This window comes from Phoenix dactylifera, chromosome 6 (assembly GCF_009389715.1).
Source record: "Phoenix dactylifera cultivar Barhee BC4 chromosome 6, palm_55x_up_171113_PBpolish2nd_filt_p, whole genome shotgun sequence".
Taxonomy (NCBI): Eukaryota; Viridiplantae; Streptophyta; class Magnoliopsida; order Arecales; family Arecaceae; genus Phoenix; species Phoenix dactylifera.
The window spans coordinates 13,920,772-13,991,438 of NC_052397.1; the positions used below are offsets into that span (position 1 = coordinate 13,920,772).

Genomic DNA, 70,667 nt, shown 5'->3' on the forward strand with positions numbered 1-70,667 from the left:
TCTCTCAATCTTCTCAAATCTCTTTGTTCTTTGGTTTATCTAAATCCGTCACAACGATAGAAATGCAACAAAATCACTAGTTACTAATGACAGCAGCAGATGCTTCAACACCATACTCTCTCTCTATTTAAAAAAAAAAACAGTTTTTGAGAAAAGCGAAATATGGTATCAATACTCACCATTACCCTGTCATCAGCCATTTCGATTAAAGGACCTCATATAGACAACTGAGATCACAAAATCCAACCATTTTGCTCTGGCTGGAATCTCTTTCTCCCCAGAGTAATGTCTGTAATCCGTCTAGAGGAAGAAAGGGGGAAGGAGTTGTGTGCTCAAAAACCAAGGGAAGGAGTTCTGCCTACTTGTTTAGTATTCATTTACCACTCAAGCAAGCCTTTAAGAACAAGCAGAAATATGTTTGATCTAAGCAGCAGGTCTGAGAGATTAGAAACAAGGCAATCCAACGTGTAATTTTGTCCATATTATGGTAAGTCAAACTGTTTTTCCTTGGCATTTGGTCAGCGAAATTCCAAAAGTTCCATAATCTGCACAGACTAGCATCATTTATATGGTAATGACTATGATAAGGAATCAGTGGCATTATCATCTAATGAACCTTGACAGATCCGAAGATGGTAACCGTTGCTTCAAAAGAAACCCTATGCTGGATCATGAAGTTCTTCAAGCAATAAAAATTTTGACTTTCCTGACTTTGAATTTTCTGTGGAATACTGGTCCTGACCTGCAAAAGATCGAAAACAAAATGACGTAAATACTTCCATGTCACTTGGAGACTCCAGAGCTAAACAAAAAGTCATCAGTTCCCTCAAAAAGTTTTCAGCAGTTCCCCAGAGCTAATTTCTTAGTAAATGCACATGACAAGCGACTGCAATGCTTAAAGCTTTAATCAGTTTCCTTTTGAGCATAAAAACCCTAAATATGGCTGACTATGGTGTAAAGTTTGAGAGCAATTAAAGATAAATTCCTATAGGACTTTTTCTGCAAAACATATAGAAAAAAAAAAACTAAGAATAAGATAGAAGATTGAGAGCTATGCAAGTAACCTTCTTATGATTTCCATTGATTTGGTCCATTAGGCACAAGCTTAGATGCTGGTCCTCCTTTTCGCCTTTAGGAAACAAATTTAGATGCCTGAAAGAAAAACAGAAGAAAGCATGTCGATGAAAAACATAAAGCATACATAGTAAAAAAGCAATAGAACAAAATAAGATCAAGTTTATTCAGTAAACAGTCAGTGAAATATAGAATTTGGGAACCACAGGCCAAAAACTACAGTGTAAACAAATCAATTACATCAACTAATCTAGTGAAACAAATTAAAAAATAAGAGAGCAGCAGGAAAGTGAGAAGCCGGCATAGTCAATCTGATAAATACGTTCAACTATTAAGATTCTCTGCCCAGGGTTACTTATGAGACAGCTCTTCAATTAGGTGATCCAATTTTCCTCTGAAAGACAGGATTGATGCATTAAAAAGATCTTTGTTTATTCTTTCTCATTAGAACATTTCCCCCCTTTTTTCTACTCTAGTATGGGTTACCACTGTAATAACTCATGACCTCACTAAAAAAGACTAGCCAGAACTTAGCCCTGTATAAGTATCCAAGATCTTTTCGGCGAATAATCGATGTAAAACTAAACACATGCCCGCGCACGGGTCGTCACATACTTTCCTCAGTCAAACCTTGACGTCCTCGTCATGCCAAATGTTCAAATATAATCACAAGCACTATCTTAGAATTGAAAAAATCGACGTCCAAAGCTAGCATCTATACGAACACAGACCCCGCCAGCGGATAAAAAGTTGGAATATGAAACAAAAATCTTTATCGATTACGAACACATACCCTATCATGGGTATAAAGTTACCATAGCACGAATATCTGTGAGTAATGTTTTGAACTATGATATAGCTAACTGACAAAAGAATGATTTATATTATTTACAAAATGAACTTGGAACTATGTTTATGAAATATGAATAGTTTATGCATGCATGATTGGCTTTATGACTTATTTTAATATATTATACTATGAAATACTTTATTTATAATATCTGTTATTTTTCTTAAATGATGCATTGATATGAAAAAACGTATGCTTGATCTAGTAAGTAGAGTAAGATTTACTTACTAAGCCATGCCATTCATATGTCTCTATTTTTATTTTTCTTCATGTATCTCTATTTTTATTTTTATTTTTCCAGACGAATAGAGTTGATAGGAATGAAGAATGGTCTAGGCTTGGAGTTCGTGCTAGCAAGCTTGACAGTTTTGTAGAAAAATTTTAGTATTTTAAATTATCTATGAATTTGTAGTTAATGATTTTTCAAATATTGAGGATTATGAATTTGGTTTTTATGTTTGTATTTAGATGCTTTGAACTAGTATTGGTTGCATTTAATGGATAATGAAATTGAACTTTTATTATTTGAAATGAATTTGAAGTTAAATGAAATGTTTAGCTTTGTGTTATTTGGGTTGTATCCCTCGGTAGCACGACCATATCATACTCTGAATCTGGAGCATGACAAGTACAATAGTTGTATCTGACAGGACTAATGAACTAACTCGCATTCATTCTTTGCGTTGTTCTTCTTTCTCTTATTTATGCAAGAAATAAATTAATTACCATACAATTTGAATAGAGTTAAAAAGGATATACCTAGAGTACCACAAAGAATGATGAGCAAGAGAAATTTAAAATTGGTAGAAGGTGTGATGGCCTAGTCAATCCACTTGATTAGTCCGGCCTGAATGCTAAACCCATGCATGCGTCGCACACGATGAGCAGCAATAGACTCCCAGTAGGAGTATGTTTTCCCATCCGAAGCCTGCGACTCCTAATAGAAATAGGAGACCTAAGGCCACTAGGATCCTAGGTCACCTCTATAAATAGGACCCCCGCCCCTCTATGACCCTCCACCAGCGATCATCGCGCCTCCTCCTCTCTTCTTTCTCCCGCTTTTTCTCACTTTCTTTCTCTTTCTTCCTTCAGGCTCATCATTCCCTAGCATTGTTCTCATTGAAAATCAAGGCCGCAGAATGCCGCCAAAAATAAGGTTTAGCAGATTCGCCTAGTGAAATTTGAAGGTCTAAGGTGAAAAAGGTAAATAAGACCTTATATTCCTTATTAATTTTTGAACTTATAAATAACCCCAGTACTCCTTATTAGTTTTTAAATTTTTACTTATTTTTTGATATTATGACAATATGAAAATAATAATAAATGTTGATGATATCATGTTTTCTTAAAATTAAGAATCGAGCATATGATATTATAAAACTCATGATGTATCATGAAAGAATGGTTCGATGAATATTTTAATATTAAGGTTTGTTTATAAAATATATTGATGAAATTTATATTTTTGTTATGAAAGGAATACTTGCATAATTGTTTCATTATTGTTGATTTATTTATGGATTATGACCCTATATATATATATGATTTAAGAAAATATTTTTTTAGAATGTATAACTTAAGAAAATATGATTTAAGAAATATGGCAAAACATTCTCAGATAGCTATGTATGAGTATGACCCCTAAAAGTGGGATAGATCGACATTCGGAGCTAATTTCATATGATCTTGCTAGTATGTAATAGTAGTTAGCATACAACTCTACTAGCAAGTAATAGTATTTAGCATACAATCCTACAAGCACGTAATAATAGTTGGCATACGACTCTGTCAGTGGATAATAGTACTAGGTATACGGCCCTACTAGCGGATAATAGTAGTTAGCATATGACTTTGCCAGCAGATAATATTAGTTGGTATTTTGACGATTACCACTCTATCATAGGTATAATAGTGACCTTAACATTTAGTCTGAGAGAATTATTAAAAAATATAATGTGCCAAAATAATAGAGGATTTATGACTTTATAAAGTTGCCATAGTTTATGATTTTATTTATGGATTGGAAGCTATATTTATGTAATTTGCATGATTTATGTACATGCAAGAGCATGATTGATTTATGGTTATACTTTTATTATGAAATATCTATTTTTTTTAATGGTAGTTATCTTTTCTATATGATTTAGTATGAATTTATGCTTGACTAGTAAAATAGTGTAAGGTTTACTTATTGTAGCTCAAATCTCTATTTATTTTTCTCTTTTCAGACGAATAGGATCATTAGGAATGAATGATGGTTTAGGCTTGGAGTTTGTGATAGCAAGTATAGTGATTATGTAGAAAAAATCTAGTATTTTATATGACTATAAATTAATAGTTAACGATTTTTCAAATTTTAAGGTTATGAATTTTGGAATTTAAATTTGGATTTAGTCGCTCCGAACCCATACTTATTTATTTATTTAATAGATGATAAAATTAGACCCTTTTATCATATTTTGTTCAGGATAGATGTGGAAGTTAAATATAATAGTTGGCTACATGTCATCATGGGCTATACTCTTCGGTAGCATGGTTATGTTATGCCCCGAATTTGAAGCGTGATAGAAACTCACTATGATTGGTTAAAGACTTAAAGGTCTGTTTAATAACCTTGCAAGGATTAGCGCTTGCAATGCGTGCCTTCTACCTCAGCCTTATTCTCTCACTTACCTAAAGCTACAAATGGGTCGGGTTAACTCATGACCGGACCCCGCTTAGACCCAACCCGACCCATCTTGGAGGACCGTGGGGCCGGGGCAGGTCCTAAAATTGGACCTATTTCATTTTTCGGGTCGGGTCTGGGTTTTCTAAATTCAGATCCGGCCTGATCCATTTGAAATTTGGATAATTTTAGGTTTTCAATCCTACAACTCGCTCTGATCCGATCCAACTCAAATCTGCAAAATTATTTAGGCCTGCAGGGCGCAAGGGTGCAAACCAAACAAGTCAGATGGAAGCCTAGAACTGGGTGCTTAATGCTTGAACCAAAGCTCCGGTCCAGACCCGCTCCTTTTGCCCCAAAAATCATCCAACGAATGTGCCGTGGGAGGTTACAATATTCCGCAAGGAACAACATTGCGCGTAGTACATCCATGGAGATGCCAAGACGTGGGAGGAGGAGGTGCCCACGGGAAGGGCTTACAATAAGAAAGGTTGGACTAGCACTTGGGACATTGATCCAATGCTTTGAGTGGAAGAGAGTTGGCAAAGAAGAGGTGGACATGGATGAAGACTCCGAATTGACCTTGCCCAAGGTCGTGACGTTGGGGGCCATGTACTCTCCACGCCAGGCTATGATCAACGTTCTCGCAGGACTTTAAATCACTAGGATATCATTTATCTATTTTGATTTCTAAATCTTTAGGAAATAAAGCTAGATTTTTGTAAATTGTACATCAAGCCGCATGTCCTTTGCTTATGGTGGGAAAAATTAGATATTCAGTATATAAAAAGAAGCACAGATCTAGATCCGACCCGGACCCAAATTTTTTTGTTGGGTTCGGTTACATATGGATCTGACCTAAATGACCCGTTGGGTCAAAGTTTATAACGGTGGACCTAATCCAACCCAACTCAATATTCTATTGGGTTGGGTCTGGATCCAAAATTAGAATTCGAACAAAAAACTGAATTGGATCGGAGTCACTTATGACTCGACCCAACCCATTTGCACCCTTACCCTGCCTAGCGGATGCCGTGGCAGCTATAGCAGGGATGGGCTACATGGATCATAAAATTATGCTTTTGGCTAGATTTTTGAACTACACTGTCCATATTTACCAAAAAAAAGAAAAGTACGCTGTTCATGGCTTTTGGCTCACGCATGACACATCTGGCGTTATTAACCCTGCACCGGAGACGTCCCAAATTTTTCCCTGTCGGCCCGCCCGCCTGACCCGTTTGGATTTCGGATTTCGGTTGCTTTTCGGTCCGGAGGGGAAAAATTCCAAAGCAAAACCCAAATCCTTTCCTTTCAAACTTTCAAACGCTCAATCGAATCAAAACCTTCCCCCCAAAAATCCCACACAAACCAAACTGGAAAAATCCTCCATGGCGAAACCCCAAACCTTCGATGAATCCCGCTTCCAAATTTCCCTTCGAAATCCAAAGCCAATGGCGCCCTCCTAGCCCTCCCTCTAAATCCCCAACCCTCTTCCCTTCTCCTCGAAGCCACTCCCATCTCTCTCCCTCTGCTCCTCTCTCCCTCTCCTCTTCCTCTAACTTTAACCCTAACACTAGAGGAGCAGCGGAGGTACCAGGACGGTGGCCATGGAGGACAAGGAGAACAGCGTCCGCCTCACCCGCGCGGCGGCGGCGAGGAAGAGAGGCGCCTCTGCAGCAGCTCCCGCCTCCCAGTCTCTCCCACACGGCCAGCCCCCGGCCAAGAGGAGGAAGCGCAAGGCCCTGGGCGAGCTCAAAAACATCTCCAACGCCGCCTCTGGTCTCGAAACCCCTCCTCCTTCCAAGCCCAGAACCAGGTCTCGGGCCAAGAAGCAGGCAGAGGCTCGAAAGGTTCCTCTTTTGGATGCCTCCGCTTCCGAAGAGGTCCGTTTCGAGGCCGAGGACCCGCAAATGTGCGCCTTTTATGCTCCGGATATCTACCAGTACCTCCGCTCCATGGAGGTAAAGGATTTGGATTGCAGATTCTTGAGATTCTGGTTGTTTTCATTTGGTTTGAGCAGGGGTTTTTACTTGTTTTATTTTAGGTGGAGTCGAAGAGGAGGCCGCTGGTTAATTTCATTGAAACGGTCCAGAAGGATGTAACTGCCAACATGAGAGGGATTCTGGTGGATTGGTTGGTCGAGGTGGCGGAGGAGTACAAGCTTTTCTCGGACACTCTTTATCTCACAGTATCATACATTGATCGATTTCTCTCGTACAATGCTCTGAGTAGGCAGAAATTACAGCTTCTTGGTGTTTCTTGCATGCTTATTGCTCGTAAGCGTTGGTTTTCTTCGTCCTAATTTTGTCTCCAATCGATTCTTTTCTGCTGTTTGAATGATTCATTGATGTGGGTTTTCTTTTTGGATGCAGGAAATATGAAGAGATCAGTCCTCCCCATGTGGAAGATTTTTGTTACATTACCGATAACACTTACACCAAACAAGAAGTAATTTTTCCTCTCTATTGGCTTTCCCTTATTTTGCTTTTGTTGCTAATGTTGAGATCTTGCGAGTGACTTTGCTCAATCTGTATCTGGGTGTAGGTGGTGAAGATGGAGAGTGACATACTGAAATTTCTCAACTTTGAGATGGGCAATCCCACCATAAAAACCTTTCTTAGGTATGTTCTTAAGCTACAAATCTTACCTTTTGTTTTCAGTATAACTCTTGAAAAGTCTTGTTTTATAATGGCAATGAGCACATGCATATTAAAAAACATGATTTTGGATCCATTGTCTTGTCCTGAAGTTTTATCTGGACTTTGGATTTAAGAATGGTATAGAATGGCTTTTTTGTGGCATCTCATATTGAGCTAATTTGAGTTATAATTTCATTCTCTGCAGGAGATTCACAAAGGCTGGGCAAGGAGATGGCAATGTAAGCTAGTCCAATGTCTATTCAAACACTAATTTAGAACATTTAATCATGTGCTATCATTTTCTTCTAGATTGGATACTGATGAATGATTCTGGAACATTTTCCAGTATCCAAATCTCCAACTGGAGTTCTTGAGCAATTACCTCGCTGAGTTAAGTTTGGTCGACTATGGCTGTGTTCGGTTCTTGCCATCAGTTATTGCTGCTTCTGCTGTCTTTATTGCAAGATTCACCATTGATCCAAAGGCTCATCCTTGGGTAAGTGTATCACTCAATTATTGTATTGTTCACTTAAGTGAGTTAGTTATATTTGGTGTTGATTATTGGTCTTCTATTTTTCCAGAGCCTATCACTGCAACAACAGACAGGTTATAAACCTGCCGAGCTCAAAGATTGTGTCTGTGCAATTCATGATTTGCAGTTGAACAGGAAATGGTCCTCTTTGACAGCAATAAGGGAGAAATACAAGCAGCACAGGGTAAGGTTTTACACTTCCATGTGGCTTATTTTCCCTGTCTATTTCTTCTTGTAGTCTTGCAATGCATTTTAATTTTGCTGAATCCTATTTGCTTTTCTGGAGCAGTTCAAATGTGCATCGATGTTGCTTTCTCCCTCAGAAATACCTGCATCATATCTTGAAGACCTGAAAGAATAGTTTTTGCAATTATTTTGGTGGCAACTCATGCAAAATGGCAGTTGATGGCATTTAGCTGGCTCTTCTCAGATAGGATTTGGAAAAAGGAAAGAAAAAAACCACCCATGTATAATACCTCTGTCATATGAGATCGCTGACTTTTTTTGCCTGCGTTGGGAGGAAGAATGGATAAGACTTGTTGCTGAAGTGGCATTAAAATCTGTTTTGGTTGGATGAGGGGATCCAGTGTTTGCTGACAGATTAGACGAGTTGCTAGAATATCTTAGTCTTTTATTGTTGTTCTGATATACAGTTCTCTATAGCCAATGGGAAAAGCAGACTATGTATGTTAATTGTACATGTAGAGGTTTTGGGAAGTAAAGACAATTCACATATACTCTGGATAATTCCTGGTACAGATTGTGGACCTAATTTAGGTGCGGAGTGATTCCTAGCTGCAAGCTTACAATCATTTAGATAACTTATTACAAATACAGGAACAAGATCTAGAAGTCTAACCATACAGTTCTAGATCATGTTATTAGAACTACATCAAAAAAAGATCATGTTAAGAGAAGACCTCCAGTTCGTCTCATTTAAAATTGTTTTGTTTTCAAAGGGTTGCGAGAAGGGCATTCTTACTGAAAGAGTGCTAATCTGCAGACAAGTATGATATGGAACTTGTGTGTGAGGATGTTCTTTTGCATTCTCAAGATTTGCAGATTGGTTTGAGGGTGCCAACTGGCTTAGTTGGTAAAGTCATTGAATGTTGGATCATTGGATGCTGGTGGCTTATGTTTAAATTCTGCCCTCAACTTCATTTCAGCTTGGCTTCCTTCCTAGTTCTTTTACAAAAGAAGGATTAGTAACTTGGTTCTTGGATAATGACTGAAAAATTGATGCCTTGTTTACAGCTAGATTATTGTTTATCTGCATTGCTGAAGGCAAGCATGCATATGGTAATGTAGGTTCAGTTAGGGGAAAAGAAAGTTGCAGTGTATCTCTCCTATCCTTTGGAGAAGTTAATATTAAGACATAGTAATGCTAGGGGCTCTCTAATGTGCATTCTTGCTGTGGTATGATGGGATTGGAGTAACTTGTGGGATTTGTTGCTATACATGGGAGTAGATTCATAATGGAATTGGTAAATCATCATTTGTTGGCTTGAGCTTTTCTTGTGCGTATAGCCGGCACCCGAAGCATATATCATTAAGATCTTCAAAAATTTGATATGGTAATTACTAGTTTAATATTTTGGAAATTGATAGGGGAAGTACATTATCTCTAGTGAAAATTAAAGATTCATAAGATAAATATATTTTCTCAAACTACAGGATTAGTTTAAAATTGTTTGCTACTCCTGAGTCAAAAGATGTAACCTCTCCTTGTAGGAGCTATTTTGTTGGAGATTGCATTCGCAGGGGTATGTGATCCATTGTTTGCTTTTATTACGTACTGTCAGGATTCAATGCTTTTCCCTCATTCCTTCAATCTTGCACCTCTGTTGTAGAAACAAGCTCCATTATAAGACTTTAGTTTTACCCTATACGTTAAGGCGGGCCTGATGGCATTGACAATACTTGTGGTGGAACTCTTGATGCAACATTCCACCCCCTGCAAATTTTTCATATGAGTGCGCTCTAAACCTCATAGGATATCCAACTAATATCTCAAGGCTTGTTACCTTGTTGCTTTCAAGTAGGGCAATCATTTATCGATCATATATTTTTACACATAAAACTAAATAGAGGACCGAGAGGAGATCTTAACTTACGCATCTAAATGACGTGGGTGATCAAGGAGACAAAATTAAAGTTAAAAAAATTAAAAAATGTTTACTCATCTTTAGTTTTCTTTGTTTCCTTAGTTATGAATTACAGACCTTCATCATCACCTGAATAAAGCTTTGACTAGCTCATAACTCATTGTATCATTATCATCATCATCGTCGTCGTCATCATCATTATTATTATTATTATTACTATTACCATTATATTAGTATTACTACTAGTACTACAAGTGGCATTTCTAATACTACTTTTATTACTACTAGTGCTGCAAGTAGTATTTCTACTACTACTACTACTACTACTACTACGTACTACTAGAATAGTACTACTAGTACTAGAAAGTAATATTTCTACTATTACTTACTACTGCTGCTAGTATTATAAGTAGTATTTCTATTATTATTATTATTATTTTATTATAGGTTTTTTTGCCATGAATACATTTCTAAAAATTCAAATTTGCATGTAAAAACCTTCCTTAAAATTTATATTTATTTCTGTACCTTCATAAAACATTATTTTTGCACAAATGCTTCTACTATAATAGTTTTTCTACACCGTTAATAAAAACTATATATATTTTAATTAAAGATAAAATAAGATTTTGAAATTATTTTTTTGTCGCCCATCACAATCATCTTATAAATATATTTTTTTTACATCTACTCATTAAGGATATTTTAGTTATTTTAATTTGAAACCGTTAATTTTTTAACGATATTAAATGGCGTAGGTATAAATGCAAAAATAAGAATAAAAAAAGGATAGAATAGCAAAATAAGTGTTTTACAAAGGTATGCATGCATGCAAACATCTATTTTGAAATGATATTTCGTGTAAAATTCGATATTTAGAAAGATATTTATAAAAAAAACCCTTTATTATACCTACGTGGCAACTTAAACCTTACCTATTTATATACAAGTTAGATGATTGGGCAGCAAGACTACAATTGAAAAAGGAAATTATAAACAAAGGGGCCGGGCTTTGGCTTTACAGCCGAGAGAGAGGAGAATGGTATAAATAAATTCTCGCCACGGCAACGGAGGATAGCGGCTTCGCTGTGGCTGGGATCGACCCAACGGCCGACGTCCTGGACTGTCTTCCTGATTCATGGCGGAGACCGCGGCTCCCCCTCCTTCCATCCAATAAGTAAGCGAGCTCCTGCCCCAACTTGCAGTCGTTAGCGCGACCTTCAACATTCTATCAGAAATTGTCGTTATTACTCCGCTGCTGATAGGTTCATGTGTTCGATTTTCTTTTTTTTTTTGAGAAAAACTTATGATTATTTTGTCTCTTGATTTTGGAGTAAATGGAGATCAATTTGGTATTTATTTATGGCATTTCGTTTGTTTACTGGACGCGATTTTTTCTTTCATTACATATTATAGGTTCCCTGCTTCTTCATGTCAGTTATTTTTCACTACCTCGACTTACCGTTATTTACGAATCTCTTAAACCTTTTTTTGTGATGATGTAAATACATTTGTCTGGTGTCAACGAATGTGTAGCTGATGATGCTCTTTTGTTGTTATATTCCAATGTCCTGCTTGATGAAGGAGAATGGTGCTTTTGGGATGGTACATCATTGATACATGTCCTGGCTAATTCAGGAAAAGGAATTATATATTGCATGTTCTAAGAATGTTGCACAGCAAAAGGATTCAAACAAATAAGATGAGTGTGGTAGGCGTGAAAATGTTGAGATGGTTGTGGGATGAAATACAAAGTGAGAATAAGTGAGAGGGTTGTGTGGTGGATATTGAAAGTGAGAATAAGGAAGTGGTTTTATTTGAGAAGGCCTATGGTTGAGATAACCGGGAATAAAATGATGGAGAACTAATTGGGATGCTAAGGGAATGCGGAATGATGATATAAGGTTGTCTCAGTTGGAAAAGGTGCTTGAGATTTGTCTTAAAGAGGAGAAATGACTCCATTTAATGAAAGTATTAGCACTGGAGGTAGCCTGTAATAGGTGATAGTGGGGAACGAGGATGTGTAAAGCCAACCTGAGATAGCTAGGGCAAGGCTTGCTGATGATTATGGTTTATGGTCATGAGGTTAAGTGTCTGTCTCTCTTGCTTGGAATGTGTGCATATATTCCTCATTGTAGCCTTTAATGGTTTAGGGAACTTTCTATAGAACATTATTACCACTTGTGGCAAAGTATGTGGAGGTAACCAATATTAAGCAATAAATTCGATAAGGTTCAAGATATGGTTTGCAGTAGGTTTCGATACCTATACAGGTATCATGCTGGTAAGGTGTTGAGAAAGGACAATTTTTTACTGATGATCAGAAAGAAGAATGAGAAAGGATTTGCTTCCATGAATGTGAACAAGAGGAAAGTTGAAGGTGATGAATGGAAGCAAGCTGTTAGAGGAATGCATTTATGAAGCATCCTCCAGCTCATAGAACTAATCCGGAAGATTTAGCAAAATACTAATACATGCTTTGCAGATTAATTTGAATGATGATGACACTCAAATGCTTCTTACATGAGTCTTCGACCCTCATTTTATGTGCTTACTTCTGATGAGGAAGAACTACTTGGGCACAGTTTTCTAATGGTTGTACATCATATATGAGTACTTTGTCACCAAAGCAAATCAGATTGTCGCTATGTGAAAAAAAAAGTAAATGCATATAAATTGAATGGTTGGTTGCATTCTAATATCATGACACAAGTTACTGATTCATGTAATAGAATCTACATATTATATCTTTAGTGTTCCTCCCATCTTTTCTTCCAGGCAACTTATATTGTTTGATAAATGTTAAAAAAAAAAAAATCAAAGTTGAGCCATCCTACAAAAGTGTGAGTATCAAACTTTGAAACGAATTTAAGTGTAGTAATTTGCTCTTTGAGTTATGTGAAAGAATCTTTTTCTTTTTTTTTCTTTTGGGAGACAGAGAGAGATAGAGAAAGGGAGGAAGACCCACCTGCAATATAATTACGCAGGCTAGATTTTTAAGATGCACCACCCAAGAATCAAACCCAAAACCTTTTTCTAAGCAAAAGGGCAACCCCTAGTTCACGAAGAATCATATCATTTGACATCAACTCATCTAAATATCTTTCTTGATAAAACAAGCAAAGTACGTCATGTTATGAATTTTAATGTGTCCATAGTATTTTTGATGAGTATAAAAGTGAACTCTCAAGAGGAGATTGATTCACCTTTCATAAATGATAACATAAAGATATAAGGATTAAACATAGGGTTGGAAATGGGTGGGCCAGTTAGCTTGGGTTTGCTCAAGTAATCAAACCCAAATAATTAGGCTGAGCCTGACGCTAGCTTGAAGTAAAATATTTAAGGGCTTATTCCTTAAGATGAGGCTCCTCAAAATCATCTTTAGGTTAATGGGTGAGGCTACTCTTGGGTATATATATCAGATAGATTGACTTAAGTGAAATGAAATTGTTGGGGCTTATTTTATGCCTTCCGTGGCAGGCATAAATGCTATTCTTTGATCGTCTGCTACCCATGGTTGGGGAGGGATGTTTTTGCAATGTATTTTTGCTTGAACCTGGATATTAGACTGAACCTGTTAACATGAAGTACTTGAGTGCTTATCCCTTGAGATAAGACTCTTTAAAAATCATTTTTGATCTAAGGGGTGAGATTATACTTACTTAAGCATATAAATCACATAAAAGGAGCTTATATGAGACAAAAACCCCAGGCCTTATTTTGTGCATTCTGTGACAGGCATAAACATTAAGTCTTTTGATTATGTCAGGTACTCGTGACAGGGGAATGTATGCATATTTTTCACTGTTATGTGGGGACAAAGGTATGGTAGGATATCTCATTATACAGTATAAGATTTGTGCAACTATTACAGTGGTATAGTTTAAAGTAGGGTGTATTTGTGCATACTTGGACTATTGGACTTTAAATCCTTGCAAAATAGTAGAAGCCAAATTGCAACATGCGAATCTTTTTTATCTTTAGTTTTGTATTCTTGGTTACATAAAAGTAGTCTATGAAGTCTGAAGCTTATGCCTTGCTCCCCGAGACTTAAGCCTGGCCTTATTGAGGTCCTGAATGCTCATCTTACAGCACTACCTTTTAAAATTTAGGTGAAATAGCATGACAAAATGATGATTTAGGTGTTTCAAGACAAGACTGAAGTCCAAGGGTTCAGATAACCCAAAATCTGCAAAGAAAAGAGCATGCATAACGTCGGGAAGCATTCATAATAAAGGTCAGCCATGATTGTGATATGTAATAAAGGAGGAGAGATGGGAATATAAGAAGGGGAGAGGAAACTGGTCTCTACTATGCCTCAAGCCTTGCACAAAATGTCGGAGACAAGTGTGGAGGATTGTGAGAACCCTAATATGGGTATGATGGAAAAATGAAATGAAAAGGGATTAAGTGGCAACAAGTCCTTGTTTAGACTGTCTTTAAATTTTCAACAAGACATTAGGTTGGCCACAACAATTAGACCAGGAGGGAAGTGGGCCACTACATGAGAAAAGGAAATGATACAACAAGTTGGTTTGCTCGTTGATGACAAGCAGCAAGAAATAATTTTTTATCTTCTTCTCAAATGCTGATTTTTGCTCTAAACAGTAGACATTAGCAGAAGTAAAGGGATGAGATATGAAGGAATAGCTTGCAGCCATAAGTAATCAGAACTTTTCAAAACAGATCTGTTTTGTAGTACATATACGGCAGAAACCAAGGGATATTGCAGGTAAATTAGAGATATAGAGTGAGTACATATTGAAAAGTTTCAATTATTTAAAGAGCATCTTTACATCTTTAGAACTTGATAATATAAATCTATACAAGTTGTTAAGTTGCGATTATACATCTCTCCCTCTCTTGCTGTTTTTAATACAAAACCATAACGAACTTGGTTTACGTGTCATTCAGAAGATCACAGTTCGTTCACACAGATACTACAAAAACTGAAAGAGGAAACAGAATCCCTTGCAGCCAGTGAAAGATGGGCTAAATTTTCAGGGGCAAGAAGAATGCATGTAAAGAACATCTAGTCTAGATTCTAGAGGCTAGGCTAGAATGAAGTGCAGCATTTGGAAATACAGAAGAACAACACAATTAGAGCTCCAAAACATACAAGACCCATAGTTTCAAATAGGTGGAATACATTATAAAGAAGCATCAATCACACAATTAACGATATTTAACTGGTTAATGAGATCCACAACATCCATCAGATGCTCATTTTTTCTCCGCCTTTTCCTCCTTATCTTTAAGGTATTTCTTTGGGATCTAAATGTGAAATGATAACTGACAATAAATATATAATGATGATATTTATATATCCAATGAATTATATGGTTCTCAGCTTTAGCTGCCTGCTGGCTGCCTTGGCATTCTACATAGACCTTTCTAGGGATTATCATAAGGGACTGCCTAGACATGCGGACAACTTCAGGCATGTTCATGGAGTGGGTCGGTGATACAAATTGGGAGAGGGCATGGATTGTAGTAATACTCATCAGGAGTTTTAATATATTGTGTTGCAACATGTCCTACTGCCCTTTTGGTTTTATGACAAAATGATATAACCATATTGGTTGCATGACGAAATGTGATATCTCGCCAATATGCTACAACTAGGAAAATTTTCAGAGAACTTGTCTTGCGATCAGATTCACTCAACTGAAGTTGCAGACAGGCCAGTACCAAAACAGCTGAAATTTTTTTCTTAATCTTGAAAACTTTTTCCTTAATTATTTTCCTTCCTTTCTCCCTTCAAGATGCTTGTCACAGCCAACCAGTGCTAGACAATAATACATCAGCTTTAATAAATGTAGGACATTTCTTGGTTCTTATCTATCTTCATTATGCACGGTCAAAGTTGACAGAGAAAGATATGCTTATTGTGAACAGGACAGGGAGAAAGCATTTGAAGGCTGTAGGGGAAAAGCACATTATTTGAGTTAGGTATCAGTCACTGCCAAATTGAATATTTTGTGCAATTTAATTGCTTTTCTAAAATGAAGATAATGCAAAAGTATACCAAACTATGCCATTAACAGACTTGAACTATCATCATTTGGAACAGCACAAACAACAATCATTTGGTTGAAGATCTGTTGCTTTAAAACTGATCTAAGCAGCAGCCTGTAAAAGATAGGAGACATCTTCATTTCATTTTTTTGGTTAAATCAGAAAATACCTCTATTCTATCTTCAGAAAATTTAGTGTTTTATTATCTGTGCACGAAATCTTGATATTATGGGCATCAGGTTTCTATATATTACGATTTATCAAAGTGCAAGTGACCCTTTATGGCTTATCGGTAGAAAAGATTGCTGCCTGTGCTCTGTTTCTTCCTTTGCCTCGCTGCCCATGTTTGAAGTTCCAACATTTGTAATCAATCTTGGCATTTTTAAGCTTTCCATGTCTCTGGCCATGCTATCATTACTGAATGTAATTTTAGGAAAACCTATTGTTCTTGCCTATAATATTTTGGGCCATGCTGAGGAACTGAAGACCTATCATTTGTCCGATGCTTCGATTTTTTCTCCGCTAACCATATTCTTTTATAATCATGTGAGCCTTCAGCTAATGACAATTGGAAGAGAATCTTAACTGAAGAATTGTTTTTGGAGTTGGACTTAGTAATGGATGGATAAATCATCTGAAAGCCAGTACAATGAGCATTGAGATAGAAAACATGGTGGGGAGTTGCAAGTTGAATACTCACTTCTGCTAAAACAATCACTGAAAATACTCAACTTATATTTTTCTCGATTATCACATATATTCCTTAAGGTAGAAATGAACTCTTTATGTTGGATCAAGGCCTAAACCAGTCAGTTTTTTATGATTGATGAATAAATCTAGGCTGAACTGATCAGGCCAGAGACATGAGTTGTGAACATACTAAAGTCGGAGATTCAGGTCAAGCTTTTGTTGCTCTGATGGCTGCTTGGGCAGTTGAGAATTCAATTGATAACTTCCAGGCCACTTCATACCTGTTGCTTCTTCAGGGGCAAAAGGTGTCCATGTCATTTTGACATTGGAACTGATGTCACCAAATCTTGCCACCGTCGCTATCCCTCCTTCTCTTTGTGGCTTGTGAACAATTGAGTGAGGGTGAACTTGTAGAAATTGAAGAAAAGGAGCATTAAATGGTGAACCCATCATCAACCTTTGTGATTGGTGAGTCCTTCTAGCTGCACCCCTCTCCCTCTTGTGGGCATTCTGATGCCCACCCAAAGCTTGTGAACTGAAGAACTTCCTCATGCAGAAGTTGCACGAGAACATCTTGTGTGGAGCAGATTTTGATTGGGAAGTAGAAGAGCTTCCGGTTGTTGATGAGATTCTCCCACTGAGGGTCAGGTCCAACCATGTCTCTGAACCATCATCGCCGACTTCACTGTCATTGTAATCACTGGTACATGTTTCTGACTTTTGGTTGTTGGCTGCTTTCTCTCCTAGTTCCTCCTGTTCCATTTGGAACCGTATTAGTTTCTTTCGAAGATGAAGAGGGAAAAGTATGAGAAACAAGTTTTCTGAAGACGAAGTGATAGGAAGTCATAGAGGCTTTGTGGAACGCTGAAGGTTTCCCTTAAAAAGAAGCAGAACAAGGTAAGAAGTGGGAATAATTGTAAGGGAGAGACTTATCAGGAGGAAAAGAAGTGCCAATGGATATCTTAGCTGTGTATCTCTCTTTCCTAAGTGGCCCACATTGTGGTGCTTGTTATTCCAGAAGCAGTGCTCTGTCATGTTTACCGTTGCCCATATCAATTTTTCAGATTCCTGACACCTTTTTCCTCATCAGGTCGCACCCACTTTACATGGTTATCCTCTCTGAAGCCATAATACAAGGTTGACAATCTAAGAACAAATCCATCAGTGGTCATATCATAATCCTCTTTTCATATGCCGGATATGGTATTCTAACTGTTGCAGTTTCTTAATCTAAAGTTCTTTGTATTGTAAGTAAGAAGTCCTGTCATAAGAAGCAGGTAGGCAGTTTATAACCTAAAGTGTTATTTCCACCAATCAGAATAGAACAGCCACAAAAAAGAATTTTCATTATAGATGTCCTGAACTTTGTAGGATTTTGGTCTTTTTCGTTTTTCCCTTGTCCTCATACTTGAGGACAAATTGATGAAGATCATGTAATCCATCATTCACTTGCTCAATGGTCCACAGCCAGAAAACCTCTTCCTGCAAAGCTGTTTACTCCCATTGGATTACTTTTTATATCTAGGACGGTCATTTAGATTGTGCTGTCCATCTGAAGCAGCCCGCAACTTAGATTATTAAGCTTTTTTTAAGTTTTATTTGAACATCAATGACTGCTCTGAAAGACAGAGTGGCTTTATAAGTAAATGCATGAATTACTTTGGACAATGCACTGGGCTTATCCATAAAGTTATAGGCTTTTTACTTATAGTTATCAGCAAAGTTGTCAAAGCACTAAATTATCTTTTAGTTGTACTTATCCCTGCATAATGCCTATTTTACTTGCCAGAACAGCAAAGCAGGCTTTCATGGAGGATTGATGTAGGTGGAGACTCCGTGACATGATTAAGATGGTTATTTTTTGAATGCGAGGGTCCCCATAGAAGTACCAATAATGGTGCTAAAGGTCCACAAGAGGTGAGTGCTGCATTAATCTTCATTTTTAATGCATTATCTAAGTGGAATGTCTTGTTGGTGTGTTGTAATGGGAGTTGCAGGCCCAGTTGTTAGTGGAGGATGTTTCTAGAGAACTGCTTTTAGAACCCTTGTACTTTGCAAGTATAGTTTCAATTCAATTGGACTTTGGACAGGAAAATGGAAGCTCAGTTCCCGTAAAAGGCCCAGCTTTCATTTGTTGCTTTCTGCTGAATGTTGATGCAAGCTTTTAATGCTGATATCTGTGAGTGGTAGAATTCCTTTGTAATTGGATTGGTGAGTCAGTCTGATCTTGAGAGGGAGAGGCATGGCTCTTCCTCCACATTTTTCTTTCCCACACATGTGCAGGTAATGCCGACATGTGTTATGTTATTACATCACAGGTATAGAATCTTGTGTGGTTGCAAGTGCAATCATCTCCGTTCAATCATGGTCAGGCTCAGTGTCCCACCATGTGAAGGAACTCAGATGCCTGTTCGTCATGATGTTGGTAGGTTGCCCTTCAGCTTACACTCTTTGTTTGTTTCTGATGTACAAAACTTGCATGTGACCTCCTTTTCCTCGACTTTCCTTGAGAATTTCAGCAATCAAAACTGCAGCTAGCACAAATCTCTCGGGTACTTTTGGTACTCTAGTATTGTACCGGATGGTTTTTTTTTCTTTAATTTGATGAAGATATTATATCAGATGTTAACCCAAGAATGATTTGCATTTATAGTTAATAGATCCTGATATCATGGTTACATAATCGTTTTGATGTGAGAGTGGTCTGAATTATTCTATGCAGTCTTTATGTTATCAGTCAGCTTCATTTGCTTGGTTCCCTGGTTTCTTTATCTATGTAATAATCCTTTCAAATTTCTTTCCAGAAGCACCAAATTAAGCTGGTTCTAAATATATGAACTCTATTAGGATGTTCCTTTGCTAAATAAATCCTGAGCACAAGATTTAATCGTATGCTCCTGCCTATATCCATAGGAATGGGCCAACCGATCCTCGGCTTTTGATGGATATGCAAATGGAAGAAGATATGCCCACTTCCACCAAAGGAGATCGCAATGATGATGGTTTATGCTGCATTCTAGTGGGGAAACTGATGTTATGCCAAGGAGATGCCCCTTAGCTTTCAGATGAAGCTCTCTTCGTCTGAAGTCAGATTGAAAGTTGAAGAGAAGAAAGAAGGGTGAGGGTGGGAGAGCCAGGAATCCGGTATAGTCTTTCTTGGTTGCTTCTGGAGAAAAGCTTTTTGTGCGGGCCACTGTTACATGGAAGAATATGGAAGAGGGGGTTTTAGACTTGTTTAGACTACTTTGCAGGTGGCATGAGAGCAAACCACAGTCCTCAGCTCGTGGGTCCTGTCCTCAAAAGGAATATCACCCCTTATCAGATCAAATATGCCTGTGACTGGGGTCCTTTGCCTGCTTGTGAGCAGACTAAAGAAAAGATCAAATAGGTCAGGATTGTGGGCGAGGGGATGAATGTACCTTCTTATAATAAGTGTCACATATTTGGGTCTGATGAGATTGTGCACAGCATTGATTGATATTGGATCCAAGGTTTGTAAACTCCAGATTTTTCCCCCCTATCTTGGTAGATAACTAAAACCATGTTGAACCAGGATCTGTAATTGAGTCGAACGCTGAACAATTTCTAAAGCAATTTAGATACATAGATATCTTGGCTGATACACAACTACCAGGTAATCAAGATATCAACGGATACAGCATAGAAGATCACTCCATGCATTTACTATAATATTACATGATTGAAAAACCCATAATAAGACAGTAGAAAAGAAACAAAACAAAGTTCTTGGTTCTCGTTTCGATATCGCCTTCGGCAATATCTCGGTTCAAAACAGATGAGATATTAAGAGCTTATATTAGACAAATATTTCCTCAGTCAGTGCCTAAACCAGATACATCCGGGAAATCAACTAGGTTCCCTTGAGGTAAAATCCATGGTGGGACTTCACCTCGGGAGAAGAGGAAGAGTGCTTCTCCCTGCACCTAAACTTCAGAAGATGGCATCCCAATGAGACCCACTCCACAGGAAAGCCTATTTGACTTCTTTAGACCTAAAATGTCACATGTGATTCCATGAATTGCAATTGGGTCCCAGTTGTAGAACCTATTCTCCAGCCAGAACTAGGGAAGTTGCATCCGGCCAGACTTTGCCTAAGGTAGTTCAAAGCAACAGGCTCTCCCCAGCATATACCTAATTCTGATCCAAAGTCTGGCCCCACCCTCTTGGCTTGCTTCACCAACAAACGATAAACACAGCCATTTCACCATCATAGAAAGGCTGGCTGCAATGCTGGATCAACCGGTCACAAGAATAGATAGGAACAGATCTAAGAATACTGAATTGATAATAATTTTGTTGTACCTAGCCAACTAAGTTGCTTGTGAATGCACAGGTGAAACCAATAATTCAAGCCTCTCAACAACCGAATCAAGGGTGTCAAGTGGTATTAACATTTGGTGTTGTATAGCTCCAGAGTAATTTTTTAATCAAAAATTCCATAAAATTGAGAACTGAGAATTCCCAAAACAAGAGTTTTTTTTTTTTTTTGCCTCATGTTCATCACACATGCCTTTTGCTTGTTGCTTTCAGGGGGGCCAACTACTAGAGTTCTCACACTTCTTGCCAGAACCGTCTTCTGCTTTCTAACCACCAATAAATGGCTTGAGCATACAAAGATGACCAACAATACAAAGACTGTCTAAAGCTCACACATGAGAGAAGCAATCCAAATATTATAGTAGAAACGAAATATCCAACAACTCCAGTGGAACCACAACTTGTGCCTGTTATTAACACCGTTCTGAAATTGCACCTCATCTACTCTGGAAGGGAGATGTGAGCATGAGCCTCCAGAATACACTGGAACAAGTAAAATTTTACTGTCACATCAGCCTCCAAAATCTTCTGGTGTTTCAACCATTCCAAAAGGCAAGTACCACTTGTTTGAAACAATTGGAATTTGGGAGAAAATCCAGGTGAAGTTTAATTAGAAGAAAAATTGATAGCAAATATTTAAAGCAGATATGAGTTCCTTTCCGAAGAATTTGGAAAGATAATAGGATAACACCATCCAAGACATCACAAGGGGATAAAAATTTACAGAGCTGAAAGTGCACATCTAGCTAGCAAAACTACATTTATCATCCACACATCAAGACATGGAGACCTCACAGACCATGCTCTGCTTCTATTTGTTCACTAATGCAATGGTATACCTGAGCAGCAATTTCACAGCTTTATAAGTAGCAGGAAAATTAAGGCTTTAATTTTAGGATATCAACCTATTAAACTACTTAATAGCACTCAGATGGTCAAAGAAAAAAAAGGACCCAATATGGGACAGTAGTATATTAAAAAAAAAAAGGAGCTAAATCCTATGGCATGGAGACCTTATTTCTGACTGTATGAAAATATACTATAGAATGATTTCTTCTTGTACACTAATATTGAGCGTTTTATTTGGGAGGACGATGCTGTTAATCACCACAACTTCGTCTTCAACTGACCCAGCTTCTCCTGAAATTAGCCAAAAAAAGGAAAACGTGTGAGTTGCTAAACCAAAAATCTTGAACATTTCTTCCACATATGTAATAACTATAGAAGAGCAGACAAGGAAAAGCAAGAAAGTACCAAGGATTGTAATCCCAAGTTTGGCATTGTAGTCTCCCTCACCCTGCAATGCATAGTCAAATTTGAAAGACCAAAAAAGACAATATGCAACAATTGCAGAGATGATTAAATTCAGAGGCCACATAAACCCAACAAAACTCATATGCATACTAAGCAATATCTGCTGTAAGCATTTCTTAAGTTTTAAGGGGTTGTGCCAATCAAATAGAGATTAAAAATTTGGCAGATGGGTTGTCATTAATTTGGTGGATGGAGAGGATAGCCCCCTAAAATTAGAGTGATAACATCGAAAATTACGCAGGAAAGAAATGAGTTGCTGTATTTTTCTGAAAACAAACCAATGGATATAGATACTTACATTATGAGCAGGGTATGCTGACATGGTACCAAAGGTTGTGTAGACCGACAACCAGTTCGGTATGGTATCGGCCCTTATCATACCGATCCTACATGCATTGCTAGGGGGAGGGAGGAGAGGGAGAAGGGGAGAGAGAGGGGCCTATGGAGAGGGAGGGTGGAAGGGCGGGGCGGGTTGGGGGGGGGGGGGGGGGAGGAGGGAGGAGGAGGGGGCCGAAGGGGGTTGACTAGAGCTGCCAAAGAGGAGGGAGAGGGAGAAAGAGAGAGTGTGAGAGAGAGTGGGAGGGGCGTACCTTGTCAGCGGCAGCTAATGTCGAGAGAGAGAGCAACTAAAGGAAGTCATCAGGACTTCGAAACTAGGGCATCATCAAGAAAACCCATTGGGGAGAGAGAGGAGGGGGGGGGGGGGAGCAGCTTAAAGGAGCTAGGGTATGATAGGTCTTCAAGAGAAGTTGTTGGAGGGGGGAGGGGAACTTTTATAGGCCGAACCAACCAGCATGGCCGAACTATCCCGAGTCGGTGTCTTTTTGGTTCAGGAAAAGTCGAACAATTCAGTTCGAATTGGTTTGGCGTTCCCTGATTATGAGGGACACAATTTTTATCCTAATTTTATTTTATCAAGCAATTGATGGTTATGATAAGAGAGGTCTTCACAATCTACAAATCATTAATGAACCACTTTTTTCTGATTTTTAAAATTAATGAATCTATCGATTAAGTAGGACATTCAAATAAATTAGTTACAACACGTAGTGGTCGTGAAATTTCAAATTTAAAATGGCAAGAAACTGGAGATGGGCAAAGACAATATCAATCAGGATTACAGCCAAATGGGCAGAGTGGAGATCTAACTTGGTATCATTATATGTAACTATGGCACCTTGGAAGATATTATTTTAATAGTAAATAATTTTTGTTAAGATAAGAATTCAAGAACCAGCAGTGTGGACAGTGCTGGTTTATATAGACATAGGTTACTAGCCGTGCCAGCTGGCAGCCTGTGTTGGTAAGGGCCTATACTGCAGCGCGTATTTTACCTGCCGGTGACCACTACAGGCCCATACTTCAGTTTTGTGAATCCTTGGTTACAATCACTTTGTTAATAATATGAAGGTTGCATGTGATATGAGAATGGCAGAGATGAGAACCACTGAGGTGTATGTAAGCACAATTAAAATTTACTTTGTGAAGAAAAAAGTGTAGTAAACACAAATATAGGATGAAGAGTTGCAACTAGTTGAGATACATAGAGCTCTGGATAATGAGCACAAAAAGAAAGAGGTAAAGGATCAACAGGAATGGTTTTGGATCTCAACTGTCAAGTTGGGACAAAAGGGTAAAGGGTTGGATTGTAGAAAAACCTGAAGAATTGGGAGAGCTTGCTTTGACCAGGGAGCCTGGACAAGGATGAACTTGGAGCACTTCAAAATCCAACTATACATAGACGAGTAAAGCATCTCACATCTGTTTCAATTGACAGTGTGCTTCTTGTCAAGACCAGAAAATTATATTTATGTTTCCAATATCTATTCCTCTATGTATAAGATCGGGATGTTTATTTACAACCAAAGCTAGACATGACCTTTGATATTGTGTTGAAAATCTGAAGAATATTCAGGAAAGCAGTCATGAGGAACTATATAAGAAAAGTTTAATAAAGAATATGGCCCTTGGTAGGGAAACCAGTCTAGATTGCACCATGAGCCAATTGTCCCATGATAAATACAGTCACGTACCACAAAGATTCAACAACTCTGGTGAATCGCACTTGGACGGTGTGGTTCACAAGCAGGGATGGAATCAGGATTTATTTGTTGGGTGGGGGGTCATACTAAATTCATTATCAAAAATAAAAGCCTAAATGATAATTTCATTAAAAAGTCAAGATATATGAATATTAACTTCCTAAGAAACATGAAAATTAAATATTTGTTGGGGTTGTGTTTCTGCTTTATAAAATCAAAGATTAAATTTACTACAACAAAACACATTAAATATTAAGCATTACACAAAAATGCTACATAAAAGTGGATAAACAATATAAACGTATGTTCCTTGGAGAAAAAAGGTAAATCAAATTATCTAACTATTCATGATTTGGATATCAAAGATTAATAATAAGAACATATAAATAATAGTGGGTCTAGCAGCACTGTCCTAGAAAATAAAAAATTGAAATTCTACATAAAAGGAGCATACCTTTTTGATGTTGAACTAGAAAGTCTATTTTGTTATTCTATCAGATTTTCTTCCCCCCTCTTAATCTAGTTTAGTTCATAACGTTGTTAAAAGTTTTATCAGGTTGCCTTATATAGTATCTGAAATAAATAGTATTTACCGATTATGCTTAAGAGGTTCCTGCCCAAACATTGCCTGTGATAATAACATCTTCCAATCTCTACCATCAGCTTTTAGATTTTAATATTTAATGGAGTCTGTTTATTGTCCTTACATGCCCATGTTTAAATGGCAATTAATGCTTGGGATTTAATAAAGATACTATGGAATGGATGGAATAAGAGTCCCAAGTCAATTGGATAAGGAGTGTAGCCACCAAAAAGAGTGGAAATTAAGAAGCTAAATATATATAGAGAAGAGGAAATTATGCGAAAATTGTGTGCGCTTGTTTTTTTTTTTTTTTTTTGTGTGTGTGTGTGTTTGGGGGGGGGGGGGGGTATGGGGCCATAAGGAATTTTATACAGCTACTTCAAAGTATATCTGAAAATATTGGGGGATCATGGACCCTGTGGCTCCATCCTGTCCACCAGGACTACCGGATCTCATTGTGTGCCTCCTGGCTCTCATCTACATCACAAGATATTTGCCTCTAATGAAAGCAAAACCTTTACCCACTTTTCCTCATGACCAATGGTAAAGAATGTTTCAAAAAGTTGTTAGTGTACATGGGCTAAGGTTGTTGGTAATGGTTATGCTAATGATCAAACAATTATAAGCTGATTGATGTGGTCATTCTCTATTGCATTTCACCAAGTAGAGAAGTATTAGGAGCTGGAAAAACATATACACAACCACCACAGTTCCTGAAGAAGAGGATAAAACAATCAAAATAAGGATGAGTTAACATTTAAGTGTATCGTCCCTGCCCCTGCTGTAGCAAAAGAACTCAAGCATGTTATTAGCATTTGCGTGTGTATGAATGAAGAAATGAGTCTTTAACAAACAATGCAGTCGCCAGCTTACAATATCCTTGGAGCTTCCTTCAACAAACATAAGGTGCTAATTAATGCTCCCTGGAAATTTTTAACAACCATTTACTTCCCTTGCCTCCTATTCTTTGAATGTTCTCTTAATAGATTCAGGAAAGAGCAAGAAGCAACATTCCATTAGATCAAGTGGAAGGACAACGATTCTAAACTAGAAAATTGTAAAAAATTTCACATCCGCAAAAAATTCAAAGGTCTTCAAACTAGTTGAGGAACATGATTCACATAAGCCTAAAATCCGAAAGTTATTATAATTCCACAAATCAATATAATTGGTGTAATTTAGGGAAAGGGAGCAATCAGGAAAATATTATTTTTATCTTCCTACCAATCTTACTAATTTGTGACATACTATATTAGATATGTATATTCTTACATCAAAATACTCCACAACTTTTCTTTTATAAAAAAACCTGTCTTTACTTCCAAATGCCCACAGGACACTGATCTTGGTAATCTGGTATCACCGCAGATTCTGATTTCTGCCATCTTGTTTGTCTTTGCTTCATTGCTTAGCAAATTGCAAAAACTGATAGAAAAGGATCAGAGAAGGTTGCAGATCTTGTTGCAACGGATGAGAGACTGTCTAATAGAGACTATTCAGGATAAAAGATCAAACCTAAAAGTGCAACATGATCCAAATGTAAGCCAAAGTTTTACTGGAAATTCACTATCAGTGGAAGACTAAAAGGACCTGAAAGAGCATCTTTGAAAAGGCTTCAGGACCCAAAAGCTCCAATCGTCCATATGACCAATGAACCTCAGACATAACTATGAGAAGATTGACAAAACTTTTTACCCTGGAGAGTCAGGAAAAATGGATAGGAATTACTGGTAAAACCTGAACAGAAGCTAAGAAAGAGGGTCTGGAAAAGCTAGCATTGAATAGAGGTTTCATCCTTGGTAGGAACATTGACAAATAAAAGTAGAAGGAATAAAGATTTTGGTTATATTTATAACTAATGTAAATTATTTTAATTTATTTCAGAGTAGAGTAAGTCACTATTTTTGTAAGGTGTAGTCAAACAATCCAATGATGAGCAACCAATGAGCCATTTCATTGTTGAAATATTAAGAAAAAAAATATTGTTCCTCGTAGAGGACGATGGGATCAAATAAGACAATTATCCATAGTGCAACGTAACTTGGAAATGACATCCGAAAAGTAATTTTGTATCTAACTATGAAAATTCAAACACTTGAATATGCAACCAGCTTGAAGTAAAGAGGCAATCTGCATTATTATTTCCAGACTTTTGATCATCTCCATATTTCCAGCCCTAAAGAAACAAAACTGAGCACCAACCATGTACAAAGGATGGCATCTGAGATTATATTCTCCTGGACGAAAAGGAGGTAAAAAAGACAGTAACAGAAGGAAGCTTGCCTGTACTCGTGACCATTTCCCAATAGAAGACTTCCACCCAATGATGGCATGTATAACAACTGCATTTTCCTGTCAAGAACAATAATTATTAATAGCAGATTTGGAGGAGAATATGATGCACTACCCATTCCAAATATTACCTTAATTTCAACATCATCTAGAATGATACAACTGATGAGTCTCACACCAGCCCCGATACGAGCATTTGCTGAAATTGAGACATTAGGGCCAATCTGTTCCGGAATCCACAGCTTCATCAGTTGGTAAGATACACAGCCAGTCAACAAAATGAAATTACATAACATGGTTACTAAATTAAAGAATCAGTAAACTGCATAAGAGGTTCCAATCACTATTATGTATCCAGAGAGAGGTCCAGTGGTTTATAAGCCAAGTAATCGGAGTTATAATATCGCCAAGAAGTGACACTCTGAATATTAACATTACTTTTTAGTTCATTTTTCCCCACTTGGTCTTATTGTATATGTTCGACACATGAATACAAATGAACATGTGCACAGACGGTTAGATAACTTTTACATAGACTGCTTCCGAGCAATCATTTTCATCGGGGTTTGTATTGACAGATCTTTATAAAATTTACGAAAGAACCATGAAAGATAAGCTTATAACAATATGTCTGGCACAAATTTACTCCATGTGCTACTGCAGATTAAGAAAAATTGTAATTATATTACCGCTTCTATTGCTAGAACCAAAATATCTTTGCTCAAACATATGGAGCTATATAACCTCTTCTTTACCATTTTAGAGCTGCATCCTGTGTCAGCAACCTCCTCTTCAAATCTTATAACAAACACCCTAGAGCTACTGATGCCAACATGATGTCAGCCCTCCACCCTTTTCATCCGCAAAAAAATATTAAGGAATGGATTGAAGGAACATCATTGATGCACAAGTTAAAATGTAATGAGAAAAATACCTTGGCACTTGGGTGTACTTTAGCTGATGGATGAATATAAACATCACCAATGACAGTGGCACTTCTGGCATCATCCCCTGCTGCTAGAAGCTGAGGGGAAGTATGACGAAATTGTGAGAGGTACAAGCCGGAACATTTCAAAGACATCCTAAAAATCATACAAATGCAGATTTGGTTATAGATAATTTAATGCAAACAAAAAGGACAATTGCATATAGATGGTTTTTGACCCTGGAGTCTTGATTTGTTCCCAGAAATCAAGTGTTTCATAGGTATAGAGCTCTTTCTTCCCAGCAAGAGGAGACAGGATATCCTGATCCAGCCTAACATAGTCTGGAGGAAGAGCCCTGTCAAAAACAAATTTCAGCATTGATATATCGAGGAAATCTAGCATTTGGGAGAAAAAAGGGAATTTGCTGTAATGAAATATCCAGAAACTACAAACTTATTTATCCAAAAGATCTAATGATATATGTTAAAGAATGAAACCAATTTTGTAAGTTTGAACATAAAAAAAGCTTCTCTAGCACAAAGATATACTTTAGAACTTCAAATAGAAAGCACTAAATGATTTAGAGGCATAAGAACATATCACTCCACATACTGTAATGAACAAGGTAATCCACAAACTGTTTGCAAGATATTGCAAATCTCGAAAGTCAAAATTATTTGTTTGTTTCATTACAAAATTATTTATCAATATCTGAAAACTGGTCTTCATGTTGCCAATTCACTATATTTATCTGCTTGAATGAAATGGAATTACTTTACTGATACTAGAATCTTGCTGACTGCCATTATAATTTGCGGTTCCCTCCTACTCCCTAGCTTTCTTTCCTAGATAGAAGTGAACTGTTTTCCTTTTCTTATTTTGGGTGGATAAATTGGATAAGGACCATAAATATCACATGAATGAGCACCACGTTGCTAGTCAACGAGCAAACAAAAAACAGGCACTAACAACTAAAGCTAGCTGATAAACAAAATAAACCAGAGGAACAGCTGTACAACAGATTGACACCAGCAAAATATTTTGTATGAAATACTCATGTATTTTGCATCTTATAAACATATGAGAGAACCCATAATAAGTGTACATATGGGTTATCACACACCAAAATAGTTGCTTAATCTAGTTCAGATGAACTTTTCATCATTTGCTCAAGGCACCTCATATTAGAACCAAGAATCACTTCACTATGTTGCTCACATTAACTTCAAGATATTCTAGGAGAGAGAATCCAACCGTAAGCATCTAAACCACCGGATAGCACTGTCATTGTTTGTGCAATGCACTTCTTGGAGTTGCCCTGCGAAAAGATAAAAGATCCTTGAGATTATGGACCAGAGAACTTTTAAAAGTTCCTTTTAGAATCAAGAAAATCCTTGGGGCTTTATATCTGATTCTTCAAGTCCCATCATCCTACAAAATCATCTATCTAGTTTCCGACAATCAAAGTGCTACCTTCTAAGTAGGTGAATAATGTTCCTGATTCCTTTTCCAATCAGACTTTGCTTGGACCACTTAAGAATCTATTGTCACCCTTGAAAGCATCTTAAAGACCACCTTTCGTCAACCAACAGCCATGGATCACCCATTTTCCTCTTTAAAACAAGTTGAGTTCCTTTCAGTTTGTCCAATCATATTACCTAAAATGGCAAACTCAACATTATAACCGCAAATTTTACATTAAGTTTGTAATATTTATTTAAAGGATGATTTAGGTTGACCTCTGTTTTGCTTTTATTGGTTTCTCTGTTCCACTACAACTTACAGTGGATGTTGGTTATAAGATACGCGTTTCTAGATGTTCAACTTCTCAAGCTCTATCCCCATGTTTGCTGATAGTTCTCTAGTTTCTTCTGAGACCTACTTGAGAATTTGTACATGAGCCATGTTTCACTCACAGTGTTTGACACACTCCAGTCCAGCTTTATCTTCTGCATGCATCATTTTCTACTTTGTTGCCCTTGGCTTGTTCCTTGGCCAACACGATCCTATTACTTAATGATCTGCCCTATGACTATCTCCCCTTTACAGATATTCAGCTTCTTTCTATGAATAAACATCTGAAGGAGATGATGGGATATCAGAAACCTACAGTCCTGAACCATTTCTTCCACAGCATCTGGTTTGGTAGTTCCAATGTCATCTAGTTCCTCCATCCTCATCATCTTAGTCACATTAGCATTGAATAAGTCATCAAATTTGCCCAATTCATGGAGACTTTTTTTGTCCTTTATATTTCACAATTTTGTGCAGCCATATGATCCAGTCATATCTTCTCAGGCTTCAGAAACAAATAAATAATCAAGTTAGTCACCCATAACCAGCTTTCCAGTGGCTTTCAATCTGCTTGATGAGTTAACTAGTCAATCTAAATTATCTAGTATTTTATAATTGGCTATTGATATGAGCTCCAAGCTACAGCAAATATGCTATACCAATAAGCAGACCTATTGATAACCAATGTTCCATGTATGGAAGCCCAAAGGTTGTATATAAAATGGAAGTACCAGCTTCCATATTTTTCACAAGTGAAAAGCATCATATTATTAGAATGCTTGGCATCTTTTTATTATTTAATCAGCATATGAAGGAACCCAAATTATGCAACTTAGACCTCCTTAATTGATGTATAATCATATTATATTTTTAGAAAAAGCTTAATACATCCATCAGTATGTTAAAATATATCACTAGATTTACAATTGACTATATATAACACTTCAGGCCGGCATGACCAACAACTAGCATTTTAGCATAAAGAAAAGAATGCAAGCTGAATGCTCGCAATATAGGAATAATTTTTTAACAGCAGATTAGAAGCATTTAGTATCAACTATGCCAATTGAAAAGCAGTTGAAGAGAAGGCAATGTCAGTCAGAGCCTCCCTGGAACATTATGAATGCCTTTGTCCAAGATAATTATGAGTGCATAAAAGGAGAAATAAAAGTAAATGCATAACATCTTAAATGTTGCAAAATAAAATCTCCCAGAATAAGTTTATTAAATAACACTAGGTTCAACGATCCAAATTAAATATCTTAATTCTAATAATAAGGGTGTAAGAATATAACATGAACTGAGAAATCAGTCATTTATAGTCAAGCTCATTCATGTAAGGTAAATGAATGTCTCCAAAAACCTAAAAATTGCGTGAAAAAATGTAATAAGCTAAAGAGTGTAAAGGTAGCAGAGTTCATACTTTGCCGCTGATTGGAGAGCTTCAAAGCTGGTTGCACGACGCAAATTAGCTGAAAAGATTATATTCAATAACAATAAGCTTCTTGTACATATCATGTTTTTAGATTATATAAACAAAATGAACAGAACAAAACTGTTTAATCTTAAAACTATCACTGGTTAGAAATTGAAGAATTTAACTACAAAAATTGAAAATCATCGATTTCAAGTTATTGTAAAAATTAAGGCTTCATGATTAGCCATGCAACTGAATTGCTAATTTATGTTACTTGATAAGGTTCTTGAATTGATAATATCCATAAAGCATCACCTATAACCATATAATGTTGCCATACAACTTAGTCCTTCAGCCTCTTTCTTAAATATTTACAATTTTTTGTAGCAATTCAAGGTAGGATCGGACTTGGATAGAAAATTAACCAGGTCCACCACCCATCAGAAAGTATCCTTAAGAAGATATCTACTCTCATAAATCATGATTTTTTATGTAATGACTCAGCAAGTTGTGTTTGAAAGCATAAATCAATTTACCTCAATGCCCTCAGCTCCCATTTACACATTGCCCTATGGTAATATATAACTAGTAGAGAGGTTGATTAATTCTATGCATATAAAATCAATTTATCCCAACACACACCCAATACTCTTGTAATCCTCAATTGAAATTCATGCAAAAAGTGCAGATGATCATATCATCCAACAACCTGTATTTGTAAGTTTGCATCTCTAGCTCTCACTGCTACAGTATGAGGATGGAAATATGGAAATTATATCCCAGAAGAGTAATCACATGGTGCCATCAATTTCAAGTTATGACATGGTAGACACTAGCATGGGTTAAGCATGGCAACATAGAAAAGATTGTCAAAGACAGCAAGTCCCAAAATTTTAGACAATGATATGTGCTAATAAAAATAATTTAAGACACCATTTATTTAAATAAATAAATAATGATGTAGACATGTACTTATTAACTAACAGATTCTAGTGGTATATAGTGAATAAATATATGATCAGTATCATCATTTGGTTCATGATATGGTATCATGGCTTCTAGTCCCACTTTAAACCACTGACAGAGAACTGCCTGTGCCTTTTGGCTACCCTATCCTGATACATGAACTGTAAACTATTAACAAGTATCACCGCTCCACCGTTACCCCCAAAAAATCACTGAAACATGTGTTCTTGGACAGCAGAAGTATTGCCTAAGCAAATGTGAGATATACAAAGCAGACATGACATGAACACAAGTCTATTAATTGTATATTATTAATAACAGATGCCTTAATGTAACTATATATTGCAAAGCAAGAAAATAACAGAAATAATAAAATCATGAGGAGACAGTAAGAAAAGATTCATTTAATTGTATATGTCAAGAAAATTTAACATATAATTTAACAGTAGTAGAAGATAAATACATCTATGCAAGATTACTATCTACCTCTGTCTTTCCGTTGCATAAAGACATCCTCGATGGCAGTAAAGATATTTGGTGTAAAAATATATACACCACAGTTTATGAGGTCACTTACCTACATATCATGCAAGCCATGAAAAGAGGATGTCAACAACTTCTATGAAAACCAAAAAGCAACATTTAAAATCATGAATTCCAAATAAAATGCCACATGCAAAAATCTCAGATAAAAGGAAATAAAGAAGAAAGAGCAGCAGCAAGAAGATCATGAAACTGTCTACATACAAAAGTCTCTGGTTTCTCTGTGTAATGCAGCAGTTCATTTGTGACAGGATCAGCCACCAACTCACCAAACTGGTTTGCTGCTTCAGCAGATACCTATACACAAAAAAGAAAGAAAACATTATGTATATGGAAGAATAATGGAATTTCAAAAGCAATGTTAAGGATTGGATTTAGCTATACTGGTGTTTCCCACCTTTATTACTAATAGTGTTCCCATTCCACCATATCCTTTATGGGCCTCTGCATTCATGAAGTGCAAGAGTGCAGTTGCAAATCAGTAAGGAGAAGTTTTTAATTTAACAAATTGGACTTCTCCAGAGATACACAATTGTCAAAGCTTATGGGTCACAATGCAAAGCAATTTATATCAAATGCTGGCCAGATATCCAAGTAATTTTTTTATCCACCATCAAGACATGGGATATAGCAGTCCAATAAATATCCCCCCCCCCCCCCCCCCACCAGTAAAATGCAACAAAAAAGTTTCAGAAGCCAAGATTGAATGAGTCAGCATTAGCAAAATGAGGTGCACAGCTCAGCACTCATCGGTGCAGAATGTGAAGAACAGGCATACACCTTTGACAACAAACTACAATAAGGTTAAAAAGTTTCAATAAGTTTCTCTCATATGTAGATGCAGCAATCTTTAAAATATAGCAATCCCCATTAAATCAATATAAGAAAAGTAGGAAATAATGTTTAATAAACAAATAACTGATGGGTATCTGTGCAGTTCCAAAAGAACCCACCAAAATAAATCAGGCTTAAGCTTTGGACATTTTACACGGGTTCTATACACATGAACTATTGATAGTTTGGTGGAGGCTTCTTGATGCTTGATATTTACAGATGACACAGCATTGGCTGATGGAAAATTAAAAGTGAACGTTAATTTTAAAAAAATGTAGAAATAGAAGGTCTAGGATGTAATCCAACCAATATGCACAGTGCAATTTCAACTTGAGCATACAAATTGCCATTTTAGATCTAAGGATTTGCTATCTTGGTTCTTGTATATAGAAGTGGGGAAAAATTATGTCTCAATCAGGACCAGGTGATGTAGACAACCAGAATTAATCTATTAAAGATGTTAGCATACCACTAGAACAAGGGGAACATCTGTATTAGTTGTAAGAACTGTCATTGTCATCTAATAAGGCAATGAAGAGGAACATACCTAAGATAAGCCTCGGATAAATACAATAGGCAATTTCTAAGATACAAGGCTAAAACTTTGGGCAGTAAGGAATTTTAGATAGCATCAGTAGATAAAGTGAGGAAAATCTACTTAGTATGTTTTGGCCACAGTTTAAAGTCCCCGCAGGACGGGGGGCGTCCCAGCCATCGCATCCCATTCCTGTTAGAAAATGGGAAATAGGAAGGGGGTGGGACTCCGAAACGGCGAAACCCATCTAAATAGGGAAAAATAAGAAAGAGGAAATAGAGAAAGAAAGGAAGGAAAGAAGAAGAAAAGGGAAAAGAGGAAGGTAAAAAGAAGAAAAAGGAAAGAAATGAGGGAAGGAGAAGAAAAAGTATGTTATGACTGCCATTTTTCAGTTGTAATTTTTGAGTTGCTTTTCAAAGTATGCTATAGCCTACATAGTTGGAATTTCTACCAATATCTTTTAATGAATGATTCTATGCAGCCTTTAATCTTTTTCCCATTTCTTTTAATCAATGATTTTTTACAGCCACTCTAGTTGCTAAATAATCATAATACTACTGATATTTGATGAGTCTTTCCCAATTTGCATTGTTTGTATACCTTGGTTCTTTTTGTCTTGAACTTCTCAAAACTAATGTGTAGCATTTTAATTTGTTTTGTTGGACTTGATGTGGCATAGAATGTTCTTGTTTTTTCTTCTTTTTTTTTTTGCAGAAACGATAACATTTATATTAATACTTTAATGTCTTCCATAAGGCCAGTCCACTTCATTCTACCTTTGGCCTTTATAAAATGTTCCAAGATAATCCCTTAGAGTTTGAGATAATTATGAGGTAGAATTCCATATTCAGAGGCCCAAAAAAATAATAGAATATGTCATACTACCAACAGCTTATGTGCAACTTGCTTTGATACATATTGGATGACACCATATCAAGGTTAAATGAAATCTGATGAATGTTAGCATATCGAACATTAGGGCAATATGAAAGGCTCACCAAGCATTTCTGGCAGTGGGAAGCTACAACAAACATCGCAATTCAGCAAAACTACATGAGACTGCCACATCAAAGAGGGCCAAATCAGAACTCCAACTAATTATTCAATTAAAAATGTTAGAATTTTATCATGAAATCTTCGAAGAATGCTACTCATAGAGATTTACAACATATTGATCTCTGCAGTTCCCCCTAATCTAAATATAAACATAGAGAGCAACGTATACAGCCAAGGGAAAGAGATGCCAAACCGGGTTATCCTCCATGATATAATCTCTGAAGTTGTAAAGCCCTCCTGCCGAGCCGTGTGGCTTATCTTCCCTCAAGTATCTAACACCGCAATTAAACAAATAAGCATGGCATTTTAAGAAAGCAAGCTTCTCACTTTACCACATCAGTGCAGAGAACAAATGTACCTCACAGGGACTCTGAGCTCATTGGATATGGAAGACACATAGAGCGCAAATTCCTTCTCCTCGTAGAACCCAATAAGAAATATCTGCGCTAAATTGGGGATCTAATACAAACAAAGAAAATTCTAAGAAAGCATTCAAGAACCAATCCACACGCATAAGAGAAAAAGAACTTTGAGATTACCCTTCTGCAAGCAGAAATCAGGTGATGGACCATCGGCTGCCCAGCCAACGGGAACAACGGCTTCGGAATGTTCAAAGACAGCGGCCGGAACCTCGTCCCTGACCAAAAACCCCAACAATAAGCTGAGAAACCACAAAAGCCACCAAAAAAAACCCGATTTTTGAGGAAATTAACGCTTTGGATCTCGAAAAAAAATCATACCTTTTGTCGGCCCGCCGACCATGATCACCGCCACCACCCTCTCCTCCGAACTCCCCATCTCCACTCCCTTCCTAATTCTTTTTCCAATTTCTATACGCTACCTTTATAACACCAGAAGCAAATCAACTCATGCCATCAATGAACCGAATGGAGAGCAACGAGCCCTTGATTCGGGCACTGCACACAGAGAGAGAGAGAGAGAGAGAGAGAAAGAGGAGTTGGTCCCGGATGAAGCGAATGCTGATCGAGAGGGTATAAATGGAGGGGTGGAGGGGGAACGCAGGCGGGAGCATGACATGTTCCCTTCCGCTCCATCCGCTTCTTGGTATCTGTGCGGTGAGGGGAGATGGAGAGCGGGGAAACAGGTTGGGTCTCGATAGGGACCCACTGGGCCTGGATATGACGTTCGTCAACCCTTGTGAACATCTTGGCTGTTTGAGGGGTGAGGTTTTGGGGGCTCCCTGTGGGTCCTTGTGAGACTTTATTACCGTAAAGCTCTGGGGAAGGTGACCCCATGAAGCTTCGTTGCTGCTACTGGTGCAAGATCCAAGGATGTGATTGGAGAAAGGGCTCCATTTAAAACACGTCTATCTACGGAAACTGAGGACAGCGTAATTAGGATCCGGACTTTCATGAAGGCGTTAATCTATCATTTGTAATGTAGGGGTACCATGCGATGAACTTTTGAATTTTCACTATTTACCTTTTTTTTTTTTTTTTTTTTTTTTTTAGTGGGAAGACTCAATCAGTAGAATGATGGTTCAATTCAATGTTGCCATAAGTTGGACAACATCTAAATATAGTATTAATGCTGTTGAACATATCGGTGGAGGTGAAGAACCCATTTCAAAATCTCATTTGACAAAGCTTTTGGTAAGCTATGAAGTACTTTCTGGTCCTCCAAAAACACTTTTGAATGATGACATTTTATAAAAAACCAGAAAGCTACTTTGATTTTGTTAGAATCTAAAAATGTCTACTTGGAAAATGCTCTATTTTTGAACTTCTCCCCAAAAATGCCTTTGGGTCGATGTCGAAAAGCTGTTTTGATTTTAATAAAATTTTTCTGATTACATCTTATATCATATCAAATCATAATATATTGTTATACTATAAATATAATACAATATATATATAATATATTCTTATATTATATGTATAATATAACATATTATTACAATATAATATTATCTTATAATAATAATAAATAGTTGTATTATGATAATATGATATATTATTATTATAATAATATAATATATTATTAATAATATAACAAGATAATATATTAGGTTATATTATAATACTATTATTTTATTATAATATAAATATATAATATTATTATAGTATAAAATATAATATAATATCTATATAATATTATGTCATAATTATAATTATATTATATTATATTGTAGTAATATTGTACTATTAATAATATATTATTATATCATGTCATATCATATGTTATATTGTTATGCTATAGTATTCAATATTATACTATACTATATTATAATAATATTATACAAAACAATAATATTTTAATATATAATATTATATTGTATTGTACTCCATTATGCAGTATTATGTAATATTCTTTATTATCAATTTATCATACCAAAAGCACTTTTCCATTTTGGTTACCAAATATATGTTAAAGTTTTATACCACTTTAGAAATATAATTACCAAGTAGCAAATAGCTTTTTATAAAAATTACAATAATTCGAGGCTCGCCCATGAATCTAAATAGAGATTTGGTATGCTTGGTTGGCTCGCCCATTCAAAGTTGGATTGAGTAAGATTCAAGGCTTATAAAGCATATTTTAAGGCATGAGCCAGCCATCTTGGCTTACAATTAACCATACGGTCATCTTTTCCTTTTTAACAAAAAAAGATAAAAATATAAAACTCATTTTCTTCTTTCGGATGTTTTCAAAACTTAATTATTTAAAATTTATTAAAATATATTAGTTAATTCCATTAGTTCTATGTAATTTCTACAATATATATTAAATTTGAAGAATTTTTTTCTAAAAAGTTGCATAAATTATGATTATTTTGTATTTATTATATATTATTAGAAAATAGAGTAGAATTTGTAAAAAGAATTTGATCTACTTTTGAGGGGAAAAAAATAAGCATTACATTTGGAGCTTATTTGGCATCAATTTTATTTTTTGTTTTCTATTTTTAAAATACAATTACAGCAATCTTCACAAAAAAATATTTAGCATTATTATTTTTACTTTCTAGTTTATAAAGTTACTTTTATTATTTCTAGAAATATAAAAGCAATAAACCTTACTTTCAATATTTCTAAAAATAAGAAATTTATATTTTTACCACCAACACAATATCCACCATCATTATTATCGCCACTGCTCTAACTGCGATACTATAGCTACTATCATAGCCGTTTTTTCCATATTGTTAAAAACCATCACAACCATCACCGTCGTCACCATTATTGTCGTTTTTGTCGCATCACTAATATCTTGCCACCATTACACTCACCTTCTCTATAGTATAACTATTGCTATTAAACCTGCTGCCAAAACCACGCTGCCTCCTATCTCCATTGCAGTTATCATCACCTCCGCCCTTATTTTAGTATTCATTTTAAAAAATAATTAACTATAATAAAGATATTTATATTAAAAATATTTTTAAAATTTTTAAGAAAGTAAAAATGATGCCGACCCACATTAACTTACATTCTAGATGGACTGTGGTGGAGATAAATGCAGCCTCAGCATAGTCATCCTATATTCCTATTTTGCAAGGTCAATTGGGCATTATTTGTGAATAAGATTTGGAAGGCTCACCCCCATTGGGTTTGGCATGGTTTATAAAGTTCTAGCACATTTTTTTCCAAGTGGCAAGTTCCTAAAACTGGCATTGATTGGATAACGACATGGGACGACAACTCTTTCACTCAGGAAAGTTAAAAAAGGACATGAGCTTCCAAGGTCCAATTTTTGGATTTTTTTCAGCAACCTATCAGGAATGGCCATCATTTTGCCTCGCACCAAACGGGCATGGCCGGAAACAATGAACCCAACTAATGCCTGCTTCGGCTTCCTTTCCGTAATCCAGGAAATTTCCTTTGGGACGGAAGGGACCGCAGGCATTATGGCCTATAAAGAGCTTCTAATGTTGGGTTTCCAATGATGTAACTCCAAGTTTGGTATGACTCCACGGATGACCGAGGCATTTATCTACTTGTTAGGTCCTCGCCAACACTGGCCATCCACTTTTAGGCAGGATAAAGCCTTCAGAGATGCCTTGAACCCGACGAAAAGGCTCAAGAAAGAAGCTATTCATCCGGTCAAAAATTTACAAAAAGATCTATCTCAGACAACATAACTACACGCAACTGTTAGTTCCTAGTGTTTGTGTCTCATAAACATAGGAAAGACACAAGGGAAATTTTATAGTAATAGATCAGGAGCGATTTCAACCAATGACTCCAATAGAGAGCAAGATATGGTATATTTAGGTGTGCAGACTTCCTGGATTCACAATGGGCATCTAGCTTCCATTGTAAAATAGGATATATTTATTATTAGATAAATATAACGCCGTACAAGTGTACAACTTCTCCGGTAGATTCCAATTTTCATGCAAATTATGAGAAGCGGTGCAGATATATATTTAACCCCCACATCAGTTATTCATCTAGAAAATCTCGGACCCTCAAGAAATCCAAATAACACGATTAGCTCTTTTGGATAAAATTCTCAAAGATTACAAATGATATCGAAGCAAACCTCACCTGTAACCCATGTGAATAGAGAATACGGCAACATAAATTCTTTTAGAACAGACCATGAGCCAGTTGTTGTTTTTGTAATTAGATTTTACTAGATTTGAACCCTAGCGTAGCGAGGATGCTAGGGATTAAAATAGAAGACGTGCATTTAATCCCCCGTCGATTATTTGCTGAAATTTTTTTTGAACTTTTATACAAAATTGAGGAATTCAAATAACACCTTCTGGCTAGATTTTTTCGATGAGATCCTCAATTATAATACAAAAAGTAAAAATTAAATTCAAATCCTCGAAGTAAATGTCAGAAATATGTTAATGTCATGAGCACCACTTTCAAAATTTTTGGGAAAACCATGCATTTTGCTTTATTACACTCAAGTTCTGTTCACAGCCTTCACAAGCAATCCCCAAAATGCCTACAAATCTCCAAGATTTCAACAAGTTGAGGAATAGATAGCTATTTGTTATTTGCAGTAAAATACTTCTTCAGCCAGAGCCGCTGAGTTGGAAACTGCTCCTTGGTCACTGGCCAACAAGCGTGCGGTTAGCAGGTATCCATCCTCCATAAGCATACATCAGCCACATCAATCAGAGGTTGTCATCTCCTCAATCCACAATAGACTCCTGAAGGTTCATGAGTTTATTCAGGTTGTTAGTTGTGAGGAAAAAGAGAAACATAGAACCTTTCTCAACCTATGAAATGAATACTAATTTGAACATCATTATCATTATAGAAAACTTTCAAGCAAAATATGGAGCCATTAATATGAATTATTAAAGTAAAATACAAAATTCAAACTCGAAAATTAAGCTGGGGGATTAAGATTTGTGCTAAATCTGCTACGCTAATGACAAAATTGGAACTATCCAAAAAAACAAAAAAAAAACAGAGAATAAGACATGATCATACGAGTCACATGTGCACACCAATCATGCAAATTAGTCTGATGCCAATCTGTGAATTGACTAAGTCCCTCAAATCCTCAAAATAATGTGTGCATGCATGCTTGGGAGAGCACTGCAAAATGAGCAGGATGAGGGAATAATCATGGAAATAGTTCACATCAAACCTGTTAGCAATAACACTTATTATAACACTTCGTTCTTTTGAGGGAAAGGGGAGGAAAGCCACATGGTAGAATTACCTGGGTCCAATACTTGAGAAAACAACCCTGAATGCGGAACCTTGGAGGATGGGTGCAACCACTGGGCTATAGGCTGCCCAATTCAGGGTAGCACTTATGCATAGTACGGGACTAGGATCCATCCTGAACTTTAATCTCATAATCATAATCATAACCACTCTAGCCTTTTCTCAACTATTTGGTGTATTAGTATCACTTTAATCTGTAACAGAAAAATTTTGGTATCACTACCACTTTGATATGTACACAGGGATGGACATACATTTATATTTTGTTGATAATTCATAATTACAGTGCCTCTTGATGCTGAAAGTGCTGATTGAGATATAAAAAATGCTAGTGAATGAATACTGATAACTTATTTACAAAAAAAGGTAATTAGCATAAAAGAAGAATCACAAAATCTAGCTTCTAGGGACATGATAGTGTATGTACTCAGATCCATCACTTTGACGCGAACTCTCTCCATGGTCTTTGCAACCTCCTCTAGGGATCAAGATTCATGGGTCAGTCCCAGACCCTCTAGTTGTTTCAGATCAGGTGTGAGGCATGCTATGGAACCAGAACAGACTGAACAGCAATAATAAGAAGTGTGATTCAGACTCAGTCAACTCAGACCCTTTAGTCTGTAAAGGATCATGGCCAAACCTAATCACGAATGTCCCTTTAACTTCAAAAAGTTGTACAAAGATTTGCAGTATAGATTACCACTGAATCTGACTCAACCACCTTGCTGTCCTAAAGAATACATCACACTAATATGGTGCCTTCTAGCATGCAATCTCACGATCCCTTTAAGAGATTAACTACAAGACATTTTACTGAGCAATCTAGAACCCTCATCAGCACATGAATAGTCTCCTGGTATATGTGCTCAGGCTGGTAGTGGCTCCTGAACATTTTCAGTCATGACAAATGTGGTATTATTGCGTCAAGTCAAAATGCTGATATAGTTGCAACATTTTTCATTACAGCAGTAATTATCTCAAGCTGCTCCAAACAGCTGAGTACCACCTACCAATAAATGGTCATAAGATACTCCCGTTTAGTGTAAGGAACTTCCTGCTCCCAGTCCCAAATGACTTCAACCTTCGTAACATTCACAAAACTAACTAATGATATCACCTGCTACCCCCAAAAAAAGATATCATCACCTCATTTAAATCAAATTCAACAGAATATATCTTTTTTTTTCATACATTTTTATGTAAAATAGTAATTATTCAGATGTCTTCAGTGCTGTCATTCCACATGATCTTTTATGAGCATTGCCTCCAGCTCCAGTACTTATGTTCACTCGTGCCACTGCTGATTTGCAAATTGCCTTTCTGGCCAAAAAAGACTGACTGCTAAATCACATGTAAATATGTAACCAAAAACTTCTCAAGACACCCTACACGAACTTTTGTTGCACTTCGCTGATCTTCTTTTGAACTATTTATTATTATAACTTAGATTTACATCATGCAGCATACAACATCTCTAGCTATTGCAGAAACTAGATAATAAACTAAAAACATGTAAAATCATGATGGACATGTAGATCTTCAAAGAAGCTAGTTCTCAGAAGAGTCTTTGGTAGTTTTCACACCTGCTTTAACTCATTCCTGATAGACAAATCGATCAATAGAGGTTCGTCGTATATGGTAAAACCAGGCACAGGTTAGTCACATAATGCATGTGCCAGAATGTCAATCGTGAGATGAGATCCAGTTCGGGCATTTCCATATCCTTTAAAAGCCATTTTCAAAATGTTCAAAACCTCTCCTAAGAAATGCAGGTTATGGAAAATGGAGAACACAATTGTGAGCAACAGAAAATAATGTAAATTAAACAATCTGGATATCCAATAGCAGATATCCTATTTCTGACTGATACTAGTAAAGGAACCAACAACAAAAAAAAACAGCATGAAGTAAGAAAGCAACAATGACGAACTGGGGCTTGTTCTGGTGTTAACACCCCTCTGCTTAGCAACCAGATGTTCTGGGTTCGATTCTTGGGTGGTGCATCCTCAATCTGGACTTGGATACTTATAGTGCAGGTGCTCCATAGACTGGCATGGAGAAAGTCTTCTGGTTGTTTAACTTTGAATTAGAGAGACAGAGAACCCATATTTCTATAAGAAGAATAACCCATAATTGTACTTTATTGACATCAGATAATATCAAATGACTCCCACTGAGACATCTATCAGAAGATTCACATTCAGGCATCTATCAAAAAGTCAAAACGGTTGCTTTATTCTTTTTAGCAAATATTCTTTTTTCCCAGGAAGCAAATCCATTGTAATGTGGAAACATTATTTTATGCCAGAGTTATGTCTGACATCAATGATTCAATAAGAAAAAATACTCCATCGTCCATACATAGGAGATTTTTGTCCGGCATCCATCAAAGGAAAAAAATATAGTTAGCTACTAGTCAAATACCAAGGGATCCCGAAAGAAATTATGCATATTTTTTGTCGAGCTCTTACTGTTTGAAATAAGTGACAAATATTTTTGAAGATTATAGATGGTCCATGCCAGATTTTTCCAAGGTGAAGCAGAATTAATCTTTCGAGTTAAAACATCATTGCATACTGATTGATACATAATGTTTACTGGCAGGGTAGATTCCCCTTGTATCTTGGATGCTCACTATTAATGGCTGGTATCCTGCTGCATCAATCAGTCAATGCATATTGCTCACTACTGTTGGAGAAGACACTGCACAGCAGGCTCAGATTGTACAAAACCAAACAAAACCAAGTTCCTACCCTTTTACAAGCAAAAAGCCTCTCTAATGCTTTTGCAAATAACTTAAACTCTACTTGTTTTGGTATTGAGAAGGACTTGAATAGTCTGTGCAATCATATTCTTCTGGAATGCAGCAACCATAACCATATTCAAAAAAAGCTTCTGTCTCTATTTAGAATGAAAAATAAGTAAACAATAAATTTATAATGTTTGTTTAGATTATGTAAAAAATTAACAGATGTTGTTTCATGACAAATCTGCAAAATTCAAGTTAAGGGGAACCTCAAAGGGTTGCTTACTAATTGCATGAGCTTAAACATAATGAAGTATACGACTTTCCTCCCTGCTGACTAGCCTTCTAGTTACAATGGCCAGAAACTCAGAATGACAGATGGTTAATGTCACGCGGAAGGCCAAAAATAGAATATTCTCAAACTTTGGTGGATCATTCCTTGATCCAAAAGGCAAACCTTAGGGATAAGGCTTGTTGCTTTAGGTATATGCATTCTTCACTGCTGCTTAGACTTCAGATAAATTCTTGATAAGAAGGTTAAGAACAATAAGTGGCCGGTGACTGGACCATTTCCAGTTTACAACTGCCATCCATGAATTCACATAACACAGGAATAGATATTTGAAAAGGTCATCCAGTCACAGTGTCATCTTTCTACTACCCTTCTTTTTTCTTTTCCTTTTTACAAAACTTTCTACTACACTTCTCAAGATGAACAAAGTTTTTTTTTTTTGGTAAAACAAAGTTCTTTTTTAAGGTTGCTAATGTGACTCTCCTTGAGTTAGTAAATATAAGTCCACTTAGTGAAGCTTAACCCCAGAATGTTTTGTAAAAAAAAAAAAATGGTGGATTAGTTTCCTATTTTTCAATAACCAAATAAGTCAAGAAAGAGATGTAATATATATGTTTGAGCTGATTAAAGAAATTAAGCCTTCTTTCAGAAAAGACTGCTGTTTTCAATTAAGCCCGTTTCAAAAGGGCCATACCATTATTGATTCAATGCTCGACATTTTCAAAAATTATGTAGGCAAGACTTTCTACATGAGCATGCAATGAACTTATCCAGAATAAAATCAGTACAAGTATATATTGAATTTTTTTCAGAAAGAAAATATTACAAATGTATACATGGCCGATTTTCAAAGAGATAAAGAGATTCCACTGATCGTTGTACAAAATTGTCCAAGTCAATAGAACTTGAGGACGATTTTAAGGATGAGCTCTTTTAAGAAGGGTGCTAATATTACTACATTTTACAAACTTGCTGATGGCCATTACGCATTTACAATGGACAAAGGATTTGAAAGCAAAAATTGCAATGAGAAAGCAAGAAGATATCCGCTTTTCTAATGAGAGAGAAGGGATTTTCTCTTCCCAATAGACCTTCAGCTGGAATTTCCTGAACATGAGAATCTCTATTTTGTTATGCATCACTAACATGTTAGTAATTCATGTAGTACAGGGGAGATATGAGTCTAGCCACTTCACTGTTTTTTTATCACTATTATTATTTTTATTTGTCTGCATGTTTAGGATTTTCAAGGACAACTTGCGTAATGGATCAAGGATTTTAGGTTGCAGAGGCCTATATAAATTCTCATGTTTGGTTTTCTAGAGCAGCTATCCATCGTTCACCTAAAATTCTCTTGCTCCTTACTGTTGCTGTCCCTTAGCATCCAAAATTGCAGCACATATGGTTTTTGGAAAGAACAAGCACCAAAATAAAATCACGACGATACGCCACTCCTTTATTTTTCAATATATTGTGGAAGAAAAAATCAATTTTGTTAACCCTCTTTACTGAGAATTGAATTATTGCATCCGCAGAACGTTAACTTATACCTGCAAAATATTGGAATTTGTTGTGTACAATAAACTATATATTTGATGCAATCAAAATACGAGTTGATTGTATTTGAACCATGACTCCAATAAAACAGAAAATGCAAGAAAAATTCTTTATAGCTGAAAGAGCCGTTCGACACATTTTCCACTACACATCTCGTTAATGCTTCTACACAAACTATACCCAAAAACTGAATCAAAACTAAGACTCAAGTAGCAGCAGTAAGAAATTAATACCTGTACGATTTGAGACGCTTATAGCTGTCAGAGTTTCGCAAGCATAAGCGCCAGCTGCTCATCAGACACCTCCACTTCCGTGAGCGCACCCACGGCTTCAGCAAGCCGAGCTGCTATTTGATGCTTGCACTACGAACAACATGGAGACAAATGAGTAACTGAAAAGGCCAAGAAGAAAAAACAACTGGTAAAACAAATTAGGAAGCATACACAGAGCTGTTCACCCCTGTTGACGATGTCATAGAAGAAAGAGTAGCAGGTGCAGTGGTGCTCGGGAAAGCAGATGTACTCCTCCTTCCTCTTCGATTCCCCTACCACCTGAAATCCCCATTTTCTCTATCACTCCGAGGTATCAGCAAAGAAATTACTTGAAGTGGAAGTTGTTGGAAAATGCATCAAAAAGAAGGACCAGAAAGAGAGAACGGCCGCTGGGAGCCCCGGAGACCCTTCGGACGCCGCCCTGGTCGACGATCCTCGTCGCGCGCTCCAAGTTCTTCCCGAATAAGAAGTGCAGGCTGGATCGGGTCAGGTCGTGTTCATTTAACGTGGAGGAAAGACTCGAGAGGGAGGAAGGAGTGGCGGGGATGAACGGTACTCACATGGATAGGTGGTCGTCGGACACTGTGTTCGTTTGTCATGGATAAAGAGAGGGTGAGAGAGAGGCCCCAAGGAAAGAGTATGGGGAGGGGAGAGAGGAAGGGTGAGACCTGAGCGAGAGGATTTGATCTGTTCCCAGGTAGCGTTTGCGACGGCGATGCTTGCAGATGGAGCTGCCATTCCGCTCGCTTCTCCCTTTCGGCGATGGTGGGAAGGCGCACCGAAGGTGTTCGATAAAGGAACTTAGATGAACATTGTGTTCGAGGTGGAGGTGGAAATTGTGAAATTAAAGGGACCGGTCGAAAAACGCCCGCCCAGGTCAAATCCAGAGTGGGTTCGAATTGGCCCAGAAAAAAGGGGCAAGTTATGACGAAATCCATCAATCCAATTCGTAAATTGTTTTTTTGAACAAATTTAAATTTGATATAAATAAATTTAAATTATACATGGTTAACCTATCCGAGTCTATTTATTAAATACATTGAATTCTGATTTAAATCTTCACTCATTTAACTTATTTTTAATCTATTTAATAATTAAATCTGATTATGATCTGCTTAAAATTTATTTAATCTGCTTAAACATGTTTAATCCATTTTTCTCTTATTTAATCTGACTCGCACTATTTAAATTTATTTAATTTATCTAAAAATTTATTTAATTTATTTAACCTATTTAATCAATATTGATCTATTTAATAAACAAATTGTGTTTGGATTAACAACTTTTTGGCCCTCCGCATCCAATTTGATCTATATCAATCCGGCCTGAACCAATTGTCATCTCCCATCATCCAACTTGGATCCGTATGTAGACATTAAATAGCTATGGCCGGGATTCATGGCGGTTGGAGTCGGTCGGGTCTATGTGAGGGTCGGAGAGGGTTTTCTAGGCTATGCATGTGATGAGGGAGGGTGGATCCGAGGTATTTTTCCTCGGGATCCCATCCTCTCCTCCTCTTCCCCTCGTCAGTTGGCCACCGGCGGTGGCGACGGCGGCTGGGTGTCGTCGGTTGGGGGCCGAGCCACCATCACGGTGGCCTTTCCGTGGAAGAAATGGAGGAAGGGGGAGGGGTCTGTGTCGGTTGGAAAGAAGAAGAAGGAGAAGAAGAAGAAGAAGAAGAAAAAGAAGGAGGGAAAATAAGAATATAATAATAATAATAATAATAATAAGAGGAGAAGGAAAAGAAGAAGAAGAGGAAGAGACTTCTTCTTCTCTCTTTCTCTTGGCCGGCCACCATCGCCAGTGACTGCAGCAGGGGCGGCCGGCGATGGTTCGGCCAATGGTGGCTGAGGGTGGGGAAGGTGAGGGCACAGCCACCCCGGCTGTTGCCCTTGGACCAAAGAGGTGGAGGAAGAACCCTTCTCTATCATCCACCCTTCTTTTGGTCTTTTCATCGGGACCGGCCATCGTCGCCGGCGTGGCAGCGGCCACGGCTGGCGACGACATGGGCCGGTGGTACAAGGGTGGGAGTCGGGCCACCCCGACTGCCCTAGACTTGGAGAGATTGAGATGTTTGGGGATCTGGTTATGGACCCCATAGTAAATATCAATTATGGTTTGGAATATTTAAATATTAAATGATTTAGTTTGTGATTTGTAATTGATGTTGTAGAGGAAGAGTCGGCAGAGCCAGGAGGTTTTGATCAGGGGACTCAGCACCCCAGCGCGTAGGTTGTGATTCGGACTGTGTTTGAGTCAATCTACAATTTCGGTAAGAATCCCTACATCTGAGCACTTCTATGCATATATTGATTTATCGTTGGATTTATTTTACGGTTTTGTTGTTATTGCTTGTGAGTTGATATGACACATATGAGATGAATTTTTATCAACATTTTGTCATTATTATGTTGTTATTGTTTATGAGTTGATGCGGCACCTATGAGGCGTGCATGTTGTTTATAATGAATATATTGAGATAAATTCATTTGGGAAGAAATAACATATTTTGAAAATTTATGAAAATATGAGATGTGATGGGAATGTGATTGAACATGTAAAACTAGACATGTAATATGGGTTGGACTAACCTTGTCATGAGATAGCCTCTACGAGCTTATGCGTAGGATAGCTGCCACGAGCTGATGCGTGGGATAGCCTCCACGGGCTTACGCGTGGGATAGCCTCTACGAGTTTATGCGTAGGATAGCCTCCACGGGCTTACGCGTGGGATAGCTGCCACGAGCTTATGCGTGGGATTTGTGCAGTCTTGGACTGGGACATGATCTTGGTTAGTCCAACGCCAGAAATGAAAGGTTTGAAAACTTTGGAATTTGAGTAATACGGGAATGGATCACATAATGTGAAAAAGGATTTGTGTATATGTACTGATTACATATATTTGTTGTTTGTTGAGCTTTTGAAATGATGAAATGATATATATATTTTGATACTTGATTATTTTATGATTTTATCGTGTGTGGCTGTTGGGATTCTTACTGGGCTGGAAAAGCTCATACTACACTTACATTTTTTTTTCAGAGGCACTGGATTCGTAGAATCTGTCAGATGGGACAAGAAGTGAGCTCGATCTGGAGTCAGACTGCTAGATAGTTAGAAGTGAATTTATCTTTTATTTATGGACATTTGAAATTATGTAATAAATCAGTACATTGTAGCTGGATTTGATTGAATTACATCAATCTTTGATTTTGGCATTTATGGAATTATTGGAATTATTGGAATTGTTGTTTATCTTAGGCCTTGCATGATCTTTAGGGCATTGCTCTAGGGCTCATGTAGCCGGTCGCGTGCCGGACCCGGGTGATGGGTTCGGGGTACGATCTCAATGCTTCATGGTCTGCTTAATACATCGTGATTAATTTATTTTTATTACATTAATCATATCTTAAGAATTGCTATTAATAACCTAACTAACTTTCACCCTAAGCCCAAAAAAATTATAGATTGGATTGTTTGGGTTGAGGAGCCCAAGTTTAAGGTTGGGATAGATTAGTTTTGGACAAAGATTTTAAGGTTCGGCCATCGTCGATGACCACCAAGCCTACCCTATTGGCGTGCTTTCTCTTTTGAATTTAAGGGCCATCAAGTAATCAAGCAGTGAAAACATTACCTCCAGGGCAAGTCTAGCAAGAGAGTAGTATAGTTGTTTCTTACTTGGTTGAAATTAAACCTACACACACAATCAATAGATTTATGATGTAGGAACAATGCTTTTAATATTTATAACCAAAGCAAAGGGGTGAACAAGAGTAAATCTAGTCAGATAAGGAAAGAGATTCAAAAACCTATCAAGTCTCAATTTCTCAATGCATATGTAAAGCACAGCAGGATGCAAAATTTGAAAAGATGGAGGTACTTGATATCTTTCTTTTTATTGAAAAAAAATAGAGATCTCATTAATTGGAGCCACCCACATGGGACTGGACTTTAATCATTTTCCATTCTATATAGTTGAAATAGATTTTTATTTAATTTCACTACAAGGTGCTAATCTATCAAACTATAAAAGCTCATAGGCAACGGGCTAGACAAACTAAAATTGCCTTGTCCAAAGTTTCTCCAACCCTTTGAATTTTGATGAAGGTAGATATGAACCCAGATCTTATACAAAAAAAATTTGCCATGTGTGCAATTATATATTATTAAATAATACTGGTCGATTTATATTATATTAAATGCACAATTAATTAGATGTGCGGTTATATGTTATTGAATTAGATGTGCAATATTATATTTTCAAACGGATCCTCTTCTACTAATTTTAAGTATAAGAGTTAGGCAGTCCTAACCCGTTATATATTACTCAGTAAAATATATAATACAAAGATGTCTAAAAAGACACTTGATGTAAAATGGGATGTAAGGGAGGAAGAGGTATTAGCTCAAATTACCGGGGCAAATGAAATCATTATCTATCATTTAGCAGTGTAACAATTAATCTTAATTCACTTGCCATTCCAAAAATTAAACGATATTTAAACTGTGCTCCTAGGCAAGGACATATTTAAACAGTAATTCTAATATCTAATAAAATGGTTGTGTATCAATAAAAAAATAGATAGATAGAGTAAATAAGAATCACTATAAAGAACAAGTTTGGAATTTAAACATTCATTTAGAGATGGCGACCTACTCTGTCCTCATCATATGCCCGACCATACTAGATCCCAATGAAACCAATTTTACCTGACCGGTAGCAGATATAGAATAGTGCGGATAATGATAAAATCTATTCTAAATCCGATCCGAATATATATAATTCTTCATAATTCTTTTTTTTTTTTTGCTCTAGTCACTCGGCTCCCGAGAAATATTAAACAAATAAAAATTTACATGCCATAATCTTTAATTATTCTATTTTTTAGTTGATGATATTTTTAATTTAAGAATTATTTAACTTTTTAAATATAATATTTTTTTGTTATACTTTTATTATTATTAAAATTCCAGTTTGCTCTGTCCTATATTTTTGATTCATATTTGATTTAATGTTACGTGAAGTACTATTATTTATTATTTATTATTTTATTTATTTGATTTATATGAAAAGTTTTAATTTTTACAGCTTTAGTTGATTCAATCTATCCAATTGTGTGTGTGTGTGTGTGTGTGTGTGTGTGTGTGTCCCCGTATGTATACGCACACGACTTATGAGTTAGGAAAGCCACGTTCCCTATCATGGGCCACCCATCTACTACAGTACGGCTATGAACCAATCACCGAGATAAAGGATTAGCCTTTGTCTTCTAGGCCGAATTATTAGTCCTTTTTTTAATCTTTTTAAAGGTACTCCCAGCGCGCTACCAGACAACATAGATGCTGCTCGCGGCGCTTAAAAAACACCGACGAGCGACGGGAACGAAGGTCCCAAATCACCTCGGGATACAGCAGTAAAACCCCACCGTTATAGAGCGCACAGACACCCCCACTAGCAAACAGTGGACTTACACGTGGACCATTGAAATCAAACTTTACCTCATACAATGGAACACTCAACTCTAAAACTGGTGTTTCATGTACGGAGGAAAACTGCTAATCCTCACCTCGCAATCACCCCTAAGGACAGGACAATCAGGATTTACGCAGGGGAAAAAAAAAAAAAAAAGGCTCGAATACTTCTGGAAAGCTTAAGGCTAAACAGCTAATCCGGGGCTCTCCTACCCGTCTCTGCCGGCTCCGCTCTTCACGTGAAGACCCCTTCTCCTCCCGCTCCCGTCAGTCTCCGTCGCTTTCCTCCTCTCTCTCTCTCTCTCTCTCCGCCCAATCTCTTTAGCATTTGGTTTTTGGACTCTGTTTCGCTCTCGATGGAGGAGGGCGAGGAGTGGGTTTGGGTGCGACCTCCAACGGAGGCGGACGCGGAGTGGTGGACCGGCGGTGGAGGCGAAACGGAGGACGCGCGGCCGCTCAAGGTCCAGTTCTCGGAGCCGGCGAAGCACTGGACGGACGCCGCTCCCATCGGCAACGGCCGCCTCGGCGCCATGGTGTGGGGCGGCGTAGCCTCCGAGACGCTCCAACTCAACCGTAAACAACCACCATCCACCCCTTCCTTTCTCTTCTTTATTTTATCTAAATCCATCTCAAGAAGATAGAAGGTCGAAATACCACCATCCACCCCTTCCTTTCTCTTCTTTATTTTATCTAAATCCATCTCAAGAAGATAGAAGGTCGAAATGCACCTCTCCGAGATATTAGTTGTCATCGCCATGAATTCATCGTATATTAAATTTTTTGCTCTGCTTTATTATACTGATCGAAGAATATTTGCGAGACGGCAAACAGGTAATTAACTTGAGGTTGTTTCTTTTCAGACTTTAGATTGCTTTATCGGTAAATAGCACTTCCTCTTGACATGTTGAATAATGATTAATGAAATTTTGTATTTAAAGGTGTTCTCTTCTTGTTTTTATCTCGAGGATATCATACAATGTCGCCCGATATTGTCTGATCTCTTTCCACTTTATATATGTGCCGATATAGATCTCTACAAAGAAGCTTCATATTGCTTGATCCCCTGCCCCAAACTTATTTCTTTTTCTTTTTTTTTTGGCATCCAATAATAAAGTTCATGGTGTTCTTATGTGATTTCTCATGTAGATGATACTTTATGGACTGGTGTACCTGGTAACTATACAGACCCAGATGCACCTGCTGTTCTTTCCAAAGTTAGGGAACTTGTTGACAATGGACAATATGCAGAAGCCACCTCAGCAGCTTTTGGCTTGTCTGATCATCCGACAGACGTATGTATGCTAATTTGCTTTCGCACAGCTAAATTTGTGGTTTTCTATGGAAATACACTTATTCTTGCTTGTAGGTCTTGCTTCCTTGTGTGCTGAAATGGTAGTAATAACTATTTGTAAGTCAGTTCCCCATGCAAGTGCTAGCCCTGTTCCCAGAATGAAGGACTTTTAACTACACAGAGGTTTAGAAGAATAGTATCATGCACATCAGCACATGTATGAGAAAGGGTACATTCTCCTAGAACTGGGAAGGGACTCTTGTTGGTCGTCTTTTAGAAATGATTTAAAAATAGTTAGGATTGATGACTACATAATGTTCATTCAAGCCAAGTTATCTATTGAACGGACTAGTATACATTTCTCCATGACAAAAAGGTTGCTGCATGGCACATTCTGCCTGCTTTCATGGATACACTTGATCCAGGAACTTTGAAATCATTGGGTTTATTGGATTGAGATCTCCATTGTTAGACAGGGAGTTATTAATTGCACCCCATGAGACAAATTTTTCCATATAGTCAAGCAAAGATTAAAATAATATGAGAAGTTATATTTCTGTGGTACCATTAAGTAATAATTAAGTTAATCATTATTATAATAGAATGTCTGAAAAGAAACCCCTAAAATACCTCCGACCAATTTTTCCCTAAAAACCAGCCATACTGCAAGTAAAAGAAATTGAATAAATTTGTTCATATGTCCTTTCAACATCAAGGAATACCTCCTTGTGCCACGGTTTAGGATCTCATCTTGCAACAAAACAGTATACAGATTAAGTGGTTCTGTTTTACCAAGATTTCTTAAAATCCAACATCCAAACACCTTAATAAATTTAGAGATAACTATGCTTTATCTATCTTCTCGCTGCTTTTCTTCTCAGGATTGTGAGTTGTGTGTGTGGGAGTCACTTTTCGGGATTGTAGAATCATCTCCATTTTTCTTCATAGATGCGCTAATTCTAATAAAACTGGGAACTTTCATGATCTCTCCTGCTAAAACTGTGCATCTTGCCGCGCAGGAGCTTGTGTCCTAGATTAAACAGAATGGAACTGCATTTTATTGATCTCAGTTCTTTAATATATATTTTACTCCGAGGAAATTGGCTTCTCTCTCTGTCATCTGTCCTGTTTACTTTTTGAAGCAGAACATGTGCCATATACCTGAATTGGTCCATGTTGATGGAATTGACCATCTTCCTGATATTACGGCTAAATTTGCGTTCTAATTTATGTTTGTCTGATCAACATTATGATGCAATTTACATACTTTACATGTCTAGCGGAGTTTATAAAATATGTTTCTGTATTAGTGCTTCAGTTGAATGATGGTCAATAATCAACTTTAGACTACTTGAAAGCTTGCATGATGTGCTAGATAAGGCACAGATTTCAACCTTTCTTGGCTATCATAATTCTCTGCTGAAGTTGTTTTCCTTATTATTTTTAAATGAAGGTATACCAACCTCTTGGCAATATCAATATAAACTTTGGTGACCCTGACGATGCATATATGGCTTATGAAAGAGAACTTGATCTCACTACTGCAACTGTAAATGTCAAGTATACTCTTGGCGACGTAGAATTCACAAGGGAACACTTCTCCTCAAGCCCACATCAAGTGCTTGTGACAAAGATTTCTGCAAACAAATCTGGCTGTTTATCCTTTATAGTATATTTAGACAGTAAATTACACCATCATTCTAGTGCAAATAGCGCGAATCAAATAATCATGGAAGGTAGCTGTCCTGGGAAAAGAATTCCACCAAAAGGAAACGAATCTGAAAATCCAAGTGGAATTAAGTTCTCTGCTATTCTGGAATTACAGATAGGCGGTGATGACGGTAAAGTACAGGTTTTAAATGATAGGAAGTTGAAAGTTGATGGTTCAGACTGGGCTGTATTACTTCTAGCAGCTTCTTCCTCGTTTGAAGGGCCATTCACAAAACCGTCAGATTCTAAGAAGGATCCTACATCAGCATGCTTAAACACATTGTCTTCGGTTAGGAATATGTCTTACTCTCAGCTACTTGCATATCATTTGGACGATTATCAAAATCTTTTTCATCGTGTCACCTTGCAATTGTCCAAGGTATCCAGTGATGCACTCAAAGAAAAAAGATCGGCCTTTTTAAATCAGATCACTGTTCAGAATAGTCCTGCAGCTGATTGTGGTGTGTCAGGATTGGTAAAACTAAACTCATCAAAAGTTTATTCTTCAGCAAAATTAATGGATGGCACTTTCAAATCTACTGCAGAAAGGGTGAAATCTTTTAAAGATGACGAGGATCCATTATTGGTGGAACTTCTATTCCATTATGGCCGTTATTTGCTTATCTCTTGTTCAAGGCCTGGGACCCAGATTGCCAACTTACAAGGAATATGGAATAAGGACATTGAGCCGGCATGGGAGTATGCTCTTCCCTGATAATACTACCTCTATCTTATTTATACTATTTTTTTTTTCCTAAATAATAGCTCAGTGATATATGATGTTGTGGTTTCTTGATACCTTCTCATGTCCATGATTGTTAGTTGATGAGAATTTAGATATGCTAATGTTGTTATTGTTATTGTTACTATTACTACTACTACTTATTGTTATTGTTGTTATTGTTATTGTTATTATTATTATACTCATCATCATCATCATCATTGAGAGAATAGGAGGGAGATCCTCTTGCACTAGAAGGCCCAAATACTTGTGAATGCACCACCCAAGGTTCAAACCCAGAATCTCTAGTTCCTAAGCAAAGGTCATGCCGCCACCGCAACCACCACTGTGAGAATGGAAGGGAGACCGACTTGCACTATAATTACTTGGTCCAAAATACTTAGAAATGCACATCCAAGATTCGAACCCAAAACCCTTGGTTGCTAAGTAGAGAGGTGTGAAGCAGGTGTATGACCATGGGGATGAAGCCCACTTCATAGATATGTTGATGTTATTATACCATCATTATCACAATCATGATCATGATCATGATCATCATCATCATCATCAGAGAGAGGGAGAGAGAGAGAGAGAATGGGAGGGAGACCTACCTATGCTATAATTACCCAGGCCCAAATACTTAGGAATGCAACATCCAAGATTCGAGCACAGAACCTCTAGTTGAAGCAAAGGGATGTGACCATGGGGATAAACTACAATTCACATATATGTTGATGTTATTATATCATTTTTTGGCTCTTTATAGAATGTGCTTAGATAGGCACATCTGTAATCTAAAATCAGAGCTACACATGTAACCATTTAGGTTTCACCACTTTTCTAGAGACATTACAGAATTAAAGCAAATACAGAAAAGGTCACCACAAATTTAGTGAATTGCAAATCAACGTGCTATTGACTAAGCTGGCCAATTGAAGCTTGGCTGCTCAAGCACTTCCATGGGCAATTTTGCTTGTATATTATCTTAAGCACTTACCACTCTAAGAAGCAGGACAGAAACATTTATTACACAAACACCCCCAACTGGTTTAAAGGCTAGAAGCCTAAACCTTAGCTTAAACCCCACCGTCAGACCCTAACCCAAGTCGTGGCCCATGCTTGAAGCTAACCCTTGTACCATATCTCTAGCCAGACGATTAGCTTAAACCCTATCTCCTTTGGCATATGCCTATTTATAGTAAAACTAGCCTGAGTTGTACGAGCCTTGGTCTATGTTATGTGGACACTTCATTATTAAAGTTTTTGAAAGTATTAACACTTTTGGATACTTGAACATAAGGTCTACTGTGTCGGTAGCAGGCACCGTACTGGTTGCCTAGTGGCACGAGTCGGTGCGGGCCATGCCGGGCTCGTACCGAGGGAGGAAACCTATCGGAGCCAAAGAAAGAGAAGAGAAAGAGAGAGTGAGTAGAGGAGGAAAGGAGAAGAAGCGGCGGCGGATGCCGGACCGCCCCCCGCGCCCTCCACTGGCGTCCTCCGCCGCTCCTCCCTCCCTCCCTCCCCCGCTCGCTCTCTCTTTCTCTTTTCCTTCTCCGGTGCTAGCAGCGAACCGTTCAAAGCCCGGTACGGCTCAAAACGGGCAGAACCATTTGGTTCGGGACGGTTCCACATTCCTTGCTTGGACCTAGCTGGATAGGATGTGACATTGTTAGACACTCCGAATTTTCTTGCAGATGCCAGCAAAATGCGATGCCATATGGCACTTCTATCACCCATGTGGGACTTTTAAATTCAAGTGCAAAATGTTGCAAACAAAGTGACATAATGTTTAATAAGTATCATGGTAATGTGAACAGTTTAAGTGAAGTGTCAATAATTTTTATTGTTTTATCAATTTAAGGGTCTTAAGTCTTAACACACCTTATGTGTATGCACATGTGCCTATCTACGTACACACTTGTCTGTGTATAGTGTTTGGCACGTGCGTTGCACATACTTCAATCAAGAAGAGGGAGCAAATGTGTGATGGTGATCAACAATCTTCATAGAAGCATCAGGACTCTAACATTGCTAGAAGCATTAGGACTTTAATATTGTAATAGAAAAGAATTATTGAAAGACCTCAGCTGGCAAGCAAGCTGGACTCTGATGCTTGCTCGATGTATATAGAGAAGAAATGTATACACACTTTCACTAATATGTTTATATTTATATGTACATATGAACATATATGTACATATACCATATGTGTGTGTATATTTATATATGTGTGTGCCTATATGTATGCGTGTCATGCCACCATTCCTGGATGTTTGGAGGATGTCATATATGACACTTGAGGATATGCCGAGTGTCTAGGCAGCACTACCTAGTCTAGACCTATGCATAACCTGAATGATTCATTAGGAAGGGAGGAAAGGGGGGAGAGAGAGAGAGGAGGAGGGTTGCTGTGGAAGTGAGGGGAGAGAGATATAGAGAGATGGAGAGAGAGACGGGGGAGAAGAGAAAATCCTTAATCGAATACTTGGAGAGGGAGGGGGAGAGATAGAGACCCTAACCTAAACCCTGGGTGGGAGGGGGAGGGAGGGGGGAGGGAGGAAGGAGCGGGAGGTAGAGAGAGGAGCGGGACTCACCCGTCGGGAGAGAAAGGAGCGGCCAGAGGAGGCTTCATGAGGATGTTGAGAGAGAGAAGCTACCGAAGGAGGCCTCTGAGGGCATTAGGAGAGAGAGGAGCAGCTGGAAAGGTTACATTGGGGCGTCTTGTGAGAGGAGCGATCCCACACATCGGGAGGGGGAGAGATGAGGCTCGCATATTCAGGAGGTGGACAGACAAGCCTTGACTTAACTTGTGGGCTTATATCCTGAATGCCGATAATTGATCGATTTAGTTAGGTACACCCGAACCATCCTGTTCGGCATGGTTCGGCAATCCTTGGCTGTTCCTATTGGCCATGCTTAAATCAAACTATAATGCTCCACCCTTCCGCTAATATAAAGGCCAATGTAGTCATGATGACACTTAGAATTTGCTAATAAGCCCTTCATTCATCTTACTTTATGGGCCAACCTCATCAAGAACCAAGGTTTCTAGTGTTCTACATCGCCTGGTGCATGGCTTATCATACTAACCTTGTGCCGTACAGTACAGTATGAAGGCTTGATGTGGCACTGTACCAACTCATGATTTAGCTACTATGGTGACTCTAGCAACATACCATGTATCAATATAGGGGCATTATTTTACTGACCCAATCAATACCATTAAGGTATTGGTATGGTCTCCGGTACTGAGATTTGAAAACCTTGTTGGAAACCATACCAAAAAGCTAGTAACATGCCAATAATACTAGCAGTTTGGTCTTTTCTCAGATCCACAAAATTAAATGACTTGGTTTTCACTCTATATATAAGCCACTTCCACACCAAACTCACCTCCTACAAGGTTCAGTTGCCTACACAAAACTCTTCATGTCTGAACCTACATTATCATCCTATACGGAAACAAAGCCATCGGCAAAACCTCATAACCAGATTATCTCACTGTATATAGTCCAACCATTCCAAAATGCAAATTATAATCATTTCAATTTTCCATAACTAGGCAGGAGATTCCATTGGCCTGGTTCTAGGAAAAGTAAATGAGAGCTAGTTAGACCTCTATTTTGGAAAATCAAGGATCTATGTATCTATATGTGCTGGTTCTTGTTTTAAGTAGATATTCTGCTTCATCAAGTAATTCCTATTGTGAAGTAATGGAACAAAGATTACCAAGAAAATGAAGAGAGAGAAGAATTGACTTCTTTATAATTGAAACTACTTTGGAATTAAAATCAACTATAGTAAACCTGATGTCTTGATGGTTGACAGAGTTAGTTGGCCTTGTATGAAGATAATGATATGCACAACTAGAGCTGGAAAAAAAAATCTTCCCATGCAAAAATGGTTTACCAATAAAAAGGTTGTCACACTATAACAATAGGAGTTTGAGCAACTCACTTTCATGAAATATCATATACAAGAAAAAAGACCTCTGCAGCTATGTTCTACTATTATTTGTTGCCCTTGATTATTGATGAATATTGATCGCAAGACAAACAAATTACCCTTTATAATGGAGGGACATTTTGATATTTCTGCATATTATGGAATTCTTTAATTCCATTTTATCTTAAGAACTCATAGGTAACCTTTCATGAGTGTCCTCCCAAAGGATTCAATGTTGAGAAGTAAGAAAATTCTCTTGATACAATGAAATATAACCGGGCGGTTCAGCTGGGTTCGGGTTAGTTTAGGCCAGTTCAGGCCCTGAAACAAGTTGACCCCTCGTTTCATGCCAATTCCAACATGGTACTGGCCCGGTTCGGGGCAGTACAGCAGATGCTGGTATAAGCTCAAATTACTCCCAAACAATAAAGGAACAGGTTTGGCTCATCTTGTGCTAAAATGACCACTGAGGCACATAGAGTAGGAATTTTAAGAAATTTTCAAAGGTCTACGTAAGTCTGTGACTAGTTTTTGTGCATTTGTATCAGAGTACCGTACTCCTTTACTTATTTATTTATTTTCTGTAATATCTTCATATCTATTGTATCTATATCCACTTTTTGGCATATGCTGCTAGGAAGTATGAGCCTATGACTCACTTAGTGAGCACCTCTTCTAATTTTAGATTGAACTTTTAGTGATGTATGATGCTTTGACCATAGAAGCATGGGTGTATAGTGAGAAACAAATGCACGTAATTTCTATGCATGGCATTGTGTTGTTTAAAATAGAAAAGCTGACTGTTGTTTTTCTTCTTCAGTGCAGCTCCTCACTTAAACATCAATCTGCAAATGAACTATTGGCCATCCCTTTCTTGCAACCTTAGCGAATGTCAGGAACCCTTATTTGATTTCCTTGTTCCTCTTGCAGTCAATGGGAGTAAAACTGCGAAAGTAAGATGTTGTTCATGCTTGACTTATCTTCAAATAATGTATCTCCTAGTAAATTGTATGGACTCAAAATTCCCAGAAGTAGCAAAAAGTTTGTAGCAACAGGTATACACCAAAGAATTTTGCTGTGTGGAAAATTTCCACATCAGTTTACAACTTGGTAGTAAGTAAAGCATGGCAGAGTTTTGAGTATAATTAATGATTAGTGGTTAACCTACTACTCCAAAATAATTGCATGGACATTATTATTATTTAACGTTTTATATACATTATCTCTTGTTTAATGGTTGTTAATATATTGATTGTTAAATATCTTTCATAATGCTTACAGGTCAATTATGAAACAAGTGGTTGGGTGGCACATCACGTCTCAGACATATGGGCAAAAACATCACCGCACCGTGGTGACCCTGTGTGGGCTTTATGGCCAATGGGTGGAGCTTGGCTTTGTACACATCTATGGGAACATTATAGTTTCACTTTGGATAAGGTATTTAATATAAACACATTCTTTTGTTATATTATTGGACTGTTAGCATGCATTACCATTGTAGTATCTGATATTCCCAGCAAAATCTACTATTTGCAAGATCTAAAATCGCAATCATATGGTACTGCCGACCCCATTTCATGAATTGTGCCATCCCATATCAACATGGGGCATCATCAGCTAGTTCCACAAACCATGTGTAACAACTTAGAATCTCATCCAAAAAGGCTAGCTAGAAGGTATTATTTGGGTTTCTTGGCCATGTGTAAGTACTGAAGATTATTCTAGTGCATAGCCGATGTAGGACTAAATACACACTTGCATGAGTCCTCACATGCTCCTCTTATTTTTAAGCTCCGATGTCTTTGCCAGGCTAAGGATCTAAATCCATTCACGAAACCAAGATCAACTCATGGTTAACCTAAATGGGCTTATGCTGCAGTGTTTCCTAGTCCATATAGGCATGGGCTGGGTCGGCTTAGATACTATTTGTAACAACCTAGGACTTCACCCAGAAAGGCTCCCTGAAAGGTGTTATTTGGGTTCTTTGGTTCTATATAAGTACCCAAGATCTACCCAATGCTTAGCCGATGTGGGACTAAATATATGTCCGCGTGGATGCTCACACGATGAGGAGATAGTGGAGGGGGGGTGTTGTATTGCATCTCATACTGAACTAGTACATGAACAATACGGGGTTGATGTGTGAGATTTCAAAACTTATTTTTTTGAACATGTGTTTACTCTTGAAGTTTCAATTTCCTTTTCCAAGTAGGCAAAATTGGCTATAGAATGTGGACTTCATATCTAGAATCCTGGTGTGCTCTTCATTTCCCTTGATATTATAATACCTTTATTTCTTTCTTGTTTCTTTCTTTCTTTCACCACCAAATAATTTTAGTTAGACATCAAAGTTTGGCCATGTAAATACCTGATAGGTCTATTTTGCATCAATGTCTTACAAAATTCACATCCTGAGCTACTGTTCGACAGAAAATATACAGTTCCCATAAATTATTTGATTAAAGTACAAGGATGATGTTTTGGTGATTCGAATGCTTGTAATTGGAACAAATTGGTCCCGATTTTATTATTTTATTGTGATCTCTGGAACAATATGCAAAATCTAAAGCCGTTCTTATGTTGTGCATAGTTTCCTCCTAGATCTCAGCCATGACACAATCTACTAAACAATGTTAAAAAATGACATCATTTCTAATCCGATGATGTTTGAATAAGTTCATTGCCATTTTTCATTATGTTTTTTTTTTTCCATGAGTCCCAATGCTTAAAGGAGGTTCAGTGGGTACATGCATGTCCTTTTTCCCTGGGAAAAGGACTGGAGAACTGGAAAAGACCGTCGTATCTTAGAGAATGCCTACAGTAACTAAAGTGAAAAGGCCAGGCCAATAAAATATTTTTCTTAGAGTTTCCTCGCCGATTTGATTGCTTTTCTTTTAATAGAAGATTAAAGAGGCTTACTAACTTTATTTTGTGTTTAGGGCTTTCTAGAGAATAAAGCATACCCTCTGTTGGTGGGATGTGCTTCCTTTCTGTTGGACTGGTTAATTGAAGGACATGGGGGATATTTGGAAACCAATCCTTCTACTTCTCCAGAACATTCTTTTATTGCTCCAGATGGGAAGACTGCAAGTGTCAGCTATTCATCGACTATGGATATGGCCATTATAAAAGAAGTATTTTCTGCAGTTATTTCATCTGCTGAGGTGACTTAAAGCTTAATCTTGGCTGGCTAGACATCTATATGCTTTGTTAACCTCCTTATTTATCAAATCAGATTCTTACTGCTTTTTTAAATATCTTATACAAGAAGTTATTCAAATTGTTTATGAATTTAGGTCTTGGGGAGATCCAATGGTGATTTTATCAAGCAGATCAAGAAGGCACTATCAAGGTTGCCCCCAACAAAAATAGCTAGAGATGGTTCGATCATGGAATGGGTGAGAGGATACTTTACTTCATTAGTTTTTGATTACTAATTCTTTTTACTCCGTGGCTCTTTACAATGTCCTATTTTAGTTTTGTTGCCTGTTTTGTGGTAGCCTTAAAATTTTTATATATTTATATATACGGCAGGCACAAGATTTTGAGGATCCAGAGGTGCATCATCGACATTTGTCACACTTATTTGGTCTTTTCCCAGGACATACAATAACAATTGAGAAAACAACTGATTTGTGCAAAGCTGCTGGCAACAGCCTTTACAAAAGAGGTTTGTGGAAGAAATATATAAGAAAGATTCGTTCAATTATGTGCATTTTGTATGATAAACACCTACAAAATTTTAGAATTATCTTTTGATGCTAAAATGGACTAAATCTCTGATCAACCAAGACAGTTTTTTTTTTGATTGATCAATTATGTCTAAATTTGGTTACTTGCTATATAATCTGGCTGTAAGCAACGCTAAACATGTTAATTATCTGTAGGATTTTCAGAACTCTATTTGCAAACTGATGCCTGGCCCACCATCACAGATGATATCTGCAATCTAAAGAATCCATAAACCACATTTTGAAAAGACTAGTGGTTCGGCCAGGGTAATGATTATATGCTGGTAATTAATTTGATGACTGCAGCGGAAGCAAAAAAAAAAAGGAAAACAAGAACTTAATTAAAACACATTAATTCAGAAAGAGGGAAGAGACTAGGACCAGGGCCCCTTTTCCTTCACATGTGGAAATCCTAATGAAAATTTCTTTTTTATCGTGCAAACTCTAAAAAATCATTAGTATGGTCCAAGGTTTGCTGTGTCTGTACTGGAGCCCGTATCGGTCGGTTGGCAGCATGATTCGATACGCCCCTGTGCTGGCCCGTACCGACATAGCAGGGAGGGGGAGGGAGACCAGGAGAGAGGAAAAGAGAGAGAAAGGGGGGAGGAAGGGAGAGGGTGAGGGAGGGGCGGCTGCCGGAGGGCAGGAGCAAGGGTTCCGCCAACGAAACAGGGGTCCGGAGGGCGGAGCCTTTGCTCCGGCCTTTTGGAGGCCTCCAGTGGCCCTCTCTCTCCCTTCCTCCCCCCCTCTCTCTCTTCCTCTCTTTCATTCTCCCTATCCCCCTCCTGCCGGTTTGCCATTTTGAATGCCGGAACCGTTCTGGTCCGCCGCCGGCACAGCTCGGTATACTCCGAATCGGGCGGTTCAGGACAGTTCCAGATTTCTTGGTACGGTCTCATGATTTATTGGCCAGCCAAAAGAGAGCCCTTGATGGACTCCAAGGAGAACCAAATGCATCTAGTCTTTAGGGAAACTACTAGAGATAAGGAGAGATATTGAGAGAATCCTCTTGCTAGGCTCTATTTGGTTTCTGAGGAATGGAAAGATGAACAATAAGTTTACTCTGGTTGAAAACACAAGAAAAATGGGGGTTTTCTATTATTTCGTTGCACTAAGAAAATCAAAGTGAAAGTTATAGACAAAAGCTTTTATCTTGTTTTGTTGGTTTTGGATTGACATTGTTGTTGCACTAAGAAAATCAAAGTGAAAGTTATAGAGAAAAGTGAAAGTATTTTTTCAAAATTGCTACCTTTGGAAAAGGAAAAACTAATGGTTGTAAAAGAAAATTTTTGACCCTATAGACTCTCTTTCTGAAAGTTCTCTTGGCTACCAAACATTGGAAAACGATATTTCAATGTAATAAACTCTTCTCTTTATGGGCTGCTTTATAGGCCCAAATAGGGCCTCTGCTGGCCCATAAGACAACCTTTTTCACTTGTAGGGTGATCGCGACAACTGTATGACAGAACTGATGTATGAATAATAGTATATCGATATTCCAAAACCAAATTACTTCTTATTCTGATACACAATAGAGTTACAGATTGTTCCTCAGTAATTTCTAAGTTTCTGCAGGCACTTCATCAATAAATTAGGATAAATCTCATCTAGGTTTCATAAAAGAGTAAAATGTTGCTGGGCAAAAAACAGATACAAGTTGCACAAACCAGGTCAACAAAACTATTGCAAGCCACTGTATCTCAGACTGATGATGGTATTGGTTGTGATTTCTAGCATCTTGTTACATTACTATCAACAATCGAGGTAACTTGATATTATTGGGCTTTCTCCTTTCTTGACATCACGTGCAAATGGCTTCACGTGGCCCCACAAACCAGCTCCCTGGTGTCCTACACCTTCCCACTTTATGTCACACATTGCTTTTAGGCTCTCTGCTTATAAAATATAGTGCATGCTCTCATTTTCCTACATTAGTCTCACGTTTAAATTGTTTCTTTATTTGTCATATTTTGACAATTTTCTATTTGTCTGTGACTGGCTCCGAATTCACTAGCCACTGGCTGATTATGAGAATGTCTTCCTGCTGTCTGTTGGCTATGATAAAATGAAGATTTGGATGCTGCCAAGAGAAAATTAGACATCTTACTGCATTTTACTTCTGAGTTTTCTCCGAGGAATAGATTAGCATGGAGGGTCTGATTCATTTATCATTTACTATTAAATGTTGTGTGAATTCTAATGAAAACACTGATTTTTGTTATGCACCCCAAGGAGAGGGATGGGACTCTGAAACAACCCCAAACAAATGGTATCATTGTTAATAAAAACGTACAGACTTAAGACCACATACATGGATGATGGGTAAGAAAGATGAGTTTCTTAGCTAAGAATGAAGTGCGGCATGATCAATAAATGTCAAAGTACTAATATTTCCTGATGGTCTAAATACATGAAGACAATCATTTGGTCTATCTTAATAAAACTAATAAATAAGAAAATAACAAGCTTAAAAGATGCATTTGCACGGCATAGGATGTTGGCCTTTCCATGGTCTAGCTTGAGAGATGAAGGAAAATAAACCTCACCACGTTTATTCAGCATGCCTTTTTAGGCCTCTATTTTACATAGTAGCACACCAAATTAAATGTAGTTCTCATTACTAGGATTCCTCATATTGATCATGTTGGTAAGCCAGCCTGCAAAATTCTCAACAAGCCTAGCTTTCTAGGTATCTTGAGAGTGCAACTGAATGCAGACATCTAAATTTTCACTTAATGCCTGTTTTGACTAATGTTTCATTGGCTTTTCCAGGGGATGCCGGCCCAGCGTGGTCAACCACATGGAAGATGGCTTTGTGGGCTCGCCTTCACAACAGCGAACATGCATACAAACTGGTCAGGCAGTTGATCAACTTGGTAGATCCTGATCATGAAATTTCTTTTGAAGGAGGGTTGTATAGTAACTTGTTCACAGCACACCCTCCATTCCAGATTGATGGTAATTTCGGGTAAATCATGTGATTCCATACCAACTTTCAACATATTGATGAACTTTTTCAGCAGAAGGCCAAATTTTCATCCTTGCCAACTAGTTTTGATACTCTCTTTTCAGTTTCACTGCAGCAATTGCAGAAATGCTTGTCCAGAGCACGGAGCATGATCTCTATTTACTCCCAGCTCTCCCACGAGAAAAGTGGGCTGAAGGTTGTGCTAAGGGGTTGAAGGCCAGGGGCAATGTAACAGTTAATGTCTGCTGGAAGAAAGGGGAACTTCATGAAGCCTGCTTTTGGTCTAAGAACCAAAACAGTCTCAAAAGATTGCATTATAGGGGTACTGTCGCCACTGTTACATTATCCCATGGAAACATCTACAGATTCAATAAGCACCTAAAATGGGTGAAGACCTGCTCCTTGCAAGAAGGAACATTTCTTTGACTATCTGCTATTTTAGATGGGTCTACCAAAAAGCAGTAGTTTCTCAAGATCATCAACCAAGGAGCTTCCTTTTCTTACCTTCAATTTTAGTCAGCCAAATACTTTCGTCTTTGATATCAACTTTCCATCTTACATGTTTAATAGAAACTGTTACGGAAGGAGCGGTAAAGAGATACCATTGGAGTCACTAGATTTTTCTTCTGGTAAGTTATAAAGGGACCTGACTAATGGAATCATGCAATTCCTCATTAGAATGTGCTGGTATTTTGTTTATTTATTTTCTAACTGTTTTGAATGCAATAGGGAAGCAGAGCAGGAGAATCCTTAAACAATGAAGAGACTAGAAAAATGGGGTCATTACAGGCCCATCAGAAGCATGCTGCTAAGATTTGACAGGAATGGCATGTTAATTTAGATGTAAAATAAGTTTTTTTTTTTTTTTATAAAAAAAGTATGATGCCGAACACCTTGGTGGATAATCATCTCGTTGATATGATAGATGGGAAAACTTAAAAAGGATCTAGGATTTTTTTAAAATTTTTGCCGATTTTTAAGATGGAGATATTGAACTTATGGCCGGTATGGTAAATTGGAGATTGGCAATTAGTTTTATTTGAGTAGTTCCGGTCGATTAAAGCAATAAAAAATAAGCAAGAATTTTTTTAAATCATCATTGGTGAGGCAATCAATCTCTTTTTTTATGGTTGACCGGCAAAGCAAAGACTAGCAACCTGCGGCATTGCTCATTGAGGAGTTCGTTATCAATTAGGTAATCAGAGAAAATCAAGATGAATGAGTGAACTAAATTTGATTGACCAAATTGAATAAATAATAGGCTGAGATCATATTGTTCATTGGGAATTAAAGAGAGGAAAACGAGTAGGCACCGAATGAATAATTTTTGTTTCTTGTTATCGTGGAATTTGTTGTCACGATGGATCGCCTTTATGAGGTCAACAAACCCGTACTATTATAAGAACCTTCCGTGAGCAAGCGAGCAAATTTGAAAATGAAAAAAAAGCTACCAAAAATTTTTGGTTGTTAATTATTTATTTTAAAAATAGTTAACTTAGAAACTTATTTAAGAGAGTAAATTCACGTTTTAAAATGTATTGGCCAATATGTTTTTATAGGACTGGCTGATATCTTAAGCTTTACCAATTTATAGTAATGTAGTTAATAAGGGTCAAGATTTTCTATATGTTGCATCAATACAGGTTGAGATTTTGCCCAAGATAAAAGTATTGATGCAAAACCAATTAAAAATTTTCTTTCAAGCTCCATAGCATTTGCTATAATCTATACCTAATACTAATAATACCTTTTGTACATGAGAAGTGTAACTAGCAGGGATTAGTGTAACATGAGAAGTGTGATAAGGGAGGTGGTTCGATGTCGAGTTGTCGAATCGGCGATAGATTGATTTTGGGGATTTTAAGGAACACCGATACCTAAAGTATTTTTCCCGAAAAAAAATACTAGGGAAACCAAATTACTGAATCTTATCGGCAAGGTTTTTTCAAGAGCACTCAGTCTCCAGCATTTGAAAGAAAGAGAACATCCTCACCCCATTCGTAAAACCCTAATGCCTGAGTGCTTGGTGCAATGAATGCCAACTGTTTCGAAGCAACTACTTCAAACACAATATTCCATAAATCATTATAGAGCTAGATGGTACCACTAATGAGTCAGGTCTGTGTTTCTGCTAGCCTAGTATTGAGCATGTTGGACTCCTTGGATTTACACATTTAACCCAAATTTTATCCATCCAAGAATTGGTCACATTCAAGTTCGGGTTGGACTGAGTTAGGAAGGAGTTGGCTTTAGGTCCGACTTGGGACTACACCATTTTTCTGAATGCTCGTCTCCTTCATGCCCTTTAAAGTAACTGTTCTTCAGTTTTCATTTTTTTTCAAAACTTAAAGTTTGTTTCTCCTTTTTTTGTTGAACACCAAAAATTTAAAACTCGTCTGGTGAATAAGGTTACAATGGTGGAGACGGTGGTGATGTTGGCAGGCAGCATTAGGTGGTGTTGGTTGGCAGGCAGCATTAGGTTGGGTGGTTCTATATACACCCCCCCTATTGCTCAGGACACCCCCCAAAAATTAAAAAAAAATTAAATACTCTCTACACCCCCCCATTTGCTAAGGACACCCCTAAAAAATTAAAAATACCTAAATTACCCCCCACCCTCCCCACCCCCTCACCTAAATTGCTCTCTACACCCCCCAAACCCCCCCCCCCCACCCCGCTCTTCCCCTCCAAAACACCCGTAACCCTTCCGCCCAAAAAACCAGCCTCAAGCACCTCGCCGGCGGCCAAACCCCCTCCGTCTCCCCCTTCTCCCTCTCGTCGCCGGTCGGTGCAGTGCACCTCGCCAACGCCCAAAACCCCCCCGTTCCCCCTTCTCCCTCTCGTCGCCGGCATTCTCCCGATCTCCGACCACCTCGCCGGCTTCTCCCGGAACCACCTCCCCGGCCATCTCCCGAGCAACGAGCACCTCGCCGGCGCCTCCATCACCACCTCGAGGTAGCTCCCCCCCCCCCCCCCCGCCGCCTCCAGTGCTCCGTTCGGCACTAGATCGCCGAACAGAACCCTTCTGTTCGGCTGAACAGTGCCGAACAGAAGCCCTCTGTTCGGCAACCCGCAACCGAACAGAAGCCCTCTGTTCGGCAACCCGCAACCGAACAGAAGGCTTCTGTTCGGCTGCACGGTGCCGAACAGAAGGCTTCTGGTGCCAAATCGCGTGCCGTGCTGAATTTTGTGCCGAATATTTATGTATGCAATTGAATTATTTTCTTTGATATAGCCTAACATTGAATTTCTATATTTTCAGACATGGATCCCCGTCCCGCCAGAGTTAGACCTACGGCGTCAGCTAGGAGACGTCGTGCTAGGATTGCTTCTCCCGAGCCTGCTCATATGCCATCGGACTCTCCTGAGTCAGAGCATGATGATATGCCCGCTAGGGGCGAAGACGATGAGTCCGTTGTAGATAGTCTTGATAGTCGTAACATTGAGGGCATCTCTTTCCTTCAATGTGGATAATATGTCCTTTGGACGAACCAAACTCTTCGACATATCCACTAACAATTCCGTCTCCTGCTCAGATAATCTCCCTGCATATGAGTGCCCCTCCAGATTCTCTGCAGCGGGATGATTGTGCACTCCACATACGACCAGTAATATCCAATCATCCGCAGTATCCAATTTCTTTCCTCTTAATGCAAAAGGGCATCCACACTTCTTTGTCCCACAGGCAGTCTTTATTCGCTTTTCTTTTTTGGTTCGGTACGTCCCACCCCTCTCACAACCTAACGTAATTCTGGGTTTCTTAGAAATGGTACCTGCATCAGATGATTTGATTACAACAACAAAACCATTTCGCCTCCCAGCTTCACGACACCAATTACACAAGTTCTCTCTACTCTTGAAGATCTATACATTAAACAATTTATGTAAGTACACAGTTGTAAAAATAGCTCGCTAAACTAATACAAAATTGCACAATACATTATAATACCTCGTAAGTTGTAAATTCGCTTGTGTAATCCAGTACAAATTCTGATCCAATTATACTCGATAAGGTTGTAGCATAGCCCTACATATAAAATAATTTATCACCAAGAATTAATGAATCAGAGGATCTGTTCGGCACAAAATTCAGCACGGCACGCGATTTGGCACCAGAAGCCTTCTGTTCGGCTGCAGAGTGCCGAACAGAAGGCTTCTGTTCGGCTGCACAGAGCCGGACAAAACCCTTCTGTTCGGCACTGTGCAGCCGAACAGAAGGCTTCTGTTCGGCACCGTGCAGCCGAACAGAAGGCTTCTGTTCGGTTGAGGGTTGCCGAACAGAAGGCTTCTGTTCGGCACTGTTCAGCCGAACAGAAGCCTTTTGTTCGGCGATCCAGTGCCGAACGGAGCACGAACCGTGAAAAAAAAAAATTCGAAACAAGGTGGAACACGTACCTTTGCGGCCGATTCTTCGTCCCAAATCACTAGTTGCTTGTCCATGCTTCGAATGGGGCTTAAATCTCCTTCAAAGATCGCCTAAACGATGTAAATGGATCGAGGGGTTTAAGGGGGGTTTGAGGGGGGGTTTTTTTTTTTCTTTTCAAAACGAAACGGAGGAGGAGGAAGGGGGGGGGTATGAGAAAATTTCAAGGGCAATATGGTAATTACACTAAAGGTTAGTTTGGGTATTTTTTTTTTGGTTTTTGGGGGGTGTCCTGAGCAATAGGGGGGGTGTATATAGAACTACCCCATTAGGTTCCATGTTTTTGAAATAAAAACTGAAATATGAAACCATGCCAAACGTGTGTAAAACTATTCTCTAATATCATAGTCCCAAGGGACAACTAATAAACTTGATATAGGAAACATAGGGAGTATAAGGGTAAAACAAACATTATATACAAGGTAAACTTCATGGTTTGGATTCAGTTTAGACTTGGGCAAGGTTAACGCAAAATATGACCTGGTGAGATCAAGGAGGCATTTAGTCGAACCAAACCATAACCCAAAATGTCATATGAACTCATACCTAACCAGTAGACCTACAAGTCAGATTGCGGTCGGAGTCGGTTATCATGCACCTACTTCTACAGCCATCTATAGCCTTAACCTTCTTGAAATCCCTTTTACTTTGAGCCTGAGC

At 37.8% G+C, this 70,667-nt stretch overlaps 5 protein-coding genes and 1 long non-coding RNA gene across 17 annotated transcripts; 3 read left to right on the forward strand and 3 right to left on the reverse strand.

Annotated features, from left to right (window-relative positions):
- Positions 1-6,081: 6,081 nt before the first annotated feature.
- Positions 6,082-8,518, forward strand: LOC120111084 (cyclin-A3-1-like). Its single transcript, XM_039127490.1, has 8 exons — positions 6,082-6,550; positions 6,634-6,884; positions 6,962-7,037; positions 7,134-7,210; positions 7,434-7,467; positions 7,575-7,724; positions 7,810-7,944; positions 8,050-8,518. The coding sequence occupies exons 1-8, from the start codon at positions 6,197-6,199 to the stop codon at positions 8,119-8,121; spliced, it is 1,149 nt and encodes a 382-aa protein (XP_038983418.1). The 5' UTR covers positions 6,082-6,196; the 3' UTR covers positions 8,122-8,518.
- A 2,286-nt stretch (positions 8,519-10,804) lies between these two features.
- LOC108511218 lies at positions 10,805-20,178 on the forward strand. Of its 3 annotated transcripts, none has more exons than XR_005512211.1 (4): positions 10,805-11,042; positions 15,767-15,820; positions 18,366-19,001; positions 19,490-20,178. It is a non-coding gene; the product is annotated as an uncharacterized LOC108511218 (long non-coding RNA). The 3 variants fall into 3 exon arrangements; XR_003385319.2 differs by lacking the exon at positions 15,767-15,820 and having other exon boundaries at positions 10,811-11,042; positions 18,366-18,787; positions 18,895-19,001; XR_001879320.3 differs by lacking the exon at positions 15,767-15,820 and having other exon boundaries at positions 10,813-11,042.
- On the reverse strand, positions 16,562-18,346 carry LOC120111085 (zinc finger protein 3-like). Its single transcript, XM_039127491.1, has one exon. It carries the CDS (start codon positions 17,336-17,338, stop codon positions 16,766-16,768), a length of 573 nt encoding a protein of 190 aa, XP_038983419.1. The 5' UTR covers positions 17,339-18,346; the 3' UTR covers positions 16,562-16,765.
- Positions 20,179-21,514: 1,336 nt separating the features above from the next.
- On the reverse strand, positions 21,515-36,292 carry LOC103705255 (mannose-1-phosphate guanyltransferase alpha-like). 4 transcript variants are annotated; one of them, XM_026803933.2, is made up of 16 exons: positions 35,957-36,292; positions 35,756-35,853; positions 35,575-35,675; positions 35,410-35,488; positions 35,159-35,219; positions 33,189-33,235; positions 32,996-33,088; positions 32,735-32,825; positions 31,289-31,337; positions 28,310-28,426; positions 28,080-28,227; positions 27,277-27,387; positions 27,137-27,205; positions 22,169-22,211; positions 22,023-22,054; positions 21,515-21,753 (listed from the first exon to the last, which is right to left on the reverse strand). In XM_026803933.2, exons 1-16 carry the CDS (start codon positions 36,012-36,014, stop codon positions 21,706-21,708), a joined length of 1,245 nt encoding a protein of 414 aa, XP_026659734.2. In that variant the 5' UTR covers positions 36,015-36,292; the 3' UTR covers positions 21,515-21,705. The 4 variants fall into 4 exon arrangements, with proteins under 4 accessions (XP_026659734.2, XP_026659735.2, XP_008787127.1 ...); XM_026803934.2 differs by having other exon boundaries at positions 27,277-27,369; positions 35,957-36,290; XM_008788905.4 differs by having other exon boundaries at positions 21,520-22,054; positions 35,957-36,289.
- Positions 36,293-40,031: 3,739 nt separating this feature from the next.
- On the reverse strand, positions 40,032-46,629 carry LOC103705254 (zinc finger SWIM domain-containing protein 7-like). 6 transcript variants are annotated; one of them, XR_005512214.1, is made up of 8 exons: positions 46,412-46,628; positions 46,304-46,325; positions 46,114-46,219; positions 45,915-46,022; positions 45,705-45,833; positions 40,869-41,070; positions 40,634-40,741; positions 40,032-40,347 (listed from the first exon to the last, which is right to left on the reverse strand). XR_005512214.1 is itself a non-coding variant. In XM_039127493.1 (6 exons), exons 1-5 carry the CDS (start codon positions 46,479-46,481, stop codon positions 45,732-45,734), a joined length of 408 nt encoding a protein of 135 aa, XP_038983421.1. In that variant the 5' UTR covers positions 46,482-46,629; the 3' UTR covers positions 40,032-40,416; positions 45,705-45,731. The 6 variants fall into 6 exon arrangements, 2 of the variants coding, with proteins under 2 accessions (XP_038983421.1, XP_038983420.1); XR_005512215.1 differs by lacking the exon at positions 40,634-40,741; XR_005512213.1 differs by having other exon boundaries at positions 40,651-41,070.
- A 4,759-nt stretch (positions 46,630-51,388) lies between these two features.
- LOC103705253 (alpha-L-fucosidase 2) lies at positions 51,389-66,264 on the forward strand. Of its 2 annotated transcripts, none has more exons than XM_039127495.1 (10): positions 51,389-51,788; positions 52,362-52,507; positions 53,960-54,915; positions 59,703-59,835; positions 60,164-60,322; positions 61,825-62,049; positions 62,182-62,283; positions 62,420-62,555; positions 65,389-65,574; positions 65,689-66,264. In XM_039127495.1, exons 1-10 carry the CDS (start codon positions 51,572-51,574, stop codon positions 65,796-65,798), a joined length of 2,370 nt encoding a protein of 789 aa, XP_038983423.1. In that variant the 5' UTR covers positions 51,389-51,571; the 3' UTR covers positions 65,799-66,264. The 2 variants fall into 2 exon arrangements, with proteins under 2 accessions (XP_038983423.1, XP_038983422.1); XM_039127494.1 differs by having other exon boundaries at positions 51,390-51,788; positions 65,389-65,584.
- Positions 66,265-70,667: the final 4,403 nt, after the last annotated feature.

What these genes read in the sequence shown, in the direction of transcription:
- LOC120111084 (XM_039127490.1), top strand. Translation starts at nt 6,197, where the DNA reads ATGGAGGACAAGGAGAACAGCGTCCGCCTCACCCGCGCGGCGGCGGCG. An exon ending in CGTAAGCGTTGGTTTTCTTC is followed by an intron (nt 6,885 to 6,961) that starts GTCCTAATTTTG and finishes TTTTGGATGCAG; the next exon opens with GAAATATGAAGAGATCAGTC. An exon ending in CTGGGCAAGGAGATGGCAAT is followed by an intron (nt 7,468 to 7,574) that starts GTAAGCTAGTCC and finishes AACATTTTCCAG; the next exon opens with TATCCAAATCTCCAACTGGA.
- LOC120111085 (XM_039127491.1), bottom strand. Translation starts at nt 17,338, where the DNA reads ATGGAACAGGAGGAACTAGGAGAGAAAGCAGCCAACAACCAAAAGTCA.
- LOC103705255 (XM_008788905.4), bottom strand. Translation starts at nt 36,014, where the DNA reads ATGGGGAGTTCGGAGGAGAGGGTGGTGGCGGTGATCATGGTCGGCGGG. An exon ending in TGATTTCTGCTTGCAGAAGG is followed by an intron (nt 35,676 to 35,755) that starts GTAATCTCAAAG and finishes TGTTTGTATTAG; the next exon opens with ATCCCCAATTTAGCGCAGAT. An exon ending in GGAAATGGTCACGAGTACAG is followed by an intron (nt 22,212 to 27,136) that starts GCAAGCTTCCTT and finishes TATGCATTGCAG; the next exon opens with GGTGAGGGAGACTACAATGC.
- LOC103705254 (XM_039127493.1), bottom strand. Translation starts at nt 46,481, where the DNA reads ATGGCAGCTCCATCTGCAAGCATCGCCGTCGCAAACGCTACCTGGGAA. An exon ending in GATCAAATCCTCTCGCTCAG is followed by an intron (nt 46,326 to 46,411) that starts GTCTCACCCTTC and finishes AAACGAACACAG; the next exon opens with TGTCCGACGACCACCTATCC. An exon ending in TCCGACGACCACCTATCCAT is followed by an intron (nt 46,220 to 46,303) that starts GTGAGTACCGTT and finishes GACCCGATCCAG; the next exon opens with CCTGCACTTCTTATTCGGGA.
- LOC103705253 (XM_039127494.1), top strand. Translation starts at nt 51,572, where the DNA reads ATGGAGGAGGGCGAGGAGTGGGTTTGGGTGCGACCTCCAACGGAGGCG. An exon ending in GACATTGAGCCGGCATGGGA is followed by an intron (nt 54,916 to 59,702) that starts GTATGCTCTTCC and finishes TTTCTTCTTCAG; the next exon opens with TGCAGCTCCTCACTTAAACA. An exon ending in ATAGTTTCACTTTGGATAAG is followed by an intron (nt 60,323 to 61,824) that starts GTATTTAATATA and finishes TTTTGTGTTTAG; the next exon opens with GGCTTTCTAGAGAATAAAGC.